Raw genomic sequence first — 64,435 nt, 5'->3', positions numbered from 1 at the left:
AGAACAATTGTAAAGCTGGAAATTACAATCCAATGTAGAATCGCTTCAGGAGAGTATAAATCACGCATAAATTACTCATAGCTCTAGTTCTATGTACAGCGATTAATTTATATTAAAATGAAGTGTTTGCATTGCAATAGTTGCATTTAACAATGAGAGACGTCACAGTGGTCGCACCACAAAGTGTAGTGCTGTACGGTGACTGAGAGTTTCCCCATTGCAAGTGCACATTGTAAAGTCTCCACTCAGCAACAGGAGGAGTTGATCTCCTCTCGAGAAACATCATTACATTAAAATAATAATTATTTGGTCATTCAATCCACGACTGTTTGTGGGACGCTGCTGTGCGCAATTGGCTGCCGTGTTTCGCCCACAAAATATAGTCAATTCACTATACAGTATATTCTGTGAAGTACTTTGAGACGTCTTGAAGACGTGATAAGGCCCTAAATCAAATGAAAGTATTATTATTACTAAGTAAACATTCTGCTCTTTCTAGGATAAGCTGTGTCTGTGCTGCTACATAAAGCAAAACCTAAGGTCTGCTTGTATAAAGGTGTGCATAATAAGTCTCTTCAGATCCACTGAGGATGCCCAAATAACATCCACTTCCAAAGCCCTTAAATCACCCTAAAACCTCTCCACACTGGAGTGTTGGACAAGAAAGAGTTGATCTTACAGCTTGCAATTCAAATATTAAAACACAGAATTTTTTTAAAAACAATCTATATTTGGTTTGAGGAATTTGCCACAAACATATAATCATCAGAGAAACCTCGCTGCATATTTTGTCATAAAACTGCTTATTGTGTCTTTTGTACTGACAAGTCATTTGTCTGCCAGACAGCGTACTCTAAATGCTGCATTACTAAACCTTCTTCACTGGATAAAAGAAACTAAACACTGAAGACTTCTGTCAAAGACCTTAGCTTGATGTGCAAGCCTGCTTGTGGTTGTGACTACTATCATTATTTGTAAACGTAACATATTTGACAGCAACTTTCAAAAGGGAATTGGATAGGTACATCATAGAATTATACAACACAGAAGGAGGCCATTCAGCCCATCGTGTCTTTGAAAAGAGCTATCCAATTCAACCCCACTCCCCCGCTCTCTGCCCATACTCTGCAAACTTGTTGTCCCCAAATAATTATCTACTTATCTCTTAAAAGTTGTTATGGAATCGGTCCCCACCAGCCTTTCAGGCAATGCATTCCAGATCCCAACAACTCGCTGTGTGAAAACATTTCTCCTCACCTCCACTCTGTTTCTTTTAACAACTATTTTAAATCGGTGTCCTCGGGTCACCGACCCACCCGCCAGTGGGAATAGTTTCTCCTGTTCACCCTATCGAATCCCCTCATCATTTTTAACACTTCTATCAAGTCTCCTCTCCTCTTGTCCATTTGCAGTCTGTTACTATCCTCCTCACTGTTTACTATTTTTCCTGGTTTAGTATCATCTGCAAATTTGGAAATTGTACTCCCTATACCCAAGTTCAGGTCATTTATATAGATCACAAACAGCAGTGGTCCCAATACTGATCCCTGGGGGACACCACTGTACACTTCCCTCAAGTCAGAAAAACAACCGTTCACCACCACTCTCTGCTTTCTGTCTCCCAAACAGTTCTGTATCCGTTGCCACTGTCCCTTTAATACCGGGGCTTCTATTTTGCTTACAAGTCTCTTATGTAGCACTTTATCAAACGTCTTTTGAAAATCCACATAAACTACAACAAATGCACTACCTTCATCCACCGTCTCCGTTACTTCATCATAAACTCTATCAGGTTTGTTTGACATGATTTGCCTTTAACAAGTCCATGTTGGCTGTCCTTATTAACCCATATTTTTCTAAGTGAAAATTTATTTTGTCCCGGATTATAGTCTAGAACTTTCCCCACTACTGACGTTAGGCCGACTGGCCTGTAGTTCCTGGGTTTATCCTTCTGCCTCTTTTTGTGCAGGGAGTAACATTTGCAACCCTCCAGTCCACTGGCACCATCCCGGTGTCCAAGGAGGATTGAAAGGAAAAGGAAAAATTTGCAAGGATATGTTGAAAGAGCGGGGAAGTGGGACTGATTGGGTGGCTTTTCCAAAGAGCCAGTACAAGCACGATGGGCCGAATGACCTCCTTCTGCGCTGTAATATTCTATAATTCTATAATACAACACTTGGCCTTCAGCTCCCCTCTCGACTCTCTTCCCCCTCCTCGCTCCCTCCCTTCCCTCCCTTCACCCTGACCATTTCCCCCCTCCTCGCTCCCTCCCTTCCCTCCCCTCACCCTGACCATTTCCCCCCTGTTCGGGTCATGACCCAACTGTGCAGCGCCTTGGGACGTCCTCCTGACGTGAAAGGCGCTTTATAAATGGAATCTTGTTGTTGTTGTTGTTGTTGGCATACAATGAGTGAGAGTCTGCACTGTGGCTCTCAATGGATTCCTGCAAACTGGCCAGATCTGAAATATGGCAATGTAAGAATACATATGCATTTTATTGCACAGAAATTCAACACAACAATGTACAAAGTCGAGGACCTGCCAATAGCCAGGTGTGGTTACTATATGGAAGGTGGAAGCAAGTAAAGGGCAAAACAGAAAATAATGCAGATGCTGGAAATCTGAAAACCAAAAGAGAAATCGCTGGGAGCAGTTCTGACGAAGGGTCATGGACCCGAAACGCTGACTCACTTTCCTTTCTCCATAGGTGCTGCCTGACCTGCTGACTGTTCTCAGCGACTTCGGTTTTTGTTTTCAGGAAGTAAAGGGCAATGGGCATAATTGGGGCGATCTTTCTGTCTAATGTCTTAAAGGTTTGCTGATCAAATAGGGGGTAAATTATTAGTTTCCATATCGTATTTCATATGATAATTGTCACATCAAACGGGTTATGAAATGCTGTTAATTGATCAGCCAGTGCTGCCAATCTGTACTTTGGAGAACGAGAGCCAGAGGGTCCCCATGTGAAAAACTCTGGATTTGAACTCTTTTTGCAGGTTTATTGTTTTCTAGCAACTAACTCACGCTCCTCAATCCTTTCTTACAGTTCAACACAGTGTTAATCATCTACAATCCTGTTGCCTGCAAAGTACACAGTCACTACTCTTTACAATGTAACTCAGAGTACAGCCACTGCACTTTACAGTATATCCTGTTAATACAGTCACTACACTTTGCAGTGTAACCTAGAGCACAGTCACTACACTTTACAGAATAGCCTTTAATACAGTCATTGCATTTTCGGTAAGTCCTACGAAGCAGGTTAAAGTGTTCTTCCAATGTGAAAGACATTATATTAAATGTAAGAATAATTATTATTAATAATAATTTCAGATATGCAAAAATGCCAATTCTTCCCAATACTTCTCGTGAAGTATTGGGAGGGATTGAATGTTAAGTGTCGTGCTGGGGAAGCTGTGTTAAAGTGAGTTATCTACAAACGTGTTTTTTTCCATGATTTAAATGCCGTTCCTGGGCCTGATCTGACCTGACCCTGTGGACTGATGTGGCTGAGTCACAAAATGAGCAGTTTTCTGCTCCTCGAAATTCAAATAATAAAATGCAGATTCCTATTTTTAGAATAATCTCAAATTGTCGGCAGGAAATTGGAAAAAATGTTGAGTCAACAGCGAGAAACCTTGCTGTGTAGTTTGTTACAGTCGCTTAGCATGTCTTTCCCGTTGTGTCGCCCCCACAACCTCTCTGCTCCAGGGTGCCGTCTGAGAAAGGAATCGGTAACTATCTATCAGTGATAGTCTAAGGGGGACCAAAAAACTGACAATATAGACAATATAGAATAATGAGCAATGAGTTTGTGCATGGTACAGATTTCACCCCTTCACTGCCACAAGAGGAAACTCTTGACAAGAATGAGTGTTTAGTATTTTATCAGCCAAGTCTGTTAGGAGGTCTTAGCTTCTGTTGCCTTGTAATTCAGTGTCACGTAGGGACAGTCCTGCTGTCGCTTTTCCAAAGAAATGTGGAGATTTTCTCCCAGTCATCCCATCCTACACTCTCCTCCTAAACCAAGTCTACCTCCAAATCACAAATAACATTCACTTTATTCATGGGAATTCGTGCTAAGAACAATGTTTGTTAGTTTGAAAATCCTATGTAGTTTTTAGAGAAACCAAAAGGATATCACTTCAGTGCTATCTGTAGTTTCTGTAATTAAATAATGGGTAGGTTTGTAGTTCAGATATTACCTGGAAACAATTAATCCTTGATTAGTCTGGGCTCAGAATGGCGCACAATGTTAGCAGTGAAAGATCAGCAGGCCTGGGAAAGGCTGATACGATAAATAACACAGAGACTCAGAAGGGATATTAATAATTGGAGCCACTGGCTCCTTGTGTAATATTTCACATTTCTGTCTTCTTTGAACAAGAGACAAATCTGAGAGCCTAACTATGAACTTTTAGTTTCACAGGAGATCTACGTTTGATTTATTACAACTAAATAAAGGTTCCTGTTCTGAAAGACATCTCAGCCTGATTTAACACACTGTTAATAATGACTAATTTGAACACCCAGTGAATGCCTTAATTCCAATGAAGCGCTGTCAGTTTAATGACTGGGTTCCATGGACTGGTCATTTTCTGCTGACTGGTGTGGATCGGTGCTTGGAGTCTGTTGAGATTTTCCCCGATTTGGTCAGTAATTGGTAGATAAGACATTTGTATCACATTATCCAAACAAGCGAGGCTCCAAGATCTGAGAGCAGTCAGACCTAAATATGTACCCGCGATGAGGTGGCAATTGAATGGGGGAGGTGGTGCCCCTGTGCGGGGGAGGGGAAGAGATTGAGCGGGGGAGGGGAGAATTGAGGAGCTGTTCGGTGAGGAAATCTATTGAGGGTGTAAGGGACAGAGAAGTGAGTGATTTGTTTGCCATCTATTCCGGCCCCAGAATGTTCCTATGATCTCTTGACTCAAAAAAAGTGCAAATGAAGCTCCCGTTAGAGTGTTCCACAAGTCAATGTGGCAAATGGAACTCAAAATCTACACACATTTGGCTCATACCTTACTATCTAATATCACATCATACCAATAATCAGGGTCCTTCATGCACATCTGTACTGCATGTGGGAAGAATTTGAGGATTTACAGGAAAATAATCTTTTGCCTTGTGTACAGAAAAATCTGTTGATACCCGTTTCAATCTTCCAAAGTGAAAGAGTTCAGAAAACAAGAATCAAATCTGCAGCAGATTTTCTGATACAAACAAGGACTATCATTTCACTGTTTGATGGTGGATTTTAATATACATCAATTTGGTCAATAAGAATCTTTGTCCTCCTGATATATCCACCTAGTGAAAATGCTTCCTACCCCGAACGGTCACAGGAACTCTCTGATCTGTTCCTTCTCCCACCATATTTTACAGATCAGAATCAATATATCAATGGTATCTACTTACCATGCTGCATAATATCATAATCCACTTATTAGTGTAGAATCCTAAACACTGAACAATTTATATGCAATACAGTTTATCTTTTTTTACCATAAAAGAGCTTGATTCGCCCACGTTCATAGACCTTAACTGGAGTTTAACTCTCTTATCACATAAACTCACTTAAGCCATTTCACACTCTTTCCTGGTGTAAATAGAGCTATAAGCAAGCCTTGTGCAAGCAAGTACATCACTACATCAGCAGCCTCAAACCTCTTAAGTTAAATTTTAATTTTGTCTGTTTTATTAACACTCTAACCTTATTTCCCCCTATATCTTTGAATTCTTTATTTTTTTATATTACATTCCAGCCTCCTTTACTGTATTAGAAGACCAGCATGTCTGGGGATCACTAATCATTTTACAACAAACAGTTTCTAATATTGACTATTTTTCTGGTTAATATTGATTAAGTTGATGCTGAAGGAGATCTCAAGTACAGCATGGCCGGAATAAACCCCTTCTGTTTTGGTTTAACTCCAATCTCACAGACATGCCTGCGGTCAGTGCTCACATTCCTATGCCCTCCCCACAGGCCTCTCGGCCTTTCTGACATTGCCAGTTCAGGGTCTAACGCCAGACACATGGAGTTCGGTATTGTTGACTTTATGCTCATTAATAGCTTGTTGGGGGCTACAAGACCTGAACTCTTGAGGGATCCTCACAATTATCAGAGAGGGAAAGAGGACTTTCATTGTGGACATCTGAGTTGGTTTCACACTCAAGCCCCCAAATCACTGAGCCATCCACTCCCTAATATGTAGGTATGAGAATAAGGAGGCTTCACTGTGATGGAGTTATAACATTCACACAATACGATGGGAACAATTCAAACATACGACTTAGCTTCAGAACCAGTTGCTCCACAGAGAGGAACACTCACATTTGGTTTCCTGTTTCTGAAACACGAAATGAGAGAGAGCTCTTGCTCATCACATGAAGAGCAGACTGGTAAATTCCAGCAAAACGAAACGGCAACACTTAATAAGTGGCCCTCTCCCCCCCACCCCCCAACTGTCTGCTCGGGTAAACCACAATGTCAATGCAGGAGCTAAAATCAGCTCAAATGAATATTAGATGTATTCAGCTGCAGCTTGCTGGTTCTGTCCAGAACCTGGGTTTTAATCAGTCTTCTATTTGGATGCATTATAAAGAAAATTTGCAAAATGTCTTAAGACTGCAGCTAAATTGAACAAACTTGAAGAGGAGCAAATTAGTCCACTGTGGCCACATGGCCTCAAGGGTCGGGGGCTGCTCATTGGTGCCGAGGGCAGACAGCCTTAGCTGGAAAACGCTGACAGTTAAACGCAGCATCTCTTGTTTATAAAAAAGGAAGCTGAGCGGTTGGTTGTACCCTGGGCTAGGCGGCCTGGGTGCTCTCAAAGCCGGGTGTGAGCCTCGGGGATGTAGATTTCGATGCTGTCCGCACTCTCTGTGGCTGAGTTCTGCCGAAAGGAAGCTGCTCTCTTGGCTGCCATCAGCCTTTTCTTCGCTTCCTGCCTCTGTCTGTCAGCAACTTCCAGGGACCTCTCCCGCGTGGAGGGTAGCTTGCCCCTCAGGGGTTTCTTTGGTATAGAAGGAGGGGGAATCTTCCTTTCGGCCTAGAGGGGAAATAAAAATAGAGGGTTCAGGGGTCTGAGCCCAACTGTAGGCAGAGACCAGGATTACTGATCATCACTCATTACTTAGTGTAATAACAGCTGGAATGAGTTCCCAGGAAGGTGGCCAGAGACCTTGATCAGCTTAATGCTGTGCTGGAAGGATGGTGCTGGGGAGTCTGGAAGGATGAGGTCAAATGGTCTGAAGTGTTTTTTTTCACTCATGATTCTGCATTAAATAATCTCAGTTGAAACTATTGATGTTTGCTGATGTGTTGGTTGTTTTAAGTGCTCATGTATTACTGAACACGGCAACACTGGGAACATGTTCAAGTCAAGTTAAATCATAATTGTTTCTATCTGACATTTATCAGAGTTCAACACTGAATTTAACATTGAATATTACAAAGGGCAATTCCTTCAAGTAGTGATACTCAGCTTTCACCTCAAGTATCACGACAAGTATCAACTCAAGAATCACGTTGGTTCTTTATTGCACTCAGGGTTTTATCCCTGAAAGATCTCGGTGTCTGTCCGGAAAGGGGTGGGGGCTGACAAGCAACAGGAGAATCAAACCCTGACTTGCAACTTGCAAAAAATTTTAAATCCAAGCCTACCTGTTTGTCTGTCATGTCGATTAGGACCCAGTTGTTGGACTTTATCTGTAGAAGTTCATCAAACTTCAGAGTTACATCTTCTACAGACAACTGCAGAAGATCCCAGAATCCCGCAAGGTCCTGGGAGGTAGGCAAAGGGAAAGCGTTCGGGTCCTGAGTGCACAACGAAAGCAGAAAAACAAGTATGGTTATGTTTACAGCTACATTTGTAATCAAGAGCAGTGTTGTCTAGAGGTTCCTGCAAGCCCCATACATTCTCTCTGGCTATCAAAATAATAAGCGTATTTTGTGGGCGTTTGCAGTCACTAGACACAGTCACTACACTTTACAGTAAATATAATATAATGATAATCCTTGCATTTGATATAGCGTCTTATCACGTCTTCGAAACTTCTCAAAGCGCTTCATAGAATATACTGTAAAGTGAATTGACTGTATATTTTGCGGGTGAAACGCGGCAGCCAATTGCGCACAGTAGCGTCCCACAAATAGTCGTAGATTGAGTGACCACATTTTTTTAAAGAGATTATTACCCTCGGAAAAGTGATCCACTAATCGACTAACAATCAGATTCCTACTTACTGCTAGGTAAACAGATGCGTGTGGAGTAAGGAAACTTGCCAACATTTTGCCCTGACTGGGAATCAAACCCAGATCTAAATCCTGTGAAGCGCTTTGAGACATCCTCCTGATGTTAAAGGTATTTAATGTAAGGATTACTATTATTATTCATAAACCTTGCAGTTGATACAGCGACAAAATATCTCAAAGCTTATCACAGGGAATTATTGTCAACTGAGAGCTTGGAGGTATACTTTAAAGCCAATTTGCACACAGCAATGATCCACAAAGAGCCAAGAAGTGAACAACTACAACAACAACAAGAAGAAGATTCCATTTATAGAGCGCCTTTCACGTTGGGAGGACGTCCCAAGGCTCTGAACAGTTGGGTCAGGACCCGAGCATTGGGGGGAAATGGTCAGGGTGAGGGGAGGGAAGGGAGGGAGCGAGGAGGGGGGAAATGGTCAGTGTGAGGGGAGGGAAGGGAGGGAGCGAGGAGGGGGTAGAGAGTCGAGAGGGGAGCTGAAGGCTCGGTCAAAGAGAAAGGTCTTGAGACCGGCCTTGAAGGAGGAAAGGGAAACTATTTCACATGTTAAGCTTCCTTCTCTTTTCTGAATTATCACAAGATCTTTAATGTCCACTTGCATAGTTTAATGTGAATTCTGAAGGCCGGCATCTTTGACACCCAGCGCTCCCCCAACTTCATTGCATAATCAGCCACAACTCTGGACTCAGGTTTACACATGAAGCCTTAGCTGAGAAGCCATATGTAGCAGTAATAGGGCCAGTCAAGAGTCTCACCCGTTTGTCTACATCACACATGAACACAGGATATTCTGGGAAACAGATTAAATATTGGGCTTTGGTCTTCCTTTTCACATGACCCTTTAACATATGATCTAAGGTTGATGTATTCCTGAATTGTCCCTCACAATAGGTGGGTTTACAGAAAGCCTTTCACATCCGCATTGTTGGAGAAGGTTGGAAGGAATGGTTTCACTTGCAGGGCTGTGTGCGATTCATACAAGTGGCAATTGACACAGTATCAATAGGAGACTGGATAAACAGTTGAGCTGTAGGAACACCAATGGAGTGAGGGGGAGAGAGCTGGAAAAGGGAAATGGGTAATTCTGGAGAAGCAGGCAGCGCAGACACGATGGGCAAATTCATTGGGGGAACATAACGTCTCAGTCTCTATGCTTTCATTATCACGCTGTTTCTCAGGCAGGGCTCAGTGTTGAGAACAAAATTGGGATGGTGGGGGGGGAAATGTGAGTAAGAACATTTCCATTTGTTCCTGTTCCTGCTTCTGCTCCTGCCTTTCCTGTGTTTAATTATATGCAGGGACTGATGAATATTATGGGCATAGGCTGTCATTTACCAGGGAGCTATGGCCTTGGTGGGCTCCAATGCGAGGAGGAGAACTAGCGAATGGCCAGCTAGGTGACTCTGGGCTGCACTCATATGGGTGTCAGAGATCTGCTGTCAGATAGGAAAGAGCTTGAGAAGAGCAAGAACATTGACCACATAAATGGGAGCCAGTGATTGCATCAATACAGTGCTGTGTGCTAATTAGCCACTGCGTTTTCCTACAAACACAGTCACTGCACTTTACTGAAAACTCTGTGAGTGCTCTGAGACTTTCAACATGATCAGCCCTATATCAAATGCAAGTAGTATTATATTGTAACGTGCTGTGCTCTACAAACTACTTCAGAAAGCAGTGATGCACTAAAACTGTAGACTCGGACCTGTGACAGAGGCAAATTGACTGGTCACTCTGTGTCTAGCCGATCTCTCTGTGGCTAGCTGGTCACTCTGTGTCTAACCGATCTCTCTGTGGCTAGCTGGTCACTCTGTGTCTAACTGATCTCTCTGTGGCTAGCTGATCTCGCTGTGTCTAGCCAATCATGCTGTGTCTAGCCGGTCACTCTGTGTCTAGCTGGTCAATCTGTCTATCTGTCTAGTCACTCTGTGCACTGGCCCTCGTGCAGCGTAAACTCCACTCTCCACAAACAGTCACTTAGAATAAAGCGATGTGACCAGAGGTTAACTCACTCTGAAGGTCAGACGTGTTTCTGAGACCAGGCTAATAAGACCCACATATTCACAGACCAAGGCTTAAATAAAGGGAGTCTCACCATTAGTGCCCCTGAGGTTCAAAAACAGTTGCAAAGAATTATCATTGGATTTCATTTTTTGGGCAGTAATAATTGGGTTGTTATAAATGTGCCCAGCATGAGGACGTGTGATTTTCTCATCAGACACATGCCATACGGTGAGGAAAAAAATAACAAAGTGGAATAGTTTGCTGGCTTTGCTTATCTCTGTCAGGGGGAAAAGTGCAGTGAGCCATATTATAATAGCCAATGATTATCACATCAACCCAAACTGTGGTTAAAACAGACAACATAAACCTCCCTTCTGTCCCCAGCATCCTCCCTACCCTGTCCCCCTCCCTACCTACCCTCTCCCCCTCCCTCCCTACCCTCTCCCCCTCCCTCCCTACCCTCTCCCCCTCCCTCCCTACCCTCTCCCCCTCCCTCCCTACCCTCTCCCACTCCCTCCCTACTCTCTCCACCTCCCTACCCTCTCCCCCTCACCACCCTCCCCCTCCCCTCCCCACCGTCTCCCTCTCCCCTACCCACCCTCTCCCCTGTCCACCCTCTCCCCATCCCCCTGCCCACCCTCTCCTGAGGTTGAGGACAATAAGAGACTATTTCGACTGCGTTTTTGGTCATCGCGATAATATCACATCGCATTTTACCCCCAGAGCACTGCTGAGTGAAGTGGGACATGTTGCTGGGGTGTGTGACATGTGACCATGAAGCTCGGGGGATTATTGTGTGTTTTGTTAAAAAAAGTTTGATTTTAAAACATGTAACAAAAAGTGGCAGCTGTCCCCGCTACACAGGGAGAACTGCATTACTGACTGCATTGCTGACGCGATTGGTCTCCAGGGATAACACAGCCTCCCTCGCCAGGCTCAGCGGACTCGGAAAGTGATTTTATCTCAACTTCAGGAAAAAAAAGATAGGTTGCTTGTTGAATAAAAACACATGCACAAAAAAATCTTGTTAATGATAATTCTTTGTGAGTAGGTTTTTAAAACAGACAGTGATGGAGAGAGTCATTGTGTGAAGATGAGGACAGTGTTGAGGGAACCTCAAGCAGCCCACAGCACACGAAACACAGGCCTCCAGAACTGACTGAGCACCGACGGGCAATTCACCATATTCTGTTGGCAAAGGCGGAAAAACTGCTGGAACTTCTGGGACATGAGAAGCTGGGCGCTCCCCACCGCACTGCGGATCTTCTCCAGAACTAAAACACAAGACAAAGGCCGTGAGGACAGCAGAACTAACCCCAGAACTCGCTCACTCATCCGCTTGCTCACTCATCCGCTCGCTCACTCATCCGCTCGCTCACTCATCCGCTCGCTCACTCATCCGCTCGCTCACTCATCCGCTCGCTCACTCATCCGCTCGCTCACTCATCCGCTCGCTCACTCATCCGCTCGCTCACTCATCCGCTCGCTCACTCATCCGCTCGCTCACTCATCCGCTCGCTCACTCATCCGCTCGCTCACTGAGGTATTGCAGGAAAATAGCCCACGGCACACACCACCCACACTGACATTTATTGCGGTGAAGTTCACATTCCCCCCATTTACTTTTAGTTGTTTCTGAAAGTAACTTTTTTGCAATGATCAAACCCACGTTTTGCAACTGCCCAGGGCTCTGGGATACGGATAATAACACTGATGTCAGCCAGGCCTGCGTCAGAGCAGTGAGTGCCTCAGCCGCTGGGGTTAGTGAGGGAGGGGAAGCTCAGCCCCAGCCATAGCTCCAACCCCAGCCCCAACCAGGTCTCACTCACTCCCCATCGCTGCCCATACTGTGAGCTCTGAGTGTAGCCAAGAGCTGGCTCACTGGCAAATAACACAGTCCCCACCACCACCCACCACCATCCATTAACAGACACCATGTAATTGTGGTTGTTGGTGAATAAAAACAATGTTAATAGCCCGAGAACAAGCCTCACTGGCGATGCCGAGGTTGAATAATGTACAAAAGGTAATAAGATTAAAAGGCTCAGACTCTAACACACAAACATGACATAGAAATGTAATGTATAATATATACATGAATATATAATAAAGTGTGAGAATGTGTCAGAAGCTGAACCAGAAAGCATCAATGTGTTTAAGACAAAACTTGCCACATACATGAGAGAGAAGAGAATAGCGGGGTGTGGGAGAGAGAAACAGAGGGGTGTGGGAGAGGGGAATATGTTCTATAAGTTCTATGATAGGAGTGTGGGAGGGGAATAGAGGGGTGAAGATTTGGGTGGAGTATAAATGGCCAATGGCATGTTTCTGAGCTGTATTGCTCTATGTCTGCACCCCATCACCATGTACCATTATAACTGCGCTGTAACGTGCAAATGTAGCAAAAGGCAAAGGCTGAGGCCTCAGTTACAGAGACGCACCCTCCTCAGGCAGGTCGTTCTCCTCAGCTTCTCGCTCCATCTGCTGGCACCAGCCCTCCAGACGCTCCACCTCTGCCTGCAGCAGCTTGATGAACCAGTCGCCGTCCCTGTGACACGGCGATGCCCTGCCCGTGTCTGTCAGGCTATGAGCCCCTGCCTCTGCCCACGCCTCTGGCCGCTGCCCGTCACTGTCACAGCGCACACGGTAATCCTCGCGGTAGGCCCACTGGCCCTGTGTGTGCACAGTTCGGAAGCCGGTGTACTCGCTGGGCGGCTCGGGATCCGAGGAATGCCGCTGGAACGGCCGGCCGAACTGGAAACCCTTGTCCACAGAGCCGCCAGCCAAGCCCACCATCTCCTCCAGCTCCAGATCCGCCTGCACGCTGGTCGTCACGCTGTTTGAACGCTTAAACCTGGCGTGTCTGGGCCGAGGAGAGAATGTGGGAAAAGTAGGTATTGGTGAAACACAACATAACTCAGGACCACGGCTGCCAGCTGTCCCTCTGTGAGTGTTCAGCTCCTCTGGGGCTCCAAGCCGGCCTGTGGGGCTTATGTAAGACTGTCTGTGGATGAGCGACTGGGGGAGGAGAAGGGCGAAGGGGAAGGGGGATGGGGGAGGTAGGTAGCTCTGTGCTGTCCTCACAGCAACTCATTACAGAAGTATAATCCTCCTGTTTGATGCAGCACCTTTCATGTCGTAGTCGCAATGCATTCACAGAATTAACTGCAAAGTGTAGTGACTGTGCATATTGTAGGCAGAGGCCAGATGGACTTGGACATGTTCCTGCTGCGGCCACCGGAGGGAAGCCAGGGAAGGAATTGTGGCTGCGGCAGGCCGAGGTAGGGGTTGAGGAGGGGCTATGAGCGGGGCCTGAGGTGGTCTGGGGCAAGGCCTGGGATGGGGCGGGGCCTGACATTGGGGAATGGGGGGGACTGGCAGGGCTTAACTCCTCTTCTGAAGCAGGAGATAATATTCAACAATAATCGGAACGAAATGTTGGAACCTTGTGCCGAGTGTGCAGACTTACCGTTTGTCGTCTTCCACCTGCACCCCGATGGAGTGCACCTCCCGAAGACACTTGCTCTCGGTATCGGAATCGGTCATCGTCTCTGAACTGTCCACCTGAGGGAGTGAACCACAAGCTGTCACACGTGGCCCAAGTCACACTGACACCGATCAGGGCGGCTATGTCAGAAACTACCAGAAAGTCAGAGGCGGGAACCTGGGCCAGCGTGAAGCGTGGGGTCACAGTCACAGGCCACGGGTGTGGGATGCAAAAGACCTCTCCCCCCCAACCTCCATAGAGAACTCTGAGGAATTTCTAGAAAGATCTCTGAGGATTACTGAGATTCGGGGAGGAGAGACAGGAACAGAATTTCCCAATGCAATTATTTACAGATTTTCTCAGGGAATCTCGTGGGACAGAGTGATTCCTCGTGTCTATGTGTTTCACCGCACATTCCTCATCAGCCGGAACTGACAGCAGCAGTACAGCCATGACGGACTGAACGGGGGAGAAAGAAAGGGTGGGAGAAGAGCACGGCTGGTAAACTGAGAGAAAAGTGAGGGGGTACAGGGAAGCGGGAGGGGGGAGGCGGGCAATGCACACATGAAGAGAAAAGGACAGCAAAAGGAATCACGGAAATGAACAGATTCTTGATCCAGCAATAGAACCATGAGAATCCCCAGGGACCTGTCTCTAGACAGATGGCTTCCTGCGTTCCCATTTCCAATGAGCAAGAGGTGCTGCCTACAACACCACTCACGCAGGGTAGCGGCTCAGAGCACCTACAACAACAACAACAAGATTACATTTGTATAGCGCCTTTCACATCAGGAGGTCATCCCAAGGCACCTACCTGTATCCCAATAGATGAACGCCACTTCCTTTGGCGAGGCTCTAACTTTGGTTCATCGCGGCTCAGGATCCCTTTGTAAACGCCGGCTCCAGGGGAGCTCTTCATTGAAGAACGAATGGGAGCTGACAGTTCCAAGGCCATAGTCAGTGCTTTGGAGCTGTTGAGACTGTCCGTGGAATTGCAGTGTGTCCGGACATCTCGGGACCAGGGTGTGGGGCGGTGGGGCTCGCTGGGTGGGTAGGTGTCCTGCGTAGACTCGGTGCTGCTCTGGGCCGTCACTGAGATCAGCGGCTTGATGGCCATCCGGGGAGGGACAGGAGGAGCTTTCTTGTAATTAAACGCTGCAATCAGGATTCAAGACACAATAATTCCACAAAACCTTTTATCTTTCCAACCAGTGGGTGACGCTGTTCATTAAAGGCTCAGGCTTCCGCACTTGGCGGCTAATAACCTGACCCACAGGCAATTCCATACCAATTGGTATGTTTGTAAACTGGTTCTTTCTGCGCTCATAAATAATTCTAGTGCAATTTTAAAAGTGTAATTTAATTTGACATTTTTTTTTGTTTGGCTGCAAATTCTCCTCCCCTCCTGAGGCGTTTGACTTCTTTTTAGCTTCTACTGATTCACGGTGCTTTAGACCCACACACCCTCTGGTGCTTTGCCCAAGTGACTATAGGCCACATGTGAGTGTGCGGCTTCCCACAGCCAATTCCACCCCCTGGCTTGGCTTTTGCTGTGGCAATGTTCAAAACAAATACAACCTACATTGGATGAATGAGATCAATTCTCATGTAATTCACAGAATAATATAAACTAGTTATATCAAATGCAAGGATTATTATTATTATTATTAACATCCTTCCTATAGTGCGGTGCCCAGAACTGGGCGCAGTATTCTAACTGAGGCCTAACCAGTGTTTATATAGGTTAATCATAACCTCCTGACTCATGTACTCTATGCCGTTATTTATAAAGCCTAGAATAATAATAATCCTTGCATTTGATACAGCGCTTTTCACGTCGGGAGGACATCCCAAAGCGCTTCACAGAACACACTGTAAAGTGAATTGACTGTATATTTGTGGGCGAACGCGGCAGCCAATTGCGCACAGCAATGTCCCACAAACAGTCGTGGATTGAAAATGACCAATTTATTATTGTTTTGTTTTGGAGGGATTATTATTAGGCTCTGTGTGGAGTAAGGAAACTTGGCCAAGGTTTGGCCCTGTGCCTGGAATTGAACTCAGGTCTCTCACTTGCAAAGCAAGTGCTCTAACCACTGAGCTACAGGACTCCATATGCCCTTTTTACAGCCCTATCTACCTGTCCTGCCACCTTCAAAGATTCATTTACCTGCACCCCCAGGTCTCTCTGTTCTTTTACCCCCTTAAGATTGTATTACCACCTATATTGCCCCTCATTCTTTCTACCAAAATGCATTACCAGCATTTCCCCATATTGAAACTCATCTGCCATGTGTCGCCCATCTTACCATCTGTCTATGTCTTCCTGCAGTTGGCTCCTATCCTTCTCATTGTTTACCCCCTCCCTAACTTTGTGTCGTCCGCAAACTTGGATATGGTGCTTGCTATACCCACGTCCAGATCATTTATGTATATTAAGAAGAGCAGTGGTCCTAATACCGATCCCTGGGGGACACCACTGTACACGTCTCTCCAGTCAGAAAAGCAGCCGTTCACCACAACTCTCTGCTTTCTGTCTCCCAGTGAGTTCTGGATCCGCTGCCACTGTCCCTTTTATACCATTGGCTTCTAACTTTCTTACAAGTCTTTCATGTGGCACTTTGTCAAATGCCTTTTGAAAGTCCATATTAACTACATCAACTGCACTACCTTTATCCACTCTCTCCGTTACCTCATCAAAAAATTCTATTAGATTTGTTAGACAAGATCTGCCTTTAACAATCCATGTTGGCTGTCCCTAATTAACCCATATTCTTGATGTTAGGCTGACTGGCCTGGAGTTCCCAGGTTTGTCCTTCTGCCCCTTTTTGTACAGGAGAGTCACATTGACCACTCTCCAGTCCTCCGGCACCACTCCTGTGTCCAACAAAGACTGACAAATTGTGGCCAAAGCCTCCACTATTTGTACCCGTACCTCCCATAGTAACCTCGGCTGCATCCCGTCCGGACCGGGCGACTTATCACCTTCGGCCCAGTCAACCTTTTCAGTACTTCCTCTCTGTTTATACTTATCCTCTCCGTTTCCATTTGGTGCTTCCACTTCTTTTGTGAAAACAGATGCAAAGTACTCATTCAGCACATCAGCCCTCTGCCTCCACAATAAGATTGTCCCCTTGGTCCTTAATTGGCCCCACCCTACCTTTGACTAACCTTTTTTTCTTGATATGCTTCTAAAATATTTTAGAATTCCCTTGAATGTTACCCTCTAACCTTTTTTCGTATAATCTTTTCCCCCTCTTATTTCCTTTTTCAAACCTCTTCTGCACTTCCTATATTCTATTTGGTTGTCTTCTGTATCTTGGGTTTGACATTTGTCATACGCCTCCTTTTTCTGCTTCATTCCAGATACAATTACCTTTGTCATCCGGGGAGGTTTGGAAGCCCTACTTTTCCCTTTTGTGGGAATGTATTTATTCTGTCCGTGAGCTATCTCATCCTTGAAGACTTCCCACTGCTCGTTAGTTGTTTTACCCGCCAATCTTTCTTTCCAGTCCACCTTGGCTCGGTCCCTTTTTAACTCACTGAAATTTGCCCTCTTCCAGTTGAATATCTTCACCTTAGATGGTTCCTTGTCTCTTTCATATGCACTGGCTGTGGGGGTGGAGCCAGTGTGGGGGTGGAGCCAGTGTGGGGGTGTGCTTGTGGAGTGTGTGTGTGTGTGTTGGTGTTGGTGGGTACTCACAGGCACTGGGTTTCCTGGCGCTGACGGCTATGGGCGGCCGTATGGGGGCCATGGAGAACCGGGGCAGGCAGTCGTCGTCCTGTGAGCAGCCAGCCTGGATGGCACGCAGGTAGCTGTGGCTCCGCATCCGGAAACAGCCGGGCAGGTCCAGGGCTTCCACTGCCTGTGACTCCACCTCCCCGAACACTGACTCACACACCACCTCAAACTGTCTGCTCACATCACCCTCACCAACCTGCAGCACAGAACACATCAGGGGGCAGCACAACACAGCTTACATTTATACAGCACCGTCATGGTGGGAGGACATGACCCTATACCAATCACCATTTGTCTCCTCCGCTCACCCTCTCATGCCTCGCCCATCCTCACCTTGAAAGCCAACTGTGAGGCGATGCTGGACGTCTCGAATCCAAAGTCGAGGGGAACCGCTCAGCTGCCTCTGCCCTTCCATCTGCTACACCCTCCCCATCGCCCCCTCCCAACCCGGCCCCTATCCATCCCTCACTCCACACCTTTGAACCTTTCTCCTACTCCTCTCTCACCACCACTATAACCCGCACGAAACTGACCACCACCTCCCTCGAACCCATCCCTAACCCTCTCCTTTCCTCCCAGCTCCACCTCCTTGCCCCAATACTCACAGACATCATAAACCTCTCCCTGTCCACTGGTACTGATCCCACCCCATTAAAAACCATCGTCATCGCTCCTGTCTTTAACAAACCCTCCCTGGACCCATTCCTGCTCTTAAATTACCACCCCATCTCCAACCTCCAACCTCCCTTTCCTCTCCAAGGTCCTTCCTCTCCCGCCACTCCCTTCCCGAACCTCTCCAATCGGGTTTCCGTGCCGCCCATAGCACAGAAACAGCTCTGGTCAAAGTGACAAATGACATTCTGTCCATCTGCGACCAGGGCTCCGTCTGCCTCCTCGTCCTCCTTGACCTCTCTGCTGCCTTCGACACCGTCGACCACTTTATCCTCATCCACCGCAACCTTCACGGCGCTGTCCTTAACTGGTTCAGATCCTACCTTTCGCACCATCTCAACTTCATCACCACAAACGGCTTCTCCTCCAGCCCTCGCACGTCTCGTGCGGTGTTCCTCAGGGCTCTGTCCTTGTTCCCCTCCTCTTCAATATCTATATGTCCCTCTTGGTGACATCATCCACAGACATGGGGTCAACTTCCACATGTATGCGAATGACACCCAACTCTATCTCTCTGCCTCCACCCTCGACTCCAGGACCTACTGCTGTCCTGACAGAGTGTCTGTCAGACGTCAAGTCCTGGATGAGAGTGAACTTTCTTCAGTTGAACGTCAACAAGACCGAGGCTCCTGATTGGCTCCCGTCAGCGCGTTCTCACCTCAGGCGCTGACAGCATCACCATCCATGGGGCTCACTCCCCCTCACTGAGCCGGGCAGGAACCTTGGGGTCTTGATTGACCCTCAACTATCCTTTCTACCCCACCTCTGTGCCATGACCCGCTCTGCCTTCCCCACCTCCGCAACATCACCCGGCTCCGCCACTGTCACACACCGCAGCCCCCGAGACCCTCACACACGCATTCATTACATTGAGGCTTGACTATGCAAACTCACTGCTTGTTGGCCTCCAACTCCTCCCTCCATTGGCTGCAATTCATCCAGAACTCTGCAGCCCATGTCCTCTCCCTCACCAGGCTCCGCAACCCTATCACCCCCATCCTCGCCCGACTCCACTGTCTTCCCATCACACAGAGGATACAATTCAAGATCCTGGTCCTTACCTTCAAAGCCCTCCATGGTCTTGCTTCCTCCTAATCTGTAACCTCCTAATCCCTTACCATCCTGCTCGATCCCACCGCTCAGCGGGCTCTGGCCTGTTTCATGTCCCTGCGTCGCTTACACCACCATTAGCGGGCAGGCCTTCTGTCACTCTGCCCCCACCCTCTGGAACTCCATCCAGCAGTCCCTCCATTTCGCCCTCTCCCTTGCCTCCTTCCAAGACCCGTCTGAAGACCCTCCTCTTTGACCATGCTAACAATCTCCCTGTTTCCCCCCTGCCCTCCATCATCCCCGATCCCGACCCCCAACTCGGGTCCAGTGCCTTGGGACATTCTCCCGATGTGAAAGTTGCTATATAAATGTAATTTAAATGTAATTTTTTGTTGTTTACATGACACTATAATAGTCATTGCATGAACAGACATTCCTGCAAAAAAAATCTTATCGTAACAGATGCTGACTGGCTGCAGTGAGTGAACCCTCAGGGAGACTTCAGAATGCACTGAGTTAAAGAGACCTGAACTCTGGAAATCTGAAATCAGAGCGGCAATTGCTGGAGATGAACATGAAGGTGTATTGTACTCTGTTCCATGCACACACCTCAGCCCACAGCTCAGACTCTCCAGTCAGTGCTACCTAAACCTGTCTTTATTGATATACAAGACAATGAAGTAAATGATCAACAACTTGCAGTATTGCACAGCGACGATAATAATAAAACCTTGTATTTGATACAGCGCCTTATCATGCCATTGAGATGTTTCAAAGTGCTTTGTTGGGTTTGGTGTAAAGTGTGTAACCGTGGAATGGAAAGGCTGAACAGAGAAACCCCTCAGCCAGCAGCCTTATACCAGCGATTGAATCCAATAGAATAATTTTACCGTGGAGTCCTGTAGCTCAGTGGTTAGAGCACTCGCCTTGCAAGCGAGACACCTGAGTTCAATTCCAGGCAGAGGGCGAAACCTTGGGCAAGTTTCCTTACTCCACACAGAGCCTAATAATAATCCCTCCAAAACAAAACAATAATAAATTGGTCATTTTCAATCCACAACTGTTTATGAGACTCTGCTGTGCGCAATTGGCTGCTGCGTTTCGCCCAAAAATATACAGTAAATTCACTTTACAGCATAATCTGTGAAGCGCTTTGAGGCATCGAGAAGAAGAAAAGCACAATATTAAACGCAAGGATTATTATTATTATTATTATTTATGATGAACAGCAAACTTTCCTCCCTTCAGCCCTCACTGCTGCCCTCGTCACAGTGCTTCTAAGAAGGGTTGTTTCCTAACGACAACCGTGAGGTATTGGGATCTCAGCTGCCCTTCCCTGTGGGAGGGTTTAGAGTCACAGCAAACCCACTGCTTACCTGGTGGTTGGTGCTGAGCATTCGACTATAAGCCTGACTCCGGGGCAGCAGCTTGGGGCGGAGACTGGAGCGATGCAGGTTATCCAGGCTGTAGTTCATTGACGTCTGTCCCTGCAGGCCAGCGTGGCTGCATATGTACGGCTCCAAGCAATGCTTACAGCTGAACCTAGTGAGAAAGAGAGAAACATATCATTGTTCAGCCAGGCTTTTATGCTCTCTGTTCCGGCCAGGAAACCTTGCTTTATTCTACAATTGAAGCTAATATCCCAAATAACGGTCAACCAATTATTGGTCCCGAGCTAATCAACAGCAAGGATTATAGATGTAACTTAGCCACCGACAGATTCCCAATACACAAACCAACAACAGCAGAACTCCACACAATGGGTGAGGTCAACCAGTGTCTCCCAGCCAGTGCGAACCGTTAAGTTATCTGGAGGATTGATTATCAGGGCAACAGAAAGAAGTCTCTTCTCTTTGCTAATAATGTTATGGCATCCAGTAGAATAATGAGAAATTAGGTTTAACATCTCTTCCAAAAGAACTGGAACTCCAACAAGCAGCACTCGCCCAGCACTGCACTGGAGTGTCAGAGTTCAAGTCCTGATGTGGGACATGGACCCACAGCCTTCTGACCCAGAGGCCGACTGAGGCTCATTGGTAACATATTCCCCCCCCCCGGACCAGCAAACCAGCACACGGTGCAGAGAGTCTGAGGATTGAGGGGAAAACAATTGAACAAAAATTACAGGGAGAGTGAGATTTTAAAAAATCAAACCTTCTCAATCATGTGAACAAAAGGTTCCATTTATGGACAGGAAGGTGTGCTGCAACGTTTCCAAATTGTCATGTACCTATTTCATTTATCTGCAGCGCTGAACTATAGCTCACAGATAATTGTTGCATTATTACTGCCAACCTTCAGTAGCTCACAGTGTTTGAGATATCTTAAAATGACAGGTTAACAACGTGTCCAGAAACAAGCCTCTCGGGGTTTATGAGGTTTTCCTTCTCTTTCATCTGAACTGTCTGGAACATTACAGTATTGACATGGATATCAGCATAATCCTAGGGGAGCAGTGACCTGCACATACTCAATCACTACACTTTACAGTATATCCTGAGTATATATATTTTTATATAAAACCGTAGAACCAGAGGACACGGCCTGCGATTAAAGGGGGATAAATTCAGAACAAATCTCGGAAACACTACTTCAGTAAGATGAGTAGTAAACTCATGGAACAGGCTCCCTAGGGAAATGGTGGATCACAAAATGTTATTTGTTTCATGAACAAATGAGATAGATTTCTGCTAGAAAATAATATCTGGGAATACAGTACATAGTTTGGGACACGACACATCAAGCGAGTGCCAGGATGGTGGAAGGTGAACTAGATGGACCTTGGTCTTGTTCGTCCAGGAAATTCTTATGTTCTTATGTTCTTGAGTGCTTTGAGACGTCCTCCTGACATGAAAGGTACTGTATCAAATGTAACCAAGCAAACAGCGACTGTATAACAGCCAGCCTGAGGTGTCCTGCAATCTATTCACTTTCATCTGCTATCTCCAGGTGGCAGCAAAGGCTGCACATTAACATGGACTGTGGCCGAGATTGGGATGTTTTAGACACTTGGTGACATGATGCTCCACAGGACACAGTGAAAATACCGTCGATAGATTACGTGAGGATCCAGGCATCTCTGTTACACTCCAGAGCTGTGTATGTCTCTGTTACACCCCAAAAAAATCACATTGTTATTTACAGGTCTGCAAAACAAACACCATTCACCATCGCTGCTCCCTGTAAATAATAACAATCAGTGCTTTTAACATCGGGAGATCGTCTCCACCATGGCACAGGATACACTGGAGCAAAGTGTAGTGACTGTGTATTCTGCAGGCAATTTGCACACAGCAACATTCCACAAACAATCTTGAAGTGACTGACTAATTTTATCAGAGGGATTGTTGGCCAGGACACCAGGGAAGATTCCACACACTATTCAAGAAGAACCTCCACCTGGAATGTTTCAACATTTCATTTGAAGACGGCACCTCTGACAACGCAGCATTCCCTCATCACCACATTGGGGTGTCAGGCTAGACTGTGAGCTCAAAGTCCTGACATGGGGGCTTGAACCCACAAAGGTCTAACTGAGAGGCAAGAGAGCTACCGACTGAGCCAGGCTGGCACATCGATGTGTGTCGATGGAATGGGCTCTTGAGTGACGTCCTGAGCTCAGTCTGTGTCGAGCTCATTAACTTCTTTTCGGGCAGTGGGAGTGGACGACAATGATTGAAATCCAGTGTGAACAGGAACTGACTGGAAGAAGGAAAGGGTTAATTGTCGATTCCACAGAGAAATGTTCGCTGCTGAGCTGTGAGGCGGGAGTGATGCCAGCGCTCAAAATGGAATTTTTTTACCCATTTGATTTTTTAAAATTTGTTCTCAGCAACAAGCCCTCGAAGTGAGGCTCAGCACAGACAGCCCTCCCCCAGCCTGTCCCCGTCCCTGTCCCCGTCCCCGTCCCCGTCCCCGTCCCTGTCCCCGTCCCCGTCCCCGTCCCTGTCCCCGTCCCTGTCCTTGTCCCCGTCCCTGTCCCCGTCCCTGTCCCTGTCCCTGTCCCTGTCCCTGTCCCCGTCCCCGTCCCTGTCCCCGTCCCCGTCCCTGTCCCCAGCCTCAGAGCTGCCTCTGACTGAGCTGCACAATCAAGAGATTTCCATTTCCATTCCCCTCCTCACGGCCTCTCTACGGCCACAGTCAGTCTGGTGTCAGTTCACGCGGAAACACTGACAATGTTGTGCTCTCAGCTCAGAATCACTGGGGACTGGACGGAGAGTGCACATAGCCTCATTCCCCTGGGACAGCGAGTCCCATCCCATCCCATCCCATCCTCAGGCCTGAGCACAAACCCAGGGCCCAAAAGTGAAAGGAACTGTGCAACTTGCCTGTTCCATCCAAATCTCTCTTATTTTCCACGTTTAACAGTACAGTGCGGTCAGTTTTAGGCACAATATACTTTTCACTACTGGATAATGGCAAGACCTTACTGCAACACTGACCAATACACAGTGTCACACTTAACCCTACACACTAGGCGTGAAGTGATCCCTTACACACCGGGTGTGAACTGGTCTCTTACACACTCAACTCTTAGCTGATCCCTTACACATCGGATGTGAACTGATGGCTTACACGGTGGCTGTCTGGCGGCCAGTCTGTGCTGGTGTCCCAGTGCGGAGGTTGGAAAGGTTCGTTGCCCGGTCACTGCCCTATGTCCTGTGTTGGGCGGGTGCAGAATGTGGAGGTGGGGCCGGGTGTGACTGACGTTATTGAGACAATTGTTCAGCAAGCGACCCGCCCGGGCATTCTCAGCCTCTGCTTCTTGCTGGAAATCTCCCGGCTCATCTCCCAGCGCTCCACATGCCGTTGCTTAGCAACTTGCAGAAGCTGTGTGAGGGCAGGAGGTCAGAGCACTGCTGATTTATTTCTGTTCGAACGCAGTTTGGCTCCTGCGTCAATTGTATTAATAAATATAAAGTGTCTGGGCCGGGGAGGAGATGCTAACACAGTGTGTGATGTGATTCCCACTTTACCCAAAAATCCCTTTCAGGTGCTCTGGTTGAGACAAGGCCTCGCTCGCTCGCTCACTCACTCGCTCACTCGCTCCCACACACGGCAATGCTATCACAGAGCGCGTCTCAGATCAACCTGTTATAATCCTAGCAATTGATACGACGCCTTATTATGTTGTCGAAACAATCTCTAAGATCTTTGCAGTATATTGCTATAAAATATAGTGTTGGTGGGTGAACGCAGCAGCCAATTTGCGCGCAGTAATGTCCCACAAACAGCCACAAAGCGAATTAATAGCATTAATACCTGCATTACAGAGTTCTGAGTTGGTGATGTAAGGGCCCGGGCAGTGGTCGTTCGATGTTTTATAAATAGCTGCTTCCCACGGGATTCAGAGCAGGAATTCTCCGGGGCAGAGTAGAGGAAGGAAGGCTTCCTGCTCCTCATCACTCCACATTCTGGAGCAAGATTTCAGGCTCAGCTTCTTACACAGAGTAATACGGCACAGAAACAGGCCGTTCGGCCCAATTAGCCTGTGGCAGTGTGTGTGAGCACGGTGTACCCCGCAGGCTGCTGTATGCCTTACCAGATGTAAAGCAGGTGCCCCCATCAGCTAACAGGCCAGAGAGAACTGGCAGGAGGGCAGGGCAGGGCAGGGCAGGGCAGGGCAGGGGTGGGCAGGGCAGAGCAGGGCAGGGCAGGGCAGGCAGGGCAGGGGCAGGGCAGGGCAGGGCAGGGGAGGGGAGGGGAGGGGAGGGCAGGGCAGGGCAGGGGCAGGGGCAGGGCAGGGCAGGGGAGGGGCAGGGGCAGGGCAGGGCAGGGCAGGGCAGGGCAGAGCAGAGCAGAGCAGGGCAGGGCAGGGGCAGGGGAGGGGAGGGAGGGCAGGGCAGGGCAGGGCAGGGCAGAGCAGGGCAGGGCAGAGGCAGGGCAGGGCAGGGCAGGGCAGGGCAGGGCAGGGCAGGGCAGGCAGGGCAGGGCAGGGCAGGGCAGGCAGGGCAGGGCAGGGCAGGCAGGGGCAGGGCAGGGCAGGGCAGGGCAGGGCAGGGCAGGGCAGGGCAGAGCAGGGCAGGGCAGGGCAGGGCAGGGCAGGGCAGGGCAGGGCAGGGCAGAGCAAGGCAGGGCAGGGCAGGGCAGAGCAGAGCAGGGCAGGGCAGGGCAGAGCAGAGCAGGGCAGGGCAGGGCAGGGCAGGGCAGGGGAGGGCAGGGCAGGGCAGGGCAGGGCAGGGCAGGGCAGAGCAGGGCAGGGCAGGGCAGGGAGGGCAGGGCAGGGCAGGGCAGGGCAGGGCAGGGCAGGGCAGGGCAGAGGCAGGAGGCAGGGCAGGGGCAGGGCAGGGCAGGGCAGGGCAGGGCAGGGCAGAGCAGGGCAGGGCAGGGCAGGGCAGGGGCAGGGGAGGGCAGGGCAGAGCAGGGCAGGGCAGGGCAGGGCAGGGCAGGGCAGAGCAGGGCAGGGCAGGGCAGGGCAGGGCAGGGCAGGGCAGGGCAGGGCAGGGCAGAGCAGGGCAGGGGAGGGGAGGGGAGGGAGGGGAGGGAGGGGAGGGGAGGGGAGGGCAGGGCAGGGCAGGGCAGGGCAGAGCAGGGCAGGGCAGGGCAGGGCAGAGCAGGGCAGGGCAGGGGAGGAGAGGGGAGGGGAGGGAGGGCAGGGCAGGGCAGGGCAGGGGAGGGGAGGTGTGGGCCTGTAATACAGTTCAAGCCTTTTCAGGCTATGAGTGGAAAGTACTTTCATTTTATCTGAGAGGCGTCACATTTCACTCGCTTGCAATCAGCAAACTGCAAATCTCGATTTGTGTACAGTGGACAGCGAATACAACAACAATACAATTATATTTGTATAGCGACCTTTCATGTCGGGAGGACGTCCCAAGGCACCGATACAGGGTACAAAAGGCTGACACTTGTGATGTGTGCATGCGTGTCTCTCGCTCTCTGCCAGTGACGAGGGACATACAAACTGTGGGAAATTGAACAAGCTGAAACAACCCAATATTTAAGATAAAAATAAAAACAACAGTCGCTGGGTACACTGAGAAGGTCAGGCAGCATCTATGGAGAGAGGAAAGTGAGTCAACGTTTCGGGTCCACGACAGGGTGGAACATTGACTCACTTTCCTCTCCCCATAGATGCTGCCTGACCTTCTCAGTGTTCCCAGCGACTTCTGTTTTGATTTCAGATCTCCAACACCTGCAGTGTTTTGCCTTTTCCAATATTTAAGAACCGGTTGATTTGCGGTGATGTTAAGAGAAGCAGCTCTGGTTAGCTACAGCAGCCAAGACGATGATATAAGATCTTGCCCAGCTCGGGGCTGGTGTCCTCCTGCTGTCCTGTCTGACCCACAGCCTCATATCACCTCTGCCATTAGCATTAACAGCACAGAGAGAGATGAGCCTTACTTGGAGTGCCTCTGCTCGCTGCTTGCTGGGCCGCAAGGTTGCAGATAACTCTCTTGCTGAGAGGCTCCCTTTGGTGACATCTTCGGGCTTGCGTCCGAGTCCCCGCTCTCGTCATCCCCCATGGCTTTGATGTAGCTGCCACTGCGCATTCTCCGACAGGGGATTTCTCCGTCCTTAGTCACTACTGGGTACCCGCCAGCCCAGTCATCCTGTGGTACCTGGAGGGTCACACGTACACAGCGGGTTTAGAAGCTGCCGACAAGCCTCACACAAAATACGCAGGTGATAGAGTTATCACTGGCCAATGTAATGCACCTCACAATCCCAAACCAATGGCTTCAATAATCTCCGCGTGATAAACCTAGATCGCGCAGTGAGGTCAGTGCATGATCTGCTTCTCTGTGTTTTTGAAACATCGCTACATAGGAACAGGAGGAGGCCATTCAGCCCCATGAGCCTATTCCACCATTCTATTAGATCATGGCTGATCTGTACCTCAACTCCAATTATCCCTTGATAACCGTGAGGTGGAGTGTTTGGGGAGAGACACTGTTAGGATCAGTGATGGGGAATCAAAGCCAGAAACACAGAAATAATTTCTACTGAGGCATCAACTGGTCAGCAAGGTAGGATGCATTTCTCCTGTCCTTGATCAAGAAATAGGGCAGCGGCAGGGAGGTGTCAGACTGTGACTTACATTTAATAGCTCAATCAACAGATTGATCCTGCTCCCATTGCAAGTATCAATAGGTGTAACTAATAGTGGAAACGTGGGCATACTGGGCTTATAACATTGACTGTCTTGCTCATGACCCAAATTACACCTAGGCCTAGCTGTGAGACCATTTTTGTCTTTTGCCTAAAATCACAGAGTCACTAAACTTTGCAATAAAACCCTGGGTAGCTGTTTGAGATGTCCTCCTAACTTGAAAGGCGCAATATCAAATGCAACAATTATTATTTATAATACATTTATTATTATTAATAATAATACATTTATTATTAATAATACATTTAGGATGGTTCTGAACTGGGGAAATTCTTAGATCTGGTCAAAGATGTTTTTCTGTAGTTTGTAAAAACTAATCAGTTCCCAAATGAAGACTTTAACAATTGATATCCAGGGCAGTTCTGCAGTAAACATCTGAACCCCACACCAGCCCAGAAGTGAAAACTGTCAGGTTTCCTAACACATTCGATAAGTATTCAAAGACAAATGTCAAATCTGTGACGAAAGGTTCCATTTTTTCCAATCCTCGGCTTCGCTCTGTACAAACACCTGCTCTCAACAGCTCGCTCGTCCACTGGACATTGCCCAGAGACCATTTTACTGCAAGGCTGCTGTGCTCCGTAAACAATGGTACAAATTGGCTTACTTTAGATTCTGAAAACCAATACCAGTGAATCCTGATTAGTCCCTGCTGGAAACAAACATTTCCTATTATCCTGTTTAAGTAAAACTAATCCTCATTGACTGAAATACACTGAGACTCGACCAAAGCTGCAAAAAATATCCTCTACAAAGAAAGAGGATTGCCTGAAATGCATTGCCTCAAAGGGAGGTCGAAGCCAATTCGATAACAACTTCTAAGAGAGAATTACATAATTATTTGGGGAGGACAAGTTTGCAGAGCTATGGGGAGAGCGCGGGGGAGTGGGGTTGATTTGGAAGCTCTTTTAAAAGTTGGCACAGACACGATGGGCCGAATGGCCTCCTTCTGTGCTGTATAATTCTATGATTCTAAGAAAGACACAACAAACTGCATTAGATCGAGTTGCTGGTGGGTGGGTTGGACATTTACCAGCTGTTATTATACAATCTGAAAAACACACGTGCCCATGATTGCAGACACATGGAACAGAAAAGGAACACGTCTGATACAGTTTGTTTCTTTCAAAGGTATATTTATTTCGCTCGATTGCCAAAGACCCACAAAACACACATTCACTACACCTTGTTTTCATTGGTTCAAAACTTTGTTCCATAAACTTACAATACACTTTACATTAGTATAGTGTCTTCATGTTGGGCGGACATCTCAGAGGGCTTAGTTTGCCCAATGAAGGAGCTTTATTGCAGCAAGTGTCACAGCTTGTGGATGTCTGCCTTGACATAAGGACCCCCTACAGCACCCACCTTCTTCAGTCCTCATCACTCTCAGCTTCCTCATTCCTCATCACTCTCACCTTCCTCACTCCTCATCACTCTCACCTTCCTCACTCCTCATCACTCTCACCTTCCTCACTCCTCATCACTCTCACCTTCCTCACTCTTCATCATCGCCCGTTTCAGGCAGTTCTGATGAATTCGGAGAGGCTTTCTTCCTTCTGCTGTTGCAGTTTAAGCTAATTGGTGAAGTCATGCAGTTAAGGCTGGTATCATGCAGGTGCGTGATATTTTGTAACCTTTCTCACTCAGAGGGTTAGATGGTGAGTCCTGATTGTGCCATAAGAGGTTGCTCCTCTGGTTACAGTACTGCCCTCCTCCGACCTCACAAACATGCTCAATTCTTCCACACCAGCTGAGCTTTACAGTTAAACCTTCTGGAGCCTCAACAACAACAACTTGCATTTATATAGTGCCTTTCAAGCGTGGTAGTGTCACAGTTGCAGAGTCTGACAACGAGCCAAGGGGAGAAGAATGGGGGAGGTGACTGTAAGCACGATCAAAAAGGAAGGTGTTTAGGCTGGATTTGAAGGTGAGGAGGGAGAGGGCAAGGCGGAGGGATAGAGGGAGAGTTCCAGAGTTAGATTCCAGAGTCCCAGTCCACAACCACATCTGCAGTGGTTAGCGAGTGCATCATATGTGACCAGTTCACGGGGAGCTCAATGTGATCATTCCCCTCCAGTTAGTGGCCATTTAACCTGAATAGTGAAGAGCCACCATAACCCTGAGGTTTAAACGGGGTCTGGCTGCTATCCTGAGTTCTGACGCTATATCACCATCTGGGCTGCGATCCAGTCCACGCGGATGCTCTGATCCTCTCTGTTGTGCTGTAAGTGATATTAGTGCCACCTCAGCCACACTCCTCCTGGACAGGGGCCAAGACTAAGCTGGGAATAACTGCACAACCTGACTGTCACATTTTCTCATTCAGTGAGATGGCTGTGGAGCTGGCGAAGATGTCCCGATGGTGGGACAGTCCTAGGGTTTGCTCTTCTGAGCTTGGGGCTGAGGCACCTTCCTTGGTGGGGTCAGGGGTTAAACTGTGGTATTTCACGATGCGATCCAACAACAACTTGCATTTATATAGCGCCCTTCACGGCGGCTCGGAGCGCTTCACAGTGGCGGAGCCCGATGCCGAGGGGAGGGGGAAAGTAATCTTAGGCGTGGTCGAAGAGGAAGGTCGTGCAAGGCAACCTGAAAATGGGGGCAAGGCGAAAATGTTATAAAATGCTGTAGATTAAAGACTCAAATTGTTTGTTTGTTTTCCGTATTTCCTGTCTACAAATTTGTCTGGGACATCACTCCAACATGAAAGTTGCTATATATAAATGTAATATTGTTGTTGTTGCAGGAATCCCGGTATCTTGCAGTGTGTCTGGTGAAGCGCGGCATCTCAAAACTCAGGCTTTTCCTCTCGGGCGGTTTCTGTTTCTGCCCGAACAGCAAAGGGCAATGAGATAATTGGGGAACTGAAGATGGAGGAATTAACGAGGTGACAGTGTGTGGGAGGTGATTTCATTTAACACTGAATTGAAGCTAATAAACCTTCTGGCTGTTACTCTGGGTCGAGCTCAGAAATGGATGTTGTTTGGCCTCTAGTTGGGACCTCGCTCACCTTTGCACTAAAGCTATTCTGTATTTATGTGTTTGGAAAATAAGAAGTGTGTTGTCCTCTCTCAGCCTCGACTGGCAGAGTTACACACTGAGGGTTTGGCTGTGTTGGAGTCGGTGTGCCTGGTGCCAGGCTGGCTTCCCTTGCTGCCAGGAGCAGGCTTTGATGAATCAGGTCCAGCAGCTCCATGTTGCTGCCCTCCCTGCTGCCACTCACCATCCCCAGCCCGCCCGCCCCATCTGTGTGAGAGACTTCCCACTAAAGCCATCAGTGTTTACTGACAGGGCAATCACCCTCCGCGTACATCTCTGCGCCGGTTCATAGCAAGGACCCGCTCAACCAAACCTCAGCACAGCCAGTGTGGTCCATCTGGGAGATTTGGAGGGTTTTTTTCTTTAACATTCAAGATTCAAGTTTTCGTTTTGTTACCCCATAAAAGCTAATAATAGGGAATTAGAGAAGCAGAGAAATGTTTGAACAGTTACTCATTTGTTGGCAGATGTTGTTTGAGTGTGTTAAGATGTCAGTACGCCATCTTTCAAAACCTGATAGAATACAAATCACAGCAACAGGAAGGCCACAGCCAGAGAGTGGCAGGGCTCAGGACCTCAGCAACGTTATAAAAATTCACATCTCATCCTGAATTCATTTACTCAGGCTCACTGTACCCATTCTTCCCACTCGGCTCCTGCTAACTCGTAGCGTGGTCCACCCGAGATGAGCAGCGGGAAACTCGCTGGATGCTCACACACGTGGCACCCTCACACGCAATGCAGGGGACTCGCTCACAGGCAGGTCAGAGGACATGCTGACACATGTCAGGGGGCATGTTCACACATGTATCATGGGGCATGATCACACACGTCAGGGGGCATGTTCACACACATGTCCGTTGGCATACTCACATGTCATGGGACATGTTCACACACATCAGGGAGCACGGTCACTAAATGCAGTAAGAGACTGACGATTTGTGATTCCAATGAGCCTTTATCTCTCTGAACCCTGACATCAAGCTATTCAGACTTTTTCTGAAATCCCCATGATTAACATCCACTTCTACAACAAAAACAACAAAATTACATTCATGGAGCAGCCGGAGCCTGATGAACGGAGGGAGTGGGCAGGTTGGTAGGGAGTCAGCAGGTCAGAGAGGTAGGAGGGGGCGAGGCCATGAATGGCCTTAAAGGTGAGGACGAGGATCTTGAACTCGATCCTCTGGGGGATGGGGAGCCAGTGGAGTCGGGCGAGGGTGGGAGTGATGGGGTCGGGCGAGGGTGAGGGTGATGGGGTCGTGCGAGGGTGGGAGTGATGGGGTCGGGCGAGGGTGGGAGTGATGGGGTCACTGGTGCGTGAGAGTACACGAGCTGCAGAGTTTCGGATGATCTGCAGGATGTGAAGGGAAGAGTTGGGAAGGCCGATGAGGAGGGAGTTCCCGTAATCGAGCCTTGAGGTGACGAATGCGCGGGTGAGGGTTTGGGGCCTGAGGGGTGAGGCAGTGGCGGAGTCTGGCAATGTTGCGGAGGTGGTGGTAGGCAGTGCCAGTCATGGTGTGGATGTGGGGGAGAAAGGACAGTTCAGGGTCAAAAAAGACCCCCAGGTTCCTGACTGGCTCAGTGAGGGTGAGTGTGCAGCCGTGGAGGCTGATGCTGCCAGTGCCTGAGGTGCAGAGGCGCTGGCGCGAGCCAATCAGGAGGGCCTCGGTCTCGCTGAGGTTGAATTGGAGAAAGTTGTCCCTCATCCAGGACCTGATGTCGGGCAGACAGTCAGTCAGGATGCCAGTAGTCCTGGAGTTGAGGGTGGAGGCAGAGAGATAGAGTGGCTATTTGAGGAGGGAAGGAACAGTGCCAGATGACAGGGAGAGGTTAATGGTGTCGGCGAGTAGTGGGGCAGGGAGGTGGAGCTGGGATTTAAGGAGAGGGATGGGGTCCAGGGAGCAGGTGGTGGACTTCATGGAGGTTATGGTGGTGAAGATAGAGGTGGGTGTGACAGGTTCAAAGGTGTGGAAGGAGGGATGAGTAATTGTTGGATGGGTAATTGTGTGGGGTGTGGTTAGGGAGGGGGTGGAAGTTGGGGTGGGCAGTGGCAGCTGAGCAGATTCCCTCGATTTTGGACTCGAGGAAGCCCAGCATTTTCTAACCTCCATTGGAGAAGTTACCTTCAGAAATAACCTCAGCGCGATCATCATACACAGCAGAACCGTGCCTCAAGCCAAACACTGACAACATCTCATAACGCACTCCTGAGCATGTTTCCCCCAAACTGGCATTAAAGTAGTGAGTTTATAATTCTCAGTCATATCTCTCTCCTTCCTCAAATACCATGATTACATTCGCTCTCCCCAAGTGAAGGCGTTGTCTTCAATCCAGTGCCGTTCATCAGAGCTCCTAATCTCTCTCAATCGCTGTCACTGCCATATGTCCAGTGTCTAATAGACAGCGGGCATCCAATTGAAGACTAAACACAGCAAATCGGAACAGCTTGGAACACAATAAAGATCAGCTGGTGCATAAAGCCTGCTTTACAAAATGATTTTTAAAAATATCTTGCATTTGAAACAGAGCTTTTCACATTTGGAAGACATTGCAAAGTGTTTCACAAGCGTAGTGACTGCGTGTTTTGTATACAATTGTGCCAGCTAATTCTCACACAGTGATTTCCCTAAACAGCCATAAAGTGAGTAGGATCAATTTTATTTGGGGATTGTTGGCCAGGACATCAGGAGAAACGTCTTTTGCTTTTCGAGTAGTGCCATGGGATCTTTAACGTACACCTGAACAGGCAAACAGGACCAACCATGGTTTAATGACTCATCACAAGGATGGCACCTCCGACAATGCAGCGCTCTCCCAGAACTGCACTAGAGTATCAGCCTTGACCAGGAGGTCTCCAAATAGCTGATCACCACTAGGTGATTTTGTTGAGCAGCATCAAAAAGACAAGAAGGAGGAGCGACAGAACCCATAAGTATTTCAATTGAAAATGAAGCCAGATTCACAAGCTATTTCATGCATCTTAAAAATTCTATCAACGTTTTGGTTTAAACAGCAGTAAATATGGCTTCTTCTTCTTGCTTTTATTGAGCATGTGCAAGACGCCACCTCGCGCCAATCAACTGGTTGGAGATTTCTGCCCTAGACTGACATGGGGCTTCACCACAAACCTTCTGACTCAGGTGAGAGCACTGCTGACTGAGCCAGGCTGATAAACCTATAGCCACGTAAGGAATTGCACTGCCAAACCAACCTCTGAGTGAAGAAATTCCTCCAAACCTCTCTTGATGATTCTGTTGCCGTGTATTAACAATAGGACATCCTCATCGAGCTATCAGCTGCACATCCAGTATCTAAACCTCACTCTAGGTGCCCAGCGCTTCACAATCTTGCAGTGAGTGCAGTGACTGACTCCTGTGCCCAATTACTCTTCACGCTGCACACACAGCTCACTATATAGCCATTACCAGTGTTCAAGCACCCAAGCCCAATTCATTGCCAGGCATAACTAAAACCATCTCCTCATCATCAATTTTTTACAAGTGGCAATCATAAATAGAATAGAAATATAATGATGCAAAGTATAATAGGAAACAAATTAAACAGCTATAGAGCAGATAATGAAAGGGCATTAACAATTTATTAGGGAAATGTTAAGTTATCTCAGAACTGTAGACATTTATTACTATAATTCATTTGGTATGATCAGATGCTCAGTCACAACATAATGGAAAACGCACTAATTCTATAAGTACAGTACTTCAGTACGTAGTTGAGAAGTGAATATTTCTCTGAGATTTAATGGAATCTTAAAATCCAAATTATCTCCATCTACACCTTTTAATGGAATCATTATTTTTACCCTTCCCACCTGTCCACTGAAGGGTTAGTTCTAGCTGAACTCTTCTTAACAGTCGGGTGAAAGTTATCACATCAAATAGTTATCACACCAAATCTGTTAAGAAACTTCACATTTTTGTCCAATACAATTGGTACTTGTTGTGGTATCAGACTGCAGGTCATAAACCAAATATAACCATTGCAAGCAAGCTTCCTGTCTGAATAATAATAATCATTGCATTCGATATCTCTTAGCTCTTCATAGGATTTTACTATGTAACCTAGTGACTATGTATTTGTAGGCAAACATGGCAGCCAATAATGGACAGCGATGTCTCACAAACAACCATGAAGTTTTTTAAAAAATTTTTTTTATTGGTGAGGGAGGTTAGACCTGCTCATCCCCATTAACCAAATTTGACTGAATAAGTTCCACTCAGAGAACGAGGGTTGTCCCCGCAGACAGACCCCAATCCCCCCTAAACTCTTCTAGGCCCCAAATTGTCAAAGGACAATGGAGACCTGAACCATGTCTTCATGGCCACCCGAGCAGGTCAGGTGGTTAGATGGCCTCTCCAGCAGGGCAAGCCTGGCCTGAACCTAGTGACCAGGTGCTCAAGTGAGCTCCAAGTTCCAGTATCTCCGCTTCCTCTTTGTGAGGGTAGATCACACCCCTTAGACCGGAAGTACCGCAATACCAATCCCAACCAACAGAGGGCTGAAAGCATACCTCCAGCCGGGAGCTCAATCCTTCCCAAAATGCGCACAGTTACGAATGAGATCAGGAAATCTCAACACGAGATGAACTTTCCTGGCATTGCTAGCTCATGGAGTGACTGATAATAAAAGAAGTACACTTGACTTTAGCCAAAAGACTGAGAAGTGATTACAAACAGCCATGAAGTGAGTGATTTTATTGTAGGAGCAACTGTGCAGCAGAATGTTCTAACGTTTGAGCATTAGCTGCTGGGTAGTGGATGCTTTGTGCACATTTTGTTTTAACTGCCTCGTTGTATTAGCCCCACACGTGCTGATTTTTAATGGATGGGTTAGACAAGCCATCAAAGTAGCTTGTTAATTATTCACCATTTTATATAACGAGCGACAGGAGGATCATGAATTAATTTAAAATATGACAGAACTGTGTCACAACTACATGATCCTGAGCTAAAAGGATGAATAATCCTTGCATTTGATACAGCGCTTTATCATGTTTTCGAGACGTCTCAAAGCACTTCACTGTATATACTGTAAAATGAATTGACTGTACTTTGTGGGCGAAACGCGGCAGCCAATTGCACACAGCAGTGTCCCACAAACGATCTTGGATTAAGGGATTATTACCCCCGGAAAAGCAATCCACCAATCGACTAACAACTGGGTTCCTACTTACTGCTGGGTAAACAGAGATACTTGGAGTAAGTAAACTTGCTCAACATTTTGCCCTGTCCAGGAATCAAACCCAGGTCTCTCGCTTGCGATGCGAGTGGTCTAACCACTGAGCTACAGGACTCCAAATCTCTACAAGTTGCTGTGTGGATAGAGATTAATCCAACGCTATTATAATAATAAGCATTGTGTTTAATATTAACATCTTTCTAGTCAGAAGGCCATCTCAAAGCACTTCACAGAATTTATTGTAAAGCGTACAATAAGTGTGTGCGTTTTATGGGGAAATGTAGCATCAAATTTGCTCACAGCAACATCCCACAAAACAGTCATGAAGTGAATGATCAATTTTATTTGGGGATTGTTGGCCAGGTCACCGAGACATACAGTGTCATGGGATCTTTAGGTCCACCTCAACAAGCAGATGGGACCTTGATTTAACGTCTCATCTGAAGTACAGTGCCTCTGGCCATCAGTGTGGACAGCTGTGACCTTCAAAGACAGAATTGTGATTATATCTTCATAATGCTTCTCAATTATATGTAATACAGACTCCTGAAGCATCCTACGTGAATTGTTCTTGACGTAAGAATAATGTAACATGGGAATGTATATATACTTTTGCTAACCTTTGTTAAAATATAAATCATATGGTTGTTGTAATCTTAGCAATTCAACACCTTTTATATTGTGTTCAGCTGATAATTAATATGCTGTTTTAATATGTATTATACGTATAACAGAAGTTCTCTAACATTCATACTGTTAGACCCTGTTTAAATTAAAATTTGCTTCTGTAGCTTTAATGCAAAAGTCTTTGCTTTTCTCCACCTATATCCTTTCTGTGGCCGATACTTTCAAGGATGTTTTGACAGTTTACTTGATTGATATGTGTCATCCCTTTCCTGCTTGGGTATGATGAGAAGGAACGTAACACCATATCATAGAATCATAGAATCGTACAGCACAAAACGAGGCCATTCGGCCCATCGAGTTTGTGCCAGCTCTTTGAATAGAGCAATGTAACGTCAATGGAATATGGTTAATGTCTTAAGTGAGAAGTGGAACAAACAGGCAACTGGCATGGTTTACGGTAGAAATGACCTCAGGAAAAGGGGGTGGTTATTAAAGTCCCGTGGAGTCCTGTAGCTCAGTGGTTAGAGCACTCGCTTTGCAAGTGAGAGACCTGAGTTCAATTCCAGGCACAGGGCCAAACCTCGGGCAAGTTTCCTTACTCCACACAGAGCCTAATAATAATCCCTCCAAAACAAAACAATAATAAATTGGTCATTTTCAATCTACGACTGTTTGTGGAACATTGCTGTGCGCAATTGGCTGCCGCGTTCGCCCACAAATATACAGTCAATTCACTTTACAGTGTGTTCTGTGAAGCGCTTTGGGACGTCCTCCCGACGTGAAAAGCGCTATATCAAATGCAAGGATTATTATTATTATTATAAAGAGGATGTTCCTTGGGATATCCTCCCGACGTGAAAGGCGATATACAAATGTAATCTTGTTGTTGTGTCCAAAATCTTAAATTATAAATAGTTAAATTTCGAGGAATTTATTGAAAGTAAATATAATATAATATAAACTCAGTTGCAGTCAACACTCTGTATGTTATTCAGACATTTACTAAGACACAATTAATAATAATAATAATCCTTGCATTTGATACAGCTCCTTATCACATCTTCGAGACGTCTCACAGGGCTTCACAGAATACACTGTAAAGTGAATTGATTATATATGTTGTGGGCAAGCAGTCATGGATTGAGTGACCAAATTATTATTTTTTTAAGGGATTATTACCACCAGAAAGGTGATCCGCCAAACGACTAACAACCAGGTTCCTAAATGGAGGTGGGTGGAGTAAGGAAATGTGCTGCCAAGGAATTGAACCCAGGTCTTCTCGCTTGCTCTAACCATTAAAATACAGGACCCCACAATATACTGTAAAGTGAATTGACTGTATATTTTGGGGGCGAAATGCAGTAGCCAGTTGGGCACAGAAATATTCAACAAATAGCCATGGAGTGAGTGACCAATTTTATTTGAGGGATTGTTGGCCAGGACACCGGGATAAACTCCCCTGATACATGATAACGCTCTGTGTGTGTTGTGCCAATAATGGAATTATGTACAGAACAACGTGTGGCACAGTTACCTGCTGGACCATCAAGTTAATATGAAAGTCATCGGCCTCTACAATATGTGTCCTATAGTCCACTGCAATAATAACAATAATAATAATGCTTGCATTTGATACAGCGCCTCATCATGTTTTCGAGACGTCTCAAAGTGCTTCACAGAATAGACTGTAAAGTAAATTGACTGTTATTTTGTGGGCGAAATGCAGCAGCCAATTCTTCGTGAAGAGCGTGAGGGAGAGGGCGCTGTTAGACTTGGTGTGTGAAGTCAGTGTATGACTGGCTGGGAGGCCGCTGGGCACAGTGCCAGGTGAAGATTAGTTGCAACGCAGCGATGGGCTTTTAGCACTTAAACCTGCAGCAGGTTTTTGCATAAATGCATGGGTTGGGTTTGAATGAGTTGAAGATGTCTGGAATAGGGCTGGCAGCTCCCAGCAAGGGCCTTGCTTCAGGGACCTGGATTCCAAATCAACCAAATAATGAATCAAAGCCCCACACTGCTGCTTGTATACATTGCCAGCTCAGCTCCTAGTAAGCCAGCCACTGAGACAGTGTATTGGCAGCAACACTCTGAGGCTGGTATGTGAGATTGTGCTGGGTGCTGCAGCAATGCGCATCATCGAACACAACCACCACCACCTCTGTGTAATTCTCCTGCAGTCCTGGACAATCATCCCCCAGATAAAATTGGTCACTCACTTCACGGCTGTTTGTGTGTCATTGCTGAGCACAAATTGGCGGCAGTGTTCACTATAAAAACCACAGTCACTGCATCTCACAGTAAACGCAGTGAAGCTCTTTGAGACGTCTCAACAAGCAATAAAGCACTTTATCAAACACAAGGATTAATATTATTATATAAAATTCTGCAGCAGAATCCTAAACCATTTCCTCGTATTCACCTCCCTGAATCTTGCATTCGTCTTGTTCTGCATTGATGGCTTGAGACATGCTATAGACTCAGATGGCTTCACTGAGGCTCATGTTCCTCATAAGGACAGGCTACACATGATGCCAGTCTATGTATAATAGGGTTGGGAGGTGTGTATTACTGTACCTTCTCATCTAACCTGTAAACTCAGAGAGGATCGAGGAGCCATTGTAATTTTTGAAATGAAAAATGAAATTAAAGATATTGAATTCAGGTTCATCCAAGCTTTAAATTTATCCTCCTTATTATGTGTGCTAGTTTAATTTAAGGGCTGATAATCAGCTTTTTTGAGAAATAAAGGACTGGACATTTTGTTTGAAGGGAAGCGAGCAGGATGTGTCAGCTTTATTAGCCAGTGATGAATGGTTGTGCTGATGGGATGTGCTGTGAGCTTCAGCTCCTGCTCACCACTCGTGCTTGCGAGGCTGGCCGGAAAGGAAGCTGTTCCTTCATCCATCTAATCAGCTGCGTCTTCATAACTTTTGTTCTGAAAATTGCGCTAACTGAAATGAAACGATTGTTCAGCACGGTGAGTGGAGCATGAAGGCAGATGTTTTAGCAGCACAAAAGGACGTTTGCCTTTCAATCACCAGCAGCTGAATGGCTGGCTTCCTGGCTCTCTTCCCATCGCAGCCCCACAATCCCATTCATCATATATCTCCATATTTATAATCGCATGTAAAACAATAACGAGAAGCTATTTACTCTAATTCCCCAGGTGTCACTGGATATTACACTCAGCTCCACTGCCACATGCATAGCAAGATGTGTGGGTGCTGAATGGTTTCTCTCAGTTTCTCCTGGTCCTGGTTTACTGTGCTAAGAATAATAAATAATATTAATCCTTCCAATTGATACAGTGCCTTTCATGTTGGGCGGATGTCTCAAAACGCTTCACGGGATGTACTGGAATGAAGCAGCTTATATCCACACAGCAGTGTCTCACAAACAGCCATAAGTGAATGTGCGTTATTTCGGGATTGTTGGCCAGGACATCAGGATAAAGTCCCTTCTCTGTTCAACTAGTGCCATGAGATGTTTAAGGTCACCTGAACAGGTAGACAGGACCTCAGTTCAATGTCTCATCTGAAAAAATGCGGCACTTCCCCAGCACTGCATTGGAGCGTCAGCCAAAATTCAAAGTGCGAGTTCAAAGTCCCAAAGTGGAGCTTGAATCCTTATATATCTATCTATAAGTGCATATGTATAATTGCAAGTTACTGTTGATTATGTGTGGATTCAGACCAGTACAATGGACCCTCCATTATGCACTGATTTTAAATCAGCTAGGCTATGATTTCAGTTATTCTTAAACCACATCACTCCTTAGTATTCTGCTGTGAAACCCAAATATTCAAATGTCTGTTTGAGATCCATTTATTGCTTCAATTCACTGTTTGTAATTTAGATTGCACAAAAGTTCATCTTGTTTGCCCTCCACACGGCTGCTAACCTTTAATTTAATTGCTCCTGTACCTCCAGTGTGTTCCCCACTGCTCTGGTCACAATATTAATGTAGAAATCCAGGGCTCCATTCACTGAAACACGAAGATCCTGAGAAAATACTGAATGTACTACCAGCCTGAACTAACCCTTATCAGCTGTGATCTACGTATCAACGCGAGCTCTTGATGAGAACGTTTCTGTTATCACTCATAAAAACAAAAACAAAAAAAAATCTGCTGAGAGAGTCATTTCTGCACGTGATGGCCACAGTCTGGCCACCAACCACGCACAGAGTGAGACTCAGGGTTTCACATCGCTTTGCTGATTTCAATCACCCCTTTGGGACCTGTCATGGACTGAAGAGCATGAGCAGCAAGAGGAAAATATTAGGGACTTTGAATGCCTCAACCTTCAATGGGTTGCTCTGGGGTTAATTCTGCCTAAATAGGAATTGTCGGCTGGACTCGCATTACTTTCCGATGTGATGCTCTGGTTTGATTACTGACACCTCACTAAATAAATAAAATAAAATAAAATTAGTTACTCACTTCATGGCAGTTTGAGGGAAGTTGCTGTGCACAAATTGGCTGCTAAATTCTGTGAAGTGCTTCAAGACGTCTCGATAACATGATAAGGCACTGGGTCAAGTGCAAGGGTTCTTCTTATTATAAAGTGGCTCAACTTTACTTCAGAAGAACTTTCTGAGAGGTTAAAATAATGGTGCTGAGACACAAGACCGTCAAATCTCAATTATGTCTTTGTGGTTCATGAGTTGCACGATCTGGTGAGGTAAGCTTGCTGTCTCCCCCTCCATCCCCAATCCACACACACACTATTCTTTCATGTCATCACTTAGGTCAACTCATGTTGCAGAGAGAGGCAATTGTCCACAATCAATGAGCGTGAAGAGCACTTGTGTTTTGAACTGATGTCATGTTCAATGATCTACAGCAGTAGGCAACATGAATTGACCTAAGTGATGACATGAAAGAATAGTGTGTGTGTGGATTGGGGGTGGGGGGGGAGACAGCAAGCTTACCTCACCAGATCGTGCAACTCATGAACCACAAAGACATAATTGAGATTTGACGGTCTTGTGTCTCTTGTGTAATGTGGACCACTGGCTGACACAGGTCACAGCTCTTGGCTCTGGGTCCAGCCGATTCCTGTAGGTTGGGATCATAATAATAATAATAATCCTTGCATTTGATATAGCGCTTTTCACATCTTCTAGACGTCTCAAAGCGCTTCACAGAATATGCTGTAAAGTGAATTGACTGTATATTTTGTGGGCGAACGCGGCAGCCAATTGCGCACAGCAATGTCCCACAAACAGTCGTGGATTGAAAATGACCAATTTATTATTGTTTTGGTTTTGGAGGGATTATTATTAGGCTCTGTGTGGAGTAAGGAAACTTGCCCAAGGTTTCGCCCTCTGCCTGGATGATGTTCTTTCTCTGCTGTATGGGAAGGGCTCTCGTTGCTGCTGTGCACACCCTCAACCTGGCTTCCTTCCTACAATTCAGAGCTACACAGAATCCATTGCTCACTGGCATTATCTCAGCTGCCTCCCTCAGCAAGGCTTGGAGTGCTTTCTGTCCTTCACATTAGCATGGCAGGTGGAGGGAGATGATCTATAACGTACGCTGGATGAGGCAAATGGAAAGCGTTGTGAGCCCAGTCACAGGGTTCCAAACATTTGCAGAAATATACACTGAGTGAAGCAGACCAGCCTGGAGCTGAACCTCACACTTTCACTCCCTGATCAAACCTAACTCTCCGTGCTGGGGTTCCATTCCCGGGATGAAGAGGCTATAAATATCACAGCAGAGCTGGGGGAGTTTTAACTGGGAAGGAAACATTGTGATCCTTATTAAAACAATGATCTTTAGTAACATTTTCAGTCTCTGTTCTCCCTCTCGGGTCTTGGGACGTCCTCCTGACGTGAAAGGCGCTATACAAATGTAATTTTGATGTCGTTGTTGTTTGTAGACTGTGGTGCAACACTCCATCACTATTAGCACTGAGGCTAATAGTCTCATTTAGGACTAAAATCCTCATTAATCACGTTGGTTCAGAAAAGCCCACACCTCACTAGAGGCTATTTCCCTAAACTACTGGAGCACATCTGGGCTCTTACAAAGTGCTTTGGTCAGGAGGAAATGATTGCTGTAGGTGTCTACACATATTATTATGTTATGCTATGTTTCAGAAGGATGAAAAATGGATATGATTGTCTAATATTGCTGACAATTTCCATCAGAGTTTATCTTTTTCCTTAGCCATTCAGGCTTTTATTCAAAGTTAAAATACACATTTCCATTTGCTTATGCTAGAAGGATAGGCTATATGGATAATAAGAATAAAAATTCTTGCATTTGATACAGAGCCTCATCACATTTCGAGAAATCACAAAATGCTTCACACGATTTTAATGTAAAGTTTAGTTACTGTGTATTTATAGGCCAACCTGGCAGGCAGTTTGCATACAGCAACATCCCACATGTGAAATGTAAAGTGCTTCATATGGGGACAAAAAATCCAGGAAGAAACTATTATTTAAATGGAAAGAAAATAATTTGTATGGAAAATGAAAAGGACCTGGGGATCCTGAATGAATAAATTGAAGCTCTCGCAACAGCATTCAATAGCAATGAGTAAAGCAAACCAGGTGCTGGGCTGTATATAAAGGGCAATATTCAGCCGAAGTAGTGGGGTAATCCTGCCACTTTATAAATCACTGGTGCGACCGCACTTGGAATACTCTGTGCAGTTCTGGTCATCACAATATAAAACGGATATTGCAGCAATTGAAAGGATACAGAGGAGGGCAACCGAAATGATTGAGGGGATGGAGGAACTGGACTATGAGGAGCGATTAGATAAACTAGGCATCTTCACACACTGGAGAAGAGAGGATTGAGGGGCGATATGATTACGGTCTTTAAGATTCTAAAGGGACTAGATAATGCAGACTATGATAAGCTGTTTTATCTTGTACTGAACAGTAGAACCAAAGGACACGGCCTGTGATTGAAACGGGGGGTAAATTCAGAACAAATTTGTGGAAACACTACTTCAGTAAGCGAGTAATAAACGTATGGAACAGACTCCCTCGGGAGACAGGCAGTAAAGCAGAAAGTGTTGATTCACTGGAGAATAAATTAGGTAGGTTTCCGTTAGGAAATAATATTTCGGGATACAATATATAGTTTGGGACATGACATGCCACTGCCAGGATGGTGGATGGCAAACTGGATGGACCTTGGTCTTCTTTTGCCTCACAAATTAAGTGAATGGCTGATCTTATTTGTCTAACCGTGTGTCTGGAGGTTTTGTGCTGTCTGATATTGCTGGTTGTCTATCACTTGCTACTTTCACCCATCATTACATCATTAACAATTACATCATTCACTTGAAGAAAGAAATTGTCTCATTCTGTGAAATAGTTTGACATTTTGTTGGCTCAAGTTCACCATGTTCTGGGAGACATTTTATCCTGATCACAACTATTTATTCAGATTGTTCTCAAAAAGAGGAGCGAGCGAGTGTCTCCATTTCAGGGTTACAACACAGAATGACTCCAGGAATCCCTAAAGATTATTACAATAACCAACCATTTGAAGAGAAGCAAGATGAGAAATGAATTGACAGTAGTAAAGCAGTAATAAAGCTGGATTACTTCACACAACAACAACAACAAGGCTCCACACTCAGAGCTGTTAAGAACAACAACAGCAAAATTATATTGACGCATAATAAACCTTAAATTTGAATCATTGGCCCCAGAAATGTGATCCGCCAACCGATTAACAACCAGGTTCCCACTTACTGCTAGGTAAACAAAGGCGTGTGGAGTAAGGAAACTTGCCTAACGTTTCGCTCTGCTGGGAATCAAACCCAGGTCTCTCGCTTGCGAGGCGAGTGCTCTAATCACTGAGCTACAGGACTCCACGTTTGTTGGGAGGATGTCCCAAGGTGCTGGACAGTTAAGGATTTGCACCGGAGATGGGAGTTGTAATCAACAGGGGTGGAGGGAAGTGGGGGGAGAGGGTGAGCAAAGGCATGGTCAAAAAGGAAGGTCTTGAGATGGGCCTTGAAGGAAGCAAAGGATGGGGAGGTCCTGCTCAAGGGTGCTGTATACATGCAAGTTGTTGGTGTTGTACTTTACACAAAACATTCTCAATATTATCTGTATGCTGAGGCGCTCTCTCTCTCTCTCTTCTCTAATGTTCAGAAGTACAATGTGTCACTCACCTGAAGATAATGATAAGCCCTTTCTTGTGCCTTTGTTTCCTGAAGCGCTGGAGGTTTCTCTGTGTTGGTTGCCGAACTGGGGTAAACCTCGCGGGCTTGGCTCACAGTCATTGTGGACCACACGCTTCTCTTGAGGGGCATGGCTGCACATGCTAGGCACTTGCCCTCACTGCTGCTCTTCAAACTCTTCAGGGTGAGATCTCTGAAGGCACTTTCCATGGGTTCTGCACAGTACTGGGTCGCCTGTTCCATCGAGTGTCTCCCAGATGCATTCGCCACCATGTAACTGCTGTCGCTGTCCAGATTGTCATCGGAGCTCCACCAACCCGCCATCTTAGCCCTGTGCTTAGACTCAGACCTGCGGTCCTTGCTTTTGCTCCTCTTTATGGACCTGGATTGGTGTTGGTGGTGGTGGTGTGGGTGGTGGTGGCGAAGGTGGTGGTGATGATGGCTCTCCCCACCCCTGCCATCCATCCTCGTCCCGTTTATGTTGCCTTTGGACGGGGCCTCCAGGGAGTGGGACTTGGCGAAGAGCTTCTGCACAGAGTGGACCAGGTGGCGTATCCTGCTGGGGCTTTCGCTGCGCTGCTCGGCCGAGCTGGCCCGCTGATACTGCAGCGTGTGGAAGCCATCGTGATGGAGCGGCAGCTGCTTCTCAAACTGGTCCAGCAAGTTGGCCGGCAGCCGGTTGATCTTGCTGGAGGCGTGGGTGGCAGTCATGCAGTCATCGCAGGACTCATACTGCAGGTTATGGTGCATCCGAGGAAACGTGCTGCTGGAGGCCATCTGCTCTGTCATGCTGATAGGCACCGCAGCACACTCAGAGGGAATGGAGCTTCGAGACACACAGTAGTGATGGTCCATCGAACAGGACTCGGTAGGACTAAGTAGGTAAGACTGTCGCGGATCTTGGCTGTGGTGCAGATAGTCCTGAGGATGCTCACAGTCCTCAGGCACACAGTGGCAGGCGTGTGCAGATGAATGCTGGGATTGACCGCGGCTTCCATTATATCCCTTCATTGTGCTAACGCAGTCCGCGGCTTATGTTCATTCTTTAAGAGAATGTGCAGGAGCTGGCCTTGCCATCTGCCAAAAGAGCAAAGGTAAAATTAGACAGAATGAACAAAGCGAATCTGTTCGTCACACAGTTTATGGTTTGTGAGATTAACGTGACATTAGCGCAGTCACAACATCATAAAACTGAAACAGAAAATAGACATTACATGGTAACCATTGTGCCTTTCAGTGCTCAAAATCCACTGGAACGATTTATGTCCATTTTCCCAATCTTCCCTCATACCAATACAACCAACGCCATCAATACCACCAATGCCAGCACCACCACCAACACCACCAACGCCATCAACACTACCAATGCCATCAACACCACTACCACCAATACCACCAACGCCATCAACACCACCAACACCAGCACTACAATCAACACCACCAATGCCAGCACCACCACCAACGCCATCAACACCACCAACGCCAGCACCACCAACGCCATCAACACCACCAATGCCAGCACCGCCATCAACACCACCAATGCCAGCACCACCACCAACGCCACCAACGTCACCAACACCACCAATGCCAGCAACACCACTAACGCCACCAACGCCATCAACACCATCAACAGCACCAACGCCAACAGCACCAATGCCAACAGCTCCAACCCCAACAGCACCAACAGGACCAATGCCAATAGCACCAACGCTAACAGCATCAAAGCCAACAGCATCAACGACAACAGCATCAATGCCAAAAGCATCAAAGCCAACACCATTAACATCAACACCAACACCAATAATTACTTTTTGAGGAAAATAGCATTCTATTTGTTGCTTGTTTGAATGAACATAGTTGACATCCGGGCTTGATCAAATCCTGCATGTTTCAGGTGAATAACTAGCTATGGTTAAGATATGCCACTCAAACACTGTGATGGTGCAGTGGATCAATTTTGTGCTATTTTGTAACATATGTGTGAATTGAGAATTCTTAGTGGGCTTTTCTTACAGTAACTGGAAAACCATCAGTTCAGCTCTGGAATTGAACGAGTTGGAGCAGCTTTCTCACAAGGCAGCTTAATGGACTTGTAGATTTTGCAATTAAATTCATTAAGAAATATTGCAAAATCCACTCCATTGAGATGGTTGAAGGGCCAGAGGGAGACTTTCAGCAGATCAGCCCCAGCAGTCACTGTGTGATTGATACAGCACGGAGCCCTGCTCCAGAGGGCAGGAGCTGCTCAGATTTACATTATAAAAACAGTTTGTAATTCATTTCTGCTTTGCTGTTCCACGTCCATTTAATTTATTTTTCATTATAAACCAGTGATTCCACGCAATCCTCAGCCTTCAGACACCAATTAAACGTGCACACAGTTGTTAATGGAGCCACACGGATCTCTTATAGAATAGAGTCATAGAATATTACAGCACAGAGGAGGCCATTCTGCCCATCGTGCCTGTGCCCAATCAGTCCTACTCACCCGCTCTTTCCCCATAACCTTGCAATTTTTTTCCTTTTCAAAGACCTATCTAATTCCCTTTTGAAAGTTGTTATTGAATCTGTTTCCATCACCCTTTCAGGCAGTGCATTCCAGACCGTAACAACTCTCCGTGTAAAAAAATTTCTCCTCATCTCCCCTCTGATTCTTTTGCCAATTATCTTAAATCTTGCTGTGAGTCTCTCAGTTTAAAACTTGTGTCTCACATTGACAAGTGTTTGTCTAGTCCGAAGTGTCAGCGATTCCCACGTTTTCTTGGTCACAGGAACCCAAACTTTACAACTGATGTTTAATATATAATTCAACAACTGTGTGCTGGAGAAGCTTGTTTTTGTAAAACGAGGTTGGCAATGGAGTTGCAGTGAAATAATCCACAGGACTGTAATAATAATAATCCTTGCATTTGACACAGTGCATCAGCATGTCGTTGAGACGTCTCAAAGTGCTTCACAGAATATACTGTAAAGTGAAAAAAAAGGCCAAATACTGCAGATGTTGGAATTCTTAAATAAAAATAGAAGTCGCTGGTAACACTCAGCAAATCAGGCAGCATCTATGGAAAGAGGAAAGTGAATTAATGTTTCTGGTCAATGACCACAGGTCACTGGGTATCGAGGGCAAGACATGGACGTGGATTCAGAATTGGCTGAAGGGAAGGAAGCAGTGAGTGTGTGTTCAGGGAGGCAGCTCACAATGGGGGAAGGTATTAAGTGGGTGCCTCAGGGGCTGTACTGGGACCTCCTGTTCCTCGTATATATTAATGACCGGGATTCACAGACTCAGTGTAAGAGAGTTACATTTACAGATAACACCAAGTTGGGGGGAACTGTGGGATCAGAGGAAGCGGCAAAGGTCCTACAGAGAGAGTTTCATGGGGTTTACACACGGGCTGATAACTGGCAAATACAGTTTCATACTGATAAATGCAAAGGGCTACATATAGGATCCAAGAATATATGGAGGACAAGTTTGTCCTCTTCCATATTGGACAGGACAAGTTTGCAGGGCTATGGGGAGAAGGTGGGGGAGTGGGATTGATTTGGAAACTCGTTTAAAAGAGCCTGCACAGACATGATGGGCTGAATGGCCTCCTTCCGTGCTATATATTCCTATGATTCTATAAAGAATAGGAAACACAAGTCTCAATCCATTGATGGGACTGAACGTGCCAAAGGGGTAAATGAGCTGAGAGAGATCTCGGGGTATTAGTTGACTCATCGCTCACTATGTCACACAGTGTGAGGCAGCAATAATATAATAATTTGATATATCTCATCACGTCACAGATACGTCTCAAAGCATTTCACAGGACAAACTGTAAAGTGATTGACTGTTTATTTTGTGGGTGAAACAAGGCAAACAGGAGGCCGGGCTATGTTGCTAAATCAGTCAAGTTCAGATCCCCAGACGTCAATCTCAGGCTGTGGTCAGGCCACACCTTCAATACTGGATACAGATCTGGTCACCGTGACATAAGGAGCTGCCCAGGTCTTAAGAGACTGTGCTGAGGAGAGCCGCAAGACTGATTCCCCAGTGTTTGAGGAACGAGCAAAAATTAGACAAGCTTGGGTTCTTCAATCTCGTGAGAAGACACCTCAGAGGGAAACTTATAAAATTTGAAATGGGATTGAAAAAGTAAACCTTAATTAATAGGACAAGAAGATATAGGTTTAGAGTTGTGAAGGACAATTTGAGGACAGACACCAGGAAATTTATCTTCTTTATGCAGAGGGTAATCGATGACTGGAACAGGTGGTTGAGGCCAAGACACTGGGACTCATTTTAAAAGCAGCTCGATGGTGTGATTGGAGTTGGTAGGGTGGGTGTTCTGGAGGGATGAGATCAGATGGGCTGAAGTGCCTTATTCATCCAGACCAACCGTGTGGTCTCGAGCTACAGTTGCCTCGTGTGTCAGGAGTTAAATGACGAGAACTTCACAGTGGAACCCTGACTAATGCAGACCTAGTATTTTAAAAAGTTATGTTGTACTTGGATTTTTGTGCACGACGGACAAAAGTTGCCAGTTTGCATATTGATTTTCAACCTATAATCAATCATTCTGGATTAGTGATTGGATAGTAGTTACACTACTTGGTCTCATAAAATCAATCATTGAATTATACAGCACAGAAGGAAACCATTCGGCCCATTGTGTCTGTGATGGCTCTTTGAAAAGAGCTTCCAAATCAATCCCACTCCTCCGCTCTCTCCCCATAGCCCTGCAAACTTGTCCTCCCCAAATAATTATCTACTGCTTTCTTAAAAAAAAACGCCCGGTCCCTCCGCTCAACTGCCTCCGGCCTGCTCCACGTTCTCCGACCCACCCGCCCCACCATTGGCGAAAGAGCCTTCAGCCACTCTGCCCCCAACCTCTGGAATTCCATCCCCAGTCACTCGGCCTCGCCCCCTCCTTAGCCTCCTTCAAGTCCCACCTCAAGACCCTCCTCTTCAACCATGCCATTGGCCACCCCCTTCCCCTCCCCTCCCTTCTCTCCCCCCCCACCCCCGACCCCAGCTCGGGTCTGAAATGCTGTTCTCTATCCAGCACCTTGGGATGTCCTCCCAACGTGAAAGGCGCTATACAAATGTAATCTTGTTGTTGTTGTTAAAAGTTGTTATCGAATAGGCTTCCACCAGCCTTTCAGGCAATGCATTCCAGATCCCAACAACTCGCTGTGTGAAAATGTTTTTCTTTTAACAACTAAAAGGGAGGGGCGGGGGGAGTTGGCTCAACATTTCACCAGAGGAGAGAAGCAAGGGGAGAATGGGGCCCCTGTGCAGAGTAATTGGTGCTAAAGAGCCTGTGCTTATTTGACCACCTATTTGTAGACACATGAAAGGTGCTTTACAAATGTAATTTTGCATTGTATTGTGTTTCAAGATCAGGAAATGTCTAATCTCCAGAAACAATAATAACCCTTGTCTTCAATTCAGCCAATAACACTGGTTGAGAGCACTCTGCAATCGATGGCTGTCGAGTGTAGTGACTGAGTGTCTCTAGGCAAACATATGACATCTCCTCCTCTGTAGAGCCCTTTAGAGCACTCATCTCGCAAGCGAGAGGACCTGGATTCAATTCCCGAGCAGGGCGAAGACTTAGGCCAGTTTCCTTACTCCACTTACTCCTCAGTAAGTAGGAACCCGGTTGTTATTGGCAGATTGCTTTCCGGGGGTAATAATCCCTCCAAAATAAAAATTATAATTTGGTCACTCAATCCACGACAGTTTGTGGGACTCTGTTGTGCACAATTGGCTGCCGTGTTTCTCCCACAAAATACACAGTCAGTACACTATACAGTATACACACTTTATAGGGCCCAAATCCCTGACTGTTCAGCACCTTGGGACATCCTCCAGACGTGAAAGGCATTCTATAAATGGAATTTTGGATTATATTGTATTTAATACAGCACCTATAATGTCAAGAATGTCTCAAAGTGCTTTACAGGGTTTCTGTAAAAGGCAGTGACAGGCAATTTGGACACTGCAATGTCCCAAACACAGCCATGATGTGAATGACCATTTTATCTGGGGGAATGTCAGCCAAAACATTGGAACAGTGAAACTGCCCCCTTTTTTTCCAACAGTGATCTTAAACAGGCACCTGATGGGACAGTGGTTTAATATCTCTTCCAAAGGACATTGTCTCCGACACGACTGCCCTCACCCCAGTCCTGCACTGAATGTCACCCTGGACTGTCCATCCAACACTCCCAACCTGGGCTTGAGCCAACAATCTTCTGACTAAGATGCGAGAGTAATATGAACAGAGCTAGGCTGACACTATATTGATTGGACAGGTTATGTTTACATTGGAAATAACTATAAAAGCAGCACATACAACTCTTATGAATTAAATGAGCTACAAATTCCAGGTTTAGACAGTAATGGATGAGGAAGCAGCACATATTGGGAGGACTTCTCTCACAGGAGCCACAGCATTGTTCAGCCTCCGAATGAAAGTCAATCAACCAGCAGCTGGAGGATGCTCACAGAGAGACAATTAAAATCCCAAACTCAACACTGTGAGTGGGTGTACTATGGGTTTCATAACACAAGCAATTACAGTGCTGCTCCACTGTAATCTAATGTGCAATTAAGTAGTAGGCACTACTGTTTGTGTTTGAAAACAAATTGCTGTAAAAGAGCCAGGTTTATACTTTAGTGCGATTGAAGTAGATGCTCACAGCCCTAGCTTTGGCTTTGGACAATTTGCCTCAGACGAGAGGGGACCTGAAAGAGGTGGTTACAATTATGAAAGGATTCGATAAGACATTAATAAGCTGTTTAAAGTTGTCGGCATTCCAAAACGAGGGAACATAAGCCAGTCAGTAACATCCTACAGGGAGTTGAGGGAAAACTTCTTCAGACACAGAGAGAGGGTGGTGAGAATGTGCTGGAGGCTGTGGTTGAAGCAAATAACATCAATGTACTTAAGAAGGAAACTTGATACATAAATAAGGGAGAAGGGAATAGAGCAGAATAGGAGGTTTCTGTGGAATATAAACACTGGACAAGTTGGCCCAAATGATCTGTTTCCATGCCGAGGTCTGACTGGTGCAGCGCTGGTTCAAAGGTGCTGTTCTTCGGATGAGACATTAAACTGAGGTCGCATCTGCCTGTTCAGGTGGACGTTAAAGATCCCACGGCACTACTTGAAAGATTAGGGGGTTTCTCTCTCCCGGTGTCCTGGCCGGCAATCCCCCAAATAAAATTGATCACTCACTTCATGGCAGTTTGTGGGACATTGCCGTGAGCAAATTGGCTGTCACATTTCAACCACAAAATACACAGTAACACCGCTTCATTGTGAATCCTGTGAAGTGATTTGAGACATTTCAACAATGTGATAAGCTGCTGTATCAAACAGAAAGATTATTGTTATTATTTTCAAGTCTATCAAGACAAGAGACAGACAGAAAGAAGATCCCCATAACTTTATGAAACACAAAATGGCTGAGAGACTGAGATGCTTGTGTTCTACTCACCCTTTCTTTACAGCGCTGAGAGCAGAAGACAGAGCACTTACCAGTTACAGCTCTGCCCTTTGCAGTCCAGTGCGAGCTGAATGAATACAAATCCTCCTGCTTTGTGGCACACAGAAAGCACAGCTCGTGCAAAACTAGAAAAATCCTTGTATTGAAGCTAAGAGGGAACCTGAAGGGTCTGACGTTCCTGTAATACAGCTGATGTAGTGACAGACCAAAGGCTGGCACTCTGCAATCATCTTCTCGAGATGAGACTGCTCCTAGGGTCCCTCAGAAAGCTAATTAATCCCACTGCACAAGCCTTAACCTCCCCAAGCCACAATCCATCCACATTTGCTCAGGCTTTTTTTGAGTCAGAATTTCTATTAAAAATAGAACTTAGTTTAAACAGAGTTTTAAAAAAGACTAATGTAATGCTGCAATCCTTCTGTGATGTACCCACAATCTGGGGCCTCTTTACCGAAAGGCTGATTTAACAAAAGAGCACGAAACTGCCAACGTCTCAGGCTTTTACCTGTGCCTCTCCTCTCTACCCCTTAGTCTCATCTTCTCTACCCTGTGTCAGCCCGGCCCAGTGGTAGCACTCTCGCTTCTCCGCATCTCCGCTCACTCAAAACACAAATCCGGATGCTCGAGCGCAGATGGCAGAAATCCGGCCTCACGATTCACCGCCAGCTGTGGCTCGAGCACCTCCACACCCACTGCCTCTCCTTTCACAGCCACAACTGACTTTTACTCCAAAGTCAGCGTGGAGGCAAACAATAATCCAAAGGCACTATTTTCTACCGTCCATCACCTCCTCCATTCATGCCCTCGAGCCCCCTCTAACCTCACATCAAACGCTGAATGCAAAGAGGCCTAGACTTCTTTGCCTCAAAGACTAAAAACATCCACTTGGCTGCAGCGTCCTCCCCCACCCCATTCCTCTTCCACACCATCTTCTCCCTCACCATGGCTCCTGCCATTTCCCCCTCCTTAAACTCCTTTGCCCCCATTTCTCCCTCCTCCCTCTCAACCACAATCACTTGGATGAAGTTCACCACCTGTTGCCTTGAACCCCTCCCCACCAGTTACTCGTCACTCAACTCCCACTCCTCTCCCCCCTGCTGGCCAACACGGTCAACCAGTCTCTCACCACCCTGAAAAACTGCTGTTATCACTCCCCATCCTCAAAAAACTCACCCTCGATCTCTCTAATTTCTCATGCTACTGTTCCATATTGAACCTACCCTTCCTTGCCAAATGCCTGGAACACATTGTTGCAGGTCAACTTCAGTCAGACCTCTCCCTCCACTCCCTTCTCGAGCCCCTGCAGTCTGGTTTTCACCCTAACTGCCCACAGCACAGAGACAGCGCTTGCCCAAGTCACAAACGATGTCCCGCTCTATCTGTGACCAGGGCTCCCTCTGCTTCCTCGTTCTCCTGGATCTCTCTGCTGCGTTTGACACAGTCAACCATAACATCCTCCTCCACTGCCTCTCTTCCCTCATCCGCCTTAATGGGACGCACTCACATGGTTCGAGTCCTACTTAACCAACTGCCTCTACTTCATCTCGCAAATGGTTTCTCCTCTCACCCCCACCCGGTCACCTGTGGGGTACCCCAGGAAGTTTACACTCATCCAGGCCCCAAGGCTCCATCTTTGGCCTCTTCTTTTCCTTATCTCCATGCTCCGGTAAACTTCACGTTTGCGGGTGACACACAAATCTACTTTGCCTCCTCCAGCACCAGCTCCAGGTCCCACCGATGTTCATCAGCTTGTCTGGCAGACATCAGGGCCTGGATGAACTTCCTGCAACTGAATGTGGACAAGACAGAAGCCATACTCCTTGGCTCCTGTCAATGTCTTCACTCCTGCAGATCTGAACTCCTCAACCTCCCTGGGCTCCTCCTCACACTCACCAAACCAGTGCACAATCTAGGCTTCCAGTTAGACCCCAGTTGTCCTTCCTCCCCCATATCCGGTACCTGACCAGGACCGTCTTCCTGCACCTCTGCCATATTGCCCGACTCTGACCGTATCTTACAGCAAATGTAGCTGAAACCCTTATGCATGCGTTTGTCACCTCCCACCTGGAATATTCAAACACTTTCCTCGCCGGTCTCCCCAGCTCCACCATTCACAAGATCAGCTCCTTCAGACTCTGTCACCCACAGACTGACCCAAACCAAACTCCGTACCCACATCTCACCAGTTCTGGCCCAGGCTCCACTGGCTCCTCATCACTGAATAGATAGACTTTAAGATCCTCATTCTAGTGTTCAAATCCCTTCATTCCTGGAATCTCCCTCCCTCTCCAACCTCCTCACTACCCAGTCTACCACCCGGTGCCTTCGCTCGACTGGCACCGGCCTCGCACCCTCCGCCACACCATCGGAGGTCGCGTCTTCAGCCACTACGCCCCGAAGCTCTGGAACACTCTCCCTGAATCCCTCCGCCTTGCCCCCTCTCCCCCCTTTTTCAAATCTCACCTAAAACCTTGCTCTTCAACCGTGCTTACAGCCATTCCACCCCCTCCCCCTCAGCTCGGAGTCAGGCTCCACTACTGTTAAGCGCTCTGAGATGCTACCCTGCATGGTGGACGCTATATAAGTGCAAATTGCTGTTGTTGTTCTTAGTCTAAAGCTTGTGGGTTGAAGCCCCATATCGGGATTTGGAATCACATAGTCTAAGATTATGCTCCAATGCAGTGCTGGGAGGTGTTGCATTGATGGAGGTGCTGTCCTTCAGATGAGACCTTAAATCGAGGTCCCACCTGTCTGTTCAGATGGACATTAAAAATCCTGTGGTGCTATTCAAAAAGTGAAGCAAGTTTCTCTCTCCCAGTGTCCTGGCCAACAATCCCCAAATAAAATTGGTCGCTCACTCCATGACTGTTTGTGGGACACTGGTGTGCACAATTGCCTGCCACATTTTACCCACAAATCACACAATCAATTTACTTTACAGGGTATCCTGTGAAGCATTTGGAGACGTCTCGATGATGTGATAAGGCACTGTATCAAATGTATTATTATTACCCCTTAATCTCATACCCTCTCTATCCCTCCGTCTCACCTCTTCTCTACCTCTCTGTCATAGATTCATAGATTTCATAGAATGTTACGGCACAGGAGGCCATTCGGCCCATCGAGTCTGTGCGGCTCTTTGACAGAGCGTCACTTTCACTAACCCCAGTAACCAGCTTTCTCCCCATAACCCTGCAAACCCGTCTTCCCCAAAAACCTATCCAGTTCTCTCTTAAAATCGAATCGGACTTCACTACCCTTTCAGGCAGATCATTCCAAATTAATTCCAAATTCAAAGTCCCACGCCCCCTCTCAGTCTTTAAACCCCACCTGAAAATTAACCCCTTTGACTGCGCTTCTGGTCACCTCCCGCTCCCTCACTTAGTATCTGACACAGTTTGTGAAGTTCCGAGGTAATCCTGCATAAAAAGTCAAATAGTTTCTGTCGTGGATGTTTGCCGATTTGTGTTTGTGCAAAGAATTAAAGATTGGTGGCCGAGTTTTCAGCCATTCTGCTCCTGCATCTCCAGAATAATATCAAGTGATCTTTACCATCTACCTATACAACCAGATCTCAGCTGACCATCGGAGGTGAATGATGATGCCTCCGTCAATGCAGTGAGACAATGCAACCCAAATCTACACTGGAGTCACAGCCTAGACCGTGAGCTCAAAGTTCAGGTGAGGAACTTGCACCCAAAACCTGATTCAGAAATGAGAGTGTAACAGAGTGAGCCAAGCTCTTTAAGATGGTGTCTTGTTAGATCTTTGTCCTGAAATCAGAGGGTGTGGGATGTAGTCCCTGGCATTTTCTTGGCCTGTAGATAGAGCGAATGTGAAAGGTCAAATCTCCTTTGCTTGTTGCATGCTTCCTCACCTCCTTCCATAATAATAATTCTTCTTACATTGGATACAATGCCTTTCATGTCAGGAGGGCATGTCAACTCGCCTCACATGATATACTGTATTTCGTGGGCAAATGCTCAGCCAGTTTGTGCACAACAATATAGTCAACACAGTCACGAATAAACACTTTTATTTGGGGGATTGTTGGTCAGGACTCCGGAGAGAGAAAGTCCCTTCAAGTATTTTCCATTCAGTTATCTCCGATAGGAAATCCACTGGTTTGCTTGGTGCTGTACTAGGATTGTTATAGAGGCACAGTCTCCCAATAGTCTGCACAGAGATAAAATAAATTATTTATCTTTTCCCAGCAACATTGGAGCATTTATGGGTTCCCGAGTGTACAATAACCAAGAACTGCCTGTAATTTCAGTTTATTTCAAGTTTGTATGGCGATTTTCTTTTACATGTTGGGTCTGTGGGAGGTGGGCAGAGATAGACAACTCCAGGCAGTCACAGTCACAGGCTCTGGCAGATCAGTTGTCCTAAAAGCTGCCTCAATCACCCAAGAAAAGGAAATAAACAAAAGAAGGAATTTAATAAATGCTGATGGACTGGCTTTTAATTTATTGTGAGGATATGAAAAGCTGAAAGAACTGGAACACCTGACAACCTGGAAAAGAGGTGAAATTATCAAACAAAGCACAAAATATTGCAGGTGCTGGAAATCTGAAATAAAAACCGAAGTGGCTGGGAACACTCAGCAGGTCAGGCAGCGTCTGTGGAGAAAGGAAAGTGAGTCAGTGTTTTGGGTCCTCGACCTTTTGTCAGAACTAGGCATGGGGCTATGTTGGGAGAGAGAGGCTTTTAAGGGATAACAGAGAGGGAGGAGGCAGGGCAAGGAAGACAAAGGAGAAAATGGAGTAGAGGGTAGGGGATGATGGGTTAAATAAGTGTTAATGATGCAGAACAAAGGGGGGAAATTGCAACAAAACAGGCAGAACAGAGAGAGAAAAGATATGTTTGGGACCCAGATGATGTGGTAATGGTCACGGAAGAGGGGGAGGGGGAAGATGAGCTGTTCTGGTTGTTGAAATTGTTTAAATCAATATTGAGGCCTTGAGGCTGTAAGATCCCGAGCAGAGAAATCAGATGCTGTTTCTCGAGCTTGCGCTGTGGCTCATTGGAACAATTTAGGAGACTGTGGAGGGAGTGGTCAGAGTGCGAGTGGGAGGGAGAGTTAAAATGGCAAGAAACCGGAAGCTCAGCGTTCTGCTTGTGGACAGAACGGAGGAGTTCGGCAAATCTGTCACCCAATCTACGTTTGGTCTCCCCAATGTAGAGGAGACCACATCGTGAGCAGCGAATGCAGTAAACTACATTGGTGGTAGTTCACTGTCTCACTTGAAATCTGTGTTTGGAGCCCTGGACAGTGCTATGGGAGGAGGTGAAAGGGCAGGCATTACATCTCCAGCGCTGGCATGGGAAGGTGCCCATGGAAGAAGAGCAAGTGTTGGTGGTGATGGAAGAATGAACCATGGAGTCACGGAGGGAACGGTCCCTTCAGAATGCTGAGAGGGGAAAGAAGGGGAAGATATGTTTAGTGGTTGGATCACAAAGTTATCAGTTCTCCTAACAGGCTTGTTTCAGTGTGTGACATATTGACTTGTTATACTCATTCAGAGATTTACAGATAGTACAGCAAATAATTCTTTTTGGTCAGGCGAGTGTCTGACACATGTGGAAACCCATCACCATGCTTAAGTGTATCCAAACCGAGCTGAGATTTTCATGCATCCCAACTACACGTGGAAATATCAAAATGCCACTGATATTATTGTCTGGCATGCTTTCCTGCTGCTTGTGCAGCTAGGACCATTCTACTTTTAGGGCTTTGGCTGCAGGATTAACAGAAGCTGAGTGGGAGGATTCCCTGCCCCCAGTGACTGGTCTCCCCTTCCAGGTCCTGCCAATGAGCTGTCATCAGCTGTGCCCTGGAGTACAGCGGACCTGCCTGACTCGGGAACTGCTCAGAAGCAAACCATTCAGCCTATCTACTCTGGCTGGTGTTTGCACTCCACATGAGTGCACATCCTAGATCTCCACTGGCTCCCCATCCCCCAGAGGATTGATTTCAAGATCCTCATCCTCACCTACAAGGCCATTCACGGCCTTGCTCCCTCCTACCTCTCCAACCTACTATCCCCCTACCTACCTGCCCGTACCCTCCGTTCCTCTGGCTCCGGTCTGCTCCACGTCCCCCGCCCCAACCGCCCTACTATCGGTGGTCGGGCCTTCAGCCTCTCAGCCCCGAGGCTCTGGAACTCCATCCCCCAGTGCCTTCGCCTTGCTTCCTCCCTTTCCTCCTTCAAGGCCGGTCTCAAAACCTTTCTCTTTGACCGTGCCTTCAGCTCCCCTCTCGACTCTCTTCCTCCTCCTCGCTCCCTCCCTTCCCTCCCCTCACCCTGACCATTTCCCCCTCCTCTCTCCCTCCCTTCCCTCCCCTCACCCTGACCATTTCCCCCCTGCTCGGGTCATGACCCAACTGTGCAGCGCCTTGGGACGTCCTCCTGACGTGAAAGGCGCTCTATAAATGGAATCTTGTTGTTGTTGTTATCCCAAGTCCCCTATCCTGGCCTTTTCCCCATTTCCCTCAACTTTATTCTTGCTTAACCATGTGTCCAGTCCGGTTTGGAATATGCACGTGGCTGCCACCTCAACAACTAACTGTGACATGGAATTCCATGCTCCCATCGCTCTCTGTGTGGAAAAAGTTCCTGCTGATCTCCGTTCTGGACCTTTGGGTTCTGATTGTAAAACTCCGCTCTCTAGTTGTTGACCTCCTGACTATGGGAACCATCTCCCCCTGTCCTCCCTGTTCAAGCCTCCCTTCTTCATCTTATACACCTTGATCAGCCTTCTGAGCTCTGAAGAAAAAAGATACACACCCACATACACACACACTCCCACACACACAAACTCTCACATACATACACACACAGGCACTCCCCCCGCTCCCCACACACACACACACACCCCTGCCCCACATTGGCCCGACAAGTTAATGAGCTGCACTCTCTCCCCAGTCAGTGCTGGCTCAGGGAGGTGTAAATTATATCTGGTTGAATTTATTGAAATGTTGGTGCAGTAAATGTTAGCAAACGACTTTATCCAAATGTATATTACTCCTGAAAACACCGCCATAAAACCTGGCGCTGGAATTGGAAATCTCCTAGCAAGGAGGAATATAAATGTTACAGAAATAATATCTGCTACATGAGGGATGAGTATTTGCTGTTCAGTTCTCAGCAGCCATTCCTCATGCTATTGTCCCTGATTCATATTTACTGCACATCACTGAGGAACTCACCGGAGACAGGCCAGAGATACAGCTCTGTGCGACTGTGTTGTATTGAAGCCAAAGCTCCTGGTTGAAACCTGTTATAATCTGGGGGTCTATAAAATGCCACCAGTGGTATAACAGGACTCGATCGCTGAGCGTCACGTCCCCCCACACAGCGTCTGCACACAGCTAGCTCGCTTCAAAATGCCGGACGATTTATCGTAAGCTAAAGAATAGCCAAGTGATCAGGTCATCACCTGGCAGTAAGTACAGCACGTTTGACATTAATAATAATAATACAGTACTTTCATTTGACATAGCACCTTTGAAACGTCTCAAACCGCTTCACAGGATTATACTGTAAACTCTAGTGACTGCGTATTTTGTGAGCAAAATGTAACAGCTATGTGTGCACAGCAGTGTCCCACAAATAGCCATGGAGTGAGTGACCAAATTCATTTGGAGGATTGTTGGCCAGGACACCAGGAGAAACTCCCTTCTCTTTTCGAATAGTGCCATGGGCTTTGTTTGATATCTCATGCGAAGGACAATGCAACGTATCATTAGCACCTCACTGGAGTGTCAGCTTAGACTATGTGATTCCAAGTTCCGACGTGGGGCTTGAACCCACACGCTTCTGACTTAGTGCTACCATTGTGCCAAGCTGACACACGATGTGGAGTCCTGTAGCTCAGTGGTTACAGCACTCACATTGCAAGTGAGAGGACCTGGGTTCGATTCCAGGCAGGGCAAAAGGTTGGGCAAGTTTCCTTACTCCACAAGCCTCTATTTAACAAGCAGTAAGTAGGAACCCAGTTGTTAGTCGATTGGAGGATCACTTTTCTGGCGGTAATAATCCCTTAAAAAAAACAATTGGTCACTCAATCCACAACTGTTTGTGGGCAATTGGCTGCCATATATTCTGTAAAACGTTTTGAGACGTCTCGAAGACGTGATAAGGGGTAATGTCCCCCAGCACCAGTCAATGGTGGGGTCCAGCCTCACAGAATTTTCCAGGCTAGTACCAAACCTACAGCAACAACAACTTGCATTTATATAGCACCTTTCGCATAGGATATTGTCTTGGAGCGCTGTACAATGATGGAATCATTTGCCGAGTAAGGGAGCAGGGGACTCAGGTGGTGCCCATCGACATGGTTAAAGAGGTTACAGTAATTATATATTAAAGGTTTTAAGGCAGGATTTAAAAAGACATAGCGAGACAGAGGGGTAGAGGGAGGGTGTTTCGGAGGTTAGAGGTGCAGTGAATGAGCTCTTTGTTACGGTTAGCACAGGAACACCCAGATCACAATCTCACAGGACGGGAAGCATCATTTCCACGAGCAGAGTAAACAAGAAGAGGAGGCAACGTTTCAGAAATCCGAAGCTGACGCTTTGCTCTGCTCTAAAACAAACAAATCTGAAATGCTTTAAACATCTGAAATCTTCTTGTGGATGTTAATCACATTTCATTAACAACAACAGATTGTATTTACACAGCGCCTTTCATGTTGGGAGGATGTTCCAAGGTGCTGGACAGTCAAGAGTTTGCACCCGAACTGGGGTTTGGAATCAAGAGGGACTGAGAGATTAAATCACATACATGGACGAATCTAGGTTTCAAAGCCACACAAAGAGCACACAGATGACTATTCTTTATTCCTTATCTTGATAGAAACACATTTCCCCGATGATCGTCTTTGTGAAATGATCTCATAAACATCTGCTGCGAAGCTGGTCTGGAATTATAACTGCCACAGTCTCTCAAGCTGCTCAGTCTCTGCCCCACCATCAGCTTCTCCAGGTAAACATCTCCTTGGCTCCTCAGCCACTGATTGATGGAGATCACCAACTATAAATATTACTTTCAACAAGACTTTGTTCATTTCCAGTGGTTTTCACCCAAATTGTAAATATTCAGCTGATAAGACGCAAGTTCCACTTTCTAGGTTAGACACAAAGGAGTCTGTCCCCTAAAGCTGGCTGTCAATCAGTGGCCTCTCGAGCCAGACCTGTCAATCACAGTCCTATCTTCCCCAGATCATTGAGGGAAGAGTGGGACGAGATGCCTATTTAATCTTGTGAGTCAGGAGAAGTCTGGCACAGAGGAAACCCATCACCAGGCTTAAAGAGTATCCAAAAGGAGGCTGAGTATGCCACCTGCACCTGGAATTTGTGGAGTCCTGTAGTTCAGTGGTTAGAGCACTCGCCTCGCAAGCAAAGGGACTTGCTTAGGATTCCTGGGCAGGGCAAAACCTAAGGCAAGTTTCCTTAATCCACACGCCTTTGTTTACCTAGCAGTAAGTAGGAACCCAGCTGTTAGTCGATTGGTGGATTGCTTTTCCGGGGGTAACAATCCCTCAAAAAAAATGTGGTCACTCGATCCACGACTGTTTGTGGGACACTGTTGTGTACAATTGGCTGCTGCATTTTTCCCACAAATATACAGTCAATTCACTTTACAGTGTGTTCTGTGAAGCGCTTTGGGACGTCCTCCCGACGTGAAAAGCGCTATATCAAATGCAAGGATTATTATTATTATTATATTCTGTGAAGCACTTTGAGAAGTTTCAATGACATGATAAGGTGCTAAACAAAATGCAAGGATTATAAGAACATAAGAATCAGGAGCAGGCCATTCGGCCCCTCGAGCCTGCCCCGCCATTCGATAAGATCATGGCTGATCTTCAGACCTAACTCTAATTACCTGCCCGATCCCCTAATCCCTCTGTTTTTTTAAAAATCCTCGAGCAGAGAGCCCAGAGTGACCTACGACCGGAGTGAGTCGAGGCCAGAGTGAGAAGGAATTGGGTGAGAGTGGGAATGAGGTGCAGAGGGGGAAGTATATCTTCTAAACGACAATAATATAGGGATAAACAGAGTGAGAGAATGGCCTGGCAGGTGATGTGTGAGGAATGTGGTATGTGGGAGTTGATGGAGGGCAACCTGAGCCCGGGCGACTTCATCTGCAGCAAATGTCTGCAACTGAGGAAGCTCCAGCTTAGAATAGCTGAGCTGGATCTCAGGTGGAGACACTGCGCAGTATTAGAGATGGGGAGAGCTTCCTGGACAGTTTCATCCCGGAGCCAGAAACTCCCCCGAGTCCCAGGGATCATTCCGTTACCAGCCACGGACAGGACTGGGTGACGGTCAGACAGGTGCGTAAGGGGACCCGAAAGAGAGGGGCAGAGGAACCCCAGGCGTTAACCTTGTCCAAAAGGTATGAAATACTTGCAACCTGTGTGGACAAGGAAGTCTGTGAGGAAGATGGGCAAACTTACCCCAACACCTCTATACAGGAGGCCACACTGGGAATAGTCAGAAGGAATATAGTGGTAATTGGGGATGAGACAGTCAGGAAGACTGACGCACTTTTCTGCAGCCGTAGCAGGGAGCCAAGATGACTCTGTTGCCTTCCTGGGGCCAGGGCGAAGAACGTCACCTCTGGGCTGGAGACAAATTTGAAGCAGGAGGGAGTGGATCCAATAGTTGTGATTCACATAGGGACCAATGATGTAGGTAGGACAGGTATGGACGAGTTAAGGAGCAAGTTCTGGGAATTGGGAGTAAGCTAAAGAGTAGAATTTCGAAGGTATTAATATTGGGATTATTACCTGAGCCGGGGGCAAATTGGTACAGGCAAAAAAAATTAAAGATCTGAATACCTGGCTAAAAGAATGGTGCGGAGGACAGGGGTTTCACTTTATAGGCCACTGGCACCAGAATTGGGGGAGACAGGAGCTATTCCAAAGGAATGGACTCCACATAAACAGGGCTGGGACAAATGTCCTGGCAACACAAATAAATAAGGAGTTAGACAGGGCTTTAAACTACTAAGGGGGGTGGGGGGGGTGTAAATCCAATCACATGTAATCGTCACAATTAAAATTAGGACCGATGGAAGTGGGAGAGCAGATTAACGAGGGAGATGAGCAAAGTGTGTCAAGCGGGGAAAGGAAGCCCAGGGATAGGGTATTGGTGAATAGGATTAATAGCTCAAAGTCAGAATTAAAGGCGCTATATCTGAATGCGCAAAGCATTCGAAACAAGAGAGATGAACTAACTGCACAAATAGAAACAAACGGATATGATCTGGTAGCCATCACCGAGACATGGTTACAGGGAGATCAAGGGTGGGAGCTAAATATTCCAGGGTACGTGGTGTATAGGAAAGATAGGCAATGTGGTAAACGAGGAGGGGGAGTGGCCCTGCTAATAAAGGATGGGATAAAAACAGTAGAGAGGAAAGATTTTAAATCAGAAAAGCAGGAAGTAGAGTCAGTATGGGTAGAGGTACGTAACAACAAGGGGCAGAAAACTCTAGTGGGAGTAGTTTATAGACCCCCGAACAGCAGTCACAGTATCTCTCAAGGTATAAATCAGGAAATTAGCAGAGCATATAGTAAAGCAAAATCATTAATTGTGGGTGATTTTAATCTGCACATAGACTGGGACAACCAAATTGAGAAAAGTAAGATAGAGGAAGAGTTTATAGAATGTATTAGGGATAATTATCTGGATCAGTTTGCCAAGGAGCCAACCAGGGAACAGGCCATATTAGACTTTGTTTTGTGCAATGAAGCAGAGCTGATCAGCAATCTGGAAATTAAGGCTCCTCGAGGACAAAGTGATCATAATATGATGGAATTTAGCATTAAGTTAGAGAGAGAAATAGTTAAGTCCGAAGCAAAGGTTCTAAATTTAAGTAGAGCAACTTTGCTGGTAATGAGAGAGGATTTGGCCAAAATAAACTGGGAAATTAGACTTAAGGATTTGACAGTAGACCAGCAATGGCAGATGTTTAAGGAGATAGTGCAAAATTCCCAGCGAGCACGTATTCCTTTGAGGAATAAGAATGCCACGGGAAAGGTGGCCCAACCGTGGCTCACTGGAGCAGTTAGGGAAAGTATAAAGTTAAAGGAAGAAGCCTATAAAACAGCTAAGATGAGTAGTAAACCCGAGGATTGGGAGAACTTTAGGGATCAACAAAGGAGAACCAAAAAAGTGATTAAGAGGGAGAAAATGGAATATGAGGCCAAACTAGCGAAGAACATAAAGACAGACTGCAAGAGTTTTTACAAATATATAAAGAGGAAGAGGCTGTCAAAGGTAAATGTGGGTCCGTTACAGGCAGAGACGGGGGGAATTATAGTAGGGGACAACACATGGCAGAGTCGTTAAACAAGTACTTTGCTACTGTCTTCACTTTAGAAGACACTGAAAACCTACCAAGAATAGAGGGGAACCAAGAAGACAATGTTAGCGAGCAACTTGGGGAATTAATATTAGTAAAGAAATGGTTTTAGGTAAATTGTCAGGTCTTAAAACTGATAAATCTCCTGGACCTGATGGCCTACATCCTAGGGTTTTAAAA

General features: G+C 46.6%; 1 protein-coding gene across 1 annotated transcript; it reads right to left on the bottom strand.

The window, feature by feature from the left end:
- Positions 1 to 6,833: 6,833 nt before the first annotated feature.
- LOC103187078 (disks large-associated protein 2) lies at positions 6,834 to 45,383 on the bottom strand. The gene is made up of 10 exons (XM_042338880.1): positions 44,364 to 45,383; positions 26,576 to 26,793; positions 20,608 to 20,773; positions 17,471 to 17,705; positions 14,582 to 14,922; positions 13,750 to 13,844; positions 12,722 to 13,143; positions 11,463 to 11,554; positions 7,670 to 7,822; positions 6,834 to 7,055 (listed from the first exon to the last, which is right to left on the bottom strand). Exons 1-10 carry the CDS (start codon positions 45,381 to 45,383, stop codon positions 6,834 to 6,836), a joined length of 2,964 nt encoding a protein of 987 aa, XP_042194814.1.
- Positions 45,384 to 64,435: the final 19,052 nt, after the last annotated feature.

The sequence above is a fragment of the Callorhinchus milii genome, unplaced genomic scaffold, assembly GCF_018977255.1.
Source record: "Callorhinchus milii isolate IMCB2004 unplaced genomic scaffold, IMCB_Cmil_1.0 Scaffold10, whole genome shotgun sequence".
In the NCBI taxonomy this organism is placed as follows: Eukaryota; Metazoa; Chordata; class Chondrichthyes; order Chimaeriformes; family Callorhinchidae; genus Callorhinchus; species Callorhinchus milii.
This window is presented reverse-complemented; position numbering and strand designations above follow the sequence as displayed.

Coding starts and splice junctions, on each gene's coding strand:
- LOC103187078 (XM_042338880.1), bottom strand. CDS start 45,383: ATGAAGGGATATAATGGAAGCCGCGGTCAATCCCAGCATTCATCTGCA. Junction 26,794..44,363: donor GGGCTTATCATTATCTTCAG/GTGAGTGACACA, acceptor GTGACCCTCCAG/GTACCACAGGATGACTGGGC. Junction 17,706..20,607: donor TGCTCAGCACCAACCACCAG/GTAAGCAGTGGG, acceptor TCTGTGCTGCAG/GTTGGTGAGGGTGATGTGAG.